At 39.0% G+C, this 54898-nt stretch overlaps 1 protein-coding gene and 1 pseudogene across 3 annotated transcripts; one reads left to right on the top strand and one right to left on the bottom strand.

Moving 5' to 3' along the window:
- BIRC3 (baculoviral IAP repeat containing 3) lies at positions 10751-28925 on the bottom strand. 3 transcript variants are annotated; one of them, XM_018059891.1, is made up of 9 exons: positions 28820-28925; positions 22577-25772; positions 22369-22468; positions 20669-20747; positions 18736-18784; positions 16947-17189; positions 11855-12109; positions 11546-11587; positions 10751-11432 (listed from the first exon to the last, which is right to left on the bottom strand). In XM_018059891.1, exons 2-9 carry the CDS (start codon positions 23427-23429, stop codon positions 11239-11241), a joined length of 1815 nt encoding a protein of 604 aa, XP_017915380.1. In that variant the 5' UTR covers positions 23430-25772; positions 28820-28925; the 3' UTR covers positions 10751-11238. The 3 variants fall into 3 exon arrangements, with proteins under 3 accessions (XP_017915380.1, XP_017915382.1, XP_017915381.1); XM_018059893.1 differs by lacking the exon at positions 28820-28925 and adding an exon at positions 28526-28761; XM_018059892.1 differs by lacking the exon at positions 28820-28925 and adding an exon at positions 28553-28761.
- LOC102176708 lies at positions 41134-41623 on the top strand (annotated as a pseudogene).

Genomic DNA, 54898 nt, shown 5'->3' with positions numbered 1-54898 from the left:
AAGGAAATCAGTCCTGAATATTCATTGGAAGGACTGATGTTGAAGCTGAAATTCCAGTACTTTGGCTACCTGATGCAAAGAACTGACTCATTGGAAAAGACCCTGATGCTGGGAAAGACTGAAGGCAGGAGGAGAAGGGTATGACAGAGGATGAGATGGTTGGATGGCATCACTGACTTGATGGACATGAGTCTGAGTAAACTCCGGGAGTTGGTGATGGACAGGGAGGTCTGGAATGCTGCATTCCATGGGGTTGCAAAGAGTCAGACACAACTGAGTGACTAGGGATGTAACATGCAACATGATAAATATAATTAACACTATTGTATGTTATATATGAAAGTTAGATTTAGTCTCTAGAGTTCTCATCATGAGAAGAACATTTTTTTTTTTCTGATTCTTTCACTGTGTATCTATATGAGGCAATGGGCTTCCTAGCTGGTAAAGAACCTGACATAAGAGATGTGGGTTCATTCTCTGGATGCGGAAGATTCCCTGGAGGAGGGCATGGCAACCCAGTCCAGTATTCTTGCCTGGAGAATCCAACAGAGTCTAGTAGGCCAGAATCCATAGGATCACAACTATCAGACATGACTGAAGCAACTTACCATGCATGCATGCATGCATGAGATGGTGGATATTTATTAAACCTGCGATAGTCACTTCATGGACTATGTAAGTCACATCATGGAGTATGTAAATCAAGTCATTATATTTATCTTAAACGTATATAGTACTGTGGACTTCCCTTGTGGCTCAGATGGTAAAGCGTCTGCATAAAATGCAGAAGACCCGGGTTCGATCCCTGGGTCAGGAAAGTCCTCTGGAGAAGGAAATGGCAATCCACTCCAGTACTCTTGCCTGGAAAATCCCATGGATCAAGGAGTGTGGTAGGCTACAGTCCATGGGGTCGCAAAGAGTCAGACATGACTGAGCGACTTCACTCACTTACATAGTACTCTATGGCAAATATATTTCAGTAAAATTGGGGGGAAAAGAATCACATTATGTATGATTTGTGCACAAATTCTAAGGACAGTGAGAATAAAAAACAGTCCCTTCTCACGAGCTCACAAACTAGCAAAAGAAACCAATAAACAAACCCCATAGTGAAAGTGGCTTGGTCGTGTCCAACTCTTTGTGACCCCATGGACTATAGAGAATACTGGAGATCAGAATACTGGAGTGGGTAGCCTTTCCCTTCTCTGGGGGATCTTCCCAATCCAGGGATCAAACCCAGGTCTCCCACATTGCGGGAGGATTCTTTACCAACTAAGCTATCAGGGAAGCCTGTCAAAACAAATCTCATACAATGTGATAAACACTAGCATAGTCAGTCATAGGGACAATAAAGGATCATCAAGGAAAATCAACTATACTTTAATACAATTCTTTTAAAAATAGAGCATTAAGGAAACTTTCAATCCAGACCAGAGGAAAAGGAGGTGATGGTGCATGGACAGAGTAGTATTCTAGAGAAGACCATATTTTGTAGTACAAACTACCTTTTAATAAACTTTGATGAGTCCCTAATATCTTGAAATTATAAAATTAAGAATAATTATATTATCTAGATCAGTACTATACAATGAAATGTAATGTGATCTATATGAGTAATTTAAAATCGTCTCATAACCATATTAAGAAAAAAACAAGTGAAATTAATTTTAACAATATATGTAACACAATATACCTAAAATATTATTTCAACATGTAATCAATATAAATTACCGAGTATTTTATAGCTTTCTGTACTAGGACTTCAAAATTTACTGTGTCTTAGTACTTACCACTTATCTCAATTCAAACTAAGCCACATTTTAAGGGCTCAATGGCCTGACTAGCCAACACAGAACTAATTTGAATTACTAGTTCCAAATATTTTCAAGTATGAAGACCTCTCAAAATATTTCGAGGATATCCACTTTATAGCTTGACACTTTTATTATCCCTTCCCTTGTGGCTCAGTTGGTAAAGAATCCTCCTGCAATGCAGGAGACCCCGGTTTGATTCCTGGGTCAGGAAGATCCACTGGAGAAGGGATAGGCTACCCACTCCAGTGTTCTTGGGCTTCCTTTGTGGCTCAGCTGGTGAAGAATCCGCCTGCAACATGGGAGACTTGGATTTGATCCCTGGATTGGGAAGATCTCCTGAAGAAGGGAAAGGCTGCCAACTCCAGTATTCTGGCCTGGAGAACTCCATGGACTGCATGGGGTTGCACAGAGTCAGACACGACTGAGTGACTTTCACTTTTTTTTTCTTTCTTTGGCCTGACAAAACATAGAGATCACTATTTTTAAGCATCACCTAAGTTCTATCATATCCACCTCTATTACCATAAGGTCAATAAAGCTGACACATGAGCATTTTTTGAGAGGTTCCTTATAGAGATGATTCAAATATTCTGGTGCTACGATGAACTCCTAGAGAGAACAAGATGGTGGAGGAGTAGGTGGACGTGGAGTACCTCTCTCTCCACAGATACATCAGGAACACACCTTCAGACACAGAAGTGCATACAGAACACCAGCTGAGAGTGGACAGGAGTACCTGACCAGCAGAAAAGAATACATAGAACCATGCAAAACCCAGTAGGATGAAGGAACTAGGGGGAAAAACAGGACTGGACCTGCCCTCCACAGTGAGAGAATTGAAGCAGGGGTCTGATCCCCACATTGGGGTAACTGTCTGGGTTAGAGGAGAAACATTTAAGGCTGAGAGTGAAGCAGCTGATCTGTGGCAGCCTAAATGGAATGAGAACAGACAGTCCTTGCCACAGCCATACATCCCTGGACAGGGACACAGGTCCCCTAGAAGGTGCAGCAGCTGGGAGCTGGAGCTTAGGGATTGTGGAGCAATCCCAGGGTGAGGGCTGCTGTTGACTGCAGAGATGGATCAAGGAGATGTGAGGGAGGAGACTGTGGTGGGAAATGCCTGTGGAGGAAAGGCAGGCAGTTATGGAAGCAAGGAGATATGCTGAGTCACACATATGAGGTGGAGCCATCACCATAGCCTCTCTCCCCTCACATGCCAGCATCACCAGCTGAACAGTAGAGAGGCTGGCCCATCAAGCACGTGATGCCCTAAACTACAGAGTAGGACCCCAGCCAGGATGCCCCTTCAAGTGTCTGACATGCCAATCTATAGCAGAGGACCCCAGCCAGGGGGGTCCCTCTATGTTCCTGATGCACTGAACAACAGAGAAAGACCCCAGGCAAGGGAGCCCTCTAAGTGCATGAACAGGCAGAGCTACAGAGAAAGACTGGCCAAAGAGGCCTTCTGATTGCCAGCTACAAGAGGCTCGAACAAAGACTGAGAAGGCCATAACTCCTGCAGCAGAGATAGGCCATTTCCCTGCACACTTGGTGCTGCCAGGATCCCCGCAACCCAGGCAGCCACCTTCAATGCTCAACCCTCACTGGGGCAGAGCTGCCACAGACAAAAAAAAGAGTCTTGTGTCTAAGCACAGAAGGTCACTTCAGTTGTGTCCAACTCTTTGCAACCCTGTGGACTGTGGCCTGCCAGGCTTTTCTGTCAGGGGGTCCTCCGGGCAAGAATACTGAAGCATATTGGCCAACACTTGTTGCCATACCCTTCTAAAGCACTATATTTCCTGCTGCCCTAGCTGCCAATTCCCAAGTACCTGGTGCTGCCAGAATCCCTGTGACCCAAGCAGCTGCACCACCTCTTATGAACAACTATATGGCGATAAAATGGATAACCTAGAAGAAATGGCCAGATTCTTAGCACTGAAATTGAGGCTGTGATCAAAGATCTCCCAAAAAACAAAAGCCCAGGACCAGACAGCTTTACAGGAGAATTCTATGAAACATTTGGAGACGAGCTAATGCCTATCCTTCCAAAACTCTTTCAAAAAATTGCAGAGGAAGGAACACTTCCAAACTCATTCTGAGACGACCATCACCCTGACACCAAAGGCAGACAAAGACAACACAAAAAAAGAAAACTACAGACCAGTATCACTGATGAACATAGATGCAAAAATCCTCAACAAAATTTTACCAAACAGAATTCAACAACACATTAAAAAGCTCATACACCATGATCAAGTTGAGATGCATTCCAGGGATGCAAAGATTCTTCAATATACACAAATCAATCAATGTGATACACCATATTAACAAATTGAAAGATAGAAATCATATGATAATCTCAATAGATGCAGAAAAAACCTTTGACAAAATTCAGCACCCATTTATAACTGAAACTCTTCAAAAAATGGGCATAGAAGGAACCTACCTCAACATAGTAAAGGCCATATATGATAAGCCTACAGCAAACATTATTCTAAATGGTGAAAAACTGAAAGCGTTCCCCTTAAGATCAGGAACAAGACAAGGGTGTTCACTTTTACCACTATTATTCAACATAGTTCTGGAAGTCCTAGATACAGCAATAAGAGAAGAAAAATAAATAAGAGGAATCCTGATCAGAAAAGAAGTAAAGCTCTCACTGTTTGCAGATGACATGATACTGTACATAGAAAACCCTAAAGATACTATCAGAAAATTACTAGAGCTAGTCAGTGAATCTAGCAAAGTCTCAGGATACAAAATCAATACATAGAAATCACTTGCATTTCTATATACTAACAGTGAAAAATCAGAAAGAGAAATTAAGGAATCAATCTCATTCACCACTGCAACAAAAACAATTAAATATCTAGGATTAAACTTACCTAAGGAGACAAAAGAACTATACAAAGAAAATGATAAGACACTGATGAAAGAAATCAGAGATGACATGAACAGATAAAGAGATATTTCACGTTCCTGGATAGGAAGAATCAATATTGAGAAAATAACTATACTACCAAACACAATCTACAGATTCAATGCAATCCTTATCAAATTAACAATGGCATTTTTCACAGAACTAGAACAAAAAATTTCACATTTCATATGGAAACACAAAAGACCCCCAAATAGTCAAAGCAGTCTTGAGAAAGAATGGAGCTGGAGGAATCAAACTTCCTGACTTCAGATTATACTACGAAACTACAGTCATCAAGACAGTATAGTACTGGCACAAAAACAGAAATATAGACCAATGAAACAAGATAGAAAGCCCAGAAATAAACCCATTCACCTATGGGTACCTTATTTTTGACTAAGGAGGCAAGAATATACAATGGGGAAAAGACAGCCTCTTCAATAAATGGTGCTGGGAAAACTGGACAGGAACATGCGAAAGAATGAAATTAGAGCACTTCCTAACACCATACACAAAGATAAACTCAAAATGGATTAAAGACCTAAATATAAGAGAAACTATAAAACTCTTAGAGGAAAACATAGGCAGAACACTTGATGACATAAATCAAAGCAAGATCCTCTATGACCCACCTCCTAGAGTAATGGAAATAAAAACAAAAGTAAACAAGTGGGACCTCATTAAAATTAAACTTTTGCACAGCAAAGGAAACTATAAACTGTAAGGTGAAAAGACAACCCTCAGAATGGAAGAAAATAAAAGCAAAGGAAACAACTGACACAGGATTAATTTCCAAAATATATAAGCAGCTCATACAACTCAATACCAGAAAACAAACAACCCAATCAAAAAGTGGGAAAAAGACCTAAACAGACATTTCTCCAAAGACATACAGATGGCTAACAAACACATGAAAAGATGCTCAACATCATGTATTATTAGAGAAATGTAAATCAAAACTTCAATGAGATATCCCTCATACCAGTCAGAATGGCCATCATCAAAAAGTCTACAAACTATTAATGCTGGAGAGGGTGTGGAAAAAAGGGAACCCTCTTGCATTGCTGGTGGGAATGTAAATTGATACAGCCACTATGGAAGACGGTATGGAGATTTCTTAAAAAACTAGGAATAAAGCCACCATAAGACCCAGCAATCCCACTCCTAGGCATATACCCTGAGGAAACCCAAATTGGAAAAGACACATGTATCCCATTTTTCCTTGCAGTGCTATTTACAATAGCTAGAACATGGAAGCAATCTAGATGTCCATCAACAGATGAATGGATAAAGAAGCTGTGGTACATGTACATAATGGACTATTACTCAGCGATTAAAAGAAACATTTGAGTCAGTTCTAATGAGGTGGATGAACCTACAGCCTATTATACAGAGTGAAATAAGTCAGAAAAAGAAAGATATTGTATACTAATGCACATATATGGAATCTAGAAAAATGGTACTGAAGAATTTATTTACAGGGCAGCAATGGACTTCCCTGGTGGCTCAGATGGTAAAGCGTTTGTCCACAATGCAGGAGACTTGGGTTCGATCCCTGGGTTGGGAAGATCCCCTGGAGAAGGAAATGGCAACCCACTCCAGTACTCTTGCCTGGAAAATTCCATGTACAGAGGAGCCTTGTAGGCTACAGTCCATGTGGTCGCAAAGAGTCAGACACGACTGAGCAACTTCACTCACTCACAATGGAGAAGCATACACAAAGAACAGACTTATGGACATAGGGAGAGGTGAGGAGAGGGTGAGATGTATGGAAAGAGTAACATGGAAACTTACATTCATATGTAAGATAGATAGCCAATGGGAATTTGCTCAGGAAACTCAAACAGGGGCTCTATATTAACCTAGAGGGGTGGATGGGGAGGGAGATGGAGGGAAGGCTCATAAGGGAGGGGATATATGTATAACTATGGCTGATTCATGTTGAGGTTTGAGAAAACAACAAAATTCTGTAAAGCAATGATCCTTCAATTAAAAAATGTTTTAAAAAAAAGAAAAAAGAACTCCTAAGGTCTCTTCCAATTGACGATAGTATGAGTTCTCCTTCCAACTCTTTCACTTACCAGCTATGAGATCTTGGGCAATATACTAAACCTCTCTAAATCACTGTTCTTTCATCTTTAAAAAACAAGAACAGTATCTACTTAATATTTGTTGAGCACTCCAGGCATCTTACAGCATCAGCTCTTTAAATCCTCACTGCAATCCCATGAGAAACATCTCATGGGAGATGAGATGTTAATCTCATCACAGGACATGAGATAATATAGCAACAGGTATATTATCCCCATTCCACACAGATGCACTCAGAGGCACAGAGGTGTTAACTAACTTGTCCAAGATTATTCAGCTATAATTTGAACCCCAAACTTGCACTGTAAGTCCCTGTGTTATATACTGTTTTTAAGTTAGTGATTCTCTAATGAGATAATGTCCACAGACACTTAGTACATGCAAGTTCAATACATGTCAATTATTAAGATTCTAATGTCCATATTTGTACCTTTTTAAAATGCTCTTTCCAAACTTGAAATCTAGAAAATAATTGCCTTGCTTCATCACTCAGAAAATAATTGCAAGTCCCATCTCCTACATAAGTCTTTTTTTAACTGAGTTGATCACGCTCTAAAACTTCCCTTTGATATCTAAAGGAGTGCAGATTTTGGTCCATGATTCTACACCAATGATTATGCCTTAGTACTTTATCAACAGTGGTAATTATGGAGGAAGAAATTCCCTCATATCCCAACCCTGCTCATAGAAAGTTATTCATGCACTCATTCAGTAAGGGCCTATTCTATGTCAGGCTCTGAGTTAGGTGCTACACATGTATGGCAAACAAAACACATGGTTCCTTTTCTCATGGAGATTTTTACAATAAACATGACATTACACAAATAAATGTATAAATACAAATTGTGATTTCATTAAAAAAAAAAAGAGGACTTTGGAAAGACAGTTTCAGTTCAGTTCAGTTCCTCAGTCATGAGACAGTTTAAGGGATATAATTTAGCTCTAAGAAGTAAGAGAAGGCCTCTCTGAAGAAGTAACATCTAAGCTAAAGACTTGAAGAATGAGTAGAAATTTTTCAGGGAAAGAGTGAATGAAAGAAAGAACAGTCCAGTCAAAGACCCTGAAGCAAAAGTGCCTGCCATGTTTAGAAACTGAAGAAAACCAAAGTAGCTGAGCTATAGTGAGCAAGAAAGTGGCAGAAAACTGTACAGGGCCAGATGAGAATCTGATGAAGAGCAGGTATATTGTGCAACTTGGAAAAAAAAAATACCTATTACTGTATTTGCACAGTACATACTCAGGAAATTGGACCTTGCCCATCTCTTCCTGACTAGAAGGGTGGGGAATGGCTGCGATCCAAAAATCTGCAAGCAATAAATGCTGGAGAGGGTGTGGAGAAAAGGGAACCCTCCTACACTGTTGGTGGGAATGCAAACTAGTACAGCCACTATGGAGAACAGTGTGGAGATTCCTTAAAAAATTGCAAATAGAACTACCTTATGACCCAGCAATCCCACTTCTGGGCATACACACTGAGGAAACCAGAATTGAAAGAGACACATGTACCCCAATGTTCATCGCAGCACTGTTTATAATAGCCAGGACATGGAAACAACCTAGATGTCCATCAGCAGATGAATGGATAAGAAAGCTGTGGTACATATACACAATGGAGTATTACTCAGCCGTTAAAAAGAATTCATTTGAATCAGTTCTGATGAGATGGATGAAACTGGAGCCAATTATAGAGTGAAGTAAGCCAGAAAGAAAAACACCAATACATACTAACACATATATATGGAATTTAGGAAGATGGCAATGACGACCCTGTATGCAAGACAGGAAAAAAGACACAGATGTGTATAACGGACTTTTGGACTCAGAGGGAGAGGGAGAGGGTGGGATGATTTGGGAGAATGGGAATTCTAACATGTATACGGTCATGTAAGAATTGAATCGCCAGTCCATGTCTGACGTAGGGTGCAGCATGCTTGGGGCTGGTGCATGGGGATGACCCAGAGAGATGTTGTGGGGAGGGAGGTGGGAGGGGGGTTCATGTTTGGGAACGCATGTAAGAATTAAAGATTTTAAAATTTTAAAAATAAAAAAATAAAAATAAAAAGAATGAGCAATCCTGACCTACTAATACTATTTCAAGGGTACCAGTGTTGCTTCTAAAACAGTGAATCCCTTAAACAACCCATAGTTTTGCCTAGAACTTATACAGCAAACATCCACACTGTCTACTATCACATGCAAGCCATCAAAACAAGGTAAAGATGATTGAATAACATTGCCTATGATCACAAAGGCATTTTACAGGCTAATAGTATCAAGTAATACAAGGAAATGAATAAAAAGAATGGATGGAAGTTTAATGAGCATAATCTAAATAAGAAATTAAGCCCACTGCAAATTCTGAATTATAACACTTAGTATATATTGTATATTGAGGTTTAAATTATCTACTCAGTTATGGGAATTGTAAGGCCAGGTTGGGTGAGGGGTGAAGATGGAGGGAATCAAGTGAATGAATGAATGTCAAGCACCTAAAAACATGCTTGATGCCTGACATGGCGTCTGCAAGTGAAACTACCATTATTATTATCTACAGTGACTAACAGGGTAATAACAAAATAATTTGGGTATGTTAGCTATACATATACTACCAAAACGAGAAATGAACAAGACTTTCACAGTGGATATGGGAAAGTTCAAATACTAAGTGTAGCATGCAATAAGAACTAGATGTAAACATAGCTGCTGTCAGAAAGGGTATATACTACCTAAATGTTTATAAGACTGAGTTGGACCATAAAGAAGGCTGAGGGCTGAAGACTTTATGCTTTCAAACTGTAGTGCTGGAGAAGACTCTTGAGAGTCCCTTGGACTGCAAGATCAAACCAGTCCATCCTAAAGGAAATCAACTCTGAATGTTCACTGGAAGGACTGATGCTGAAGCTGAAGCTCCAATACTTTGGCGACCTGATGCAAAGACCCGATTCATTGGAAAAGACCCTGATGCTGGGAAAGAGTGAGGGCAAGAGGAGAAGGGGGCAATGGAGCATGAGATGGTTGGATGGCATCACCAACTCAGTGGACATGAGTTTGAGCAAGCTGCAGGAGACAGTGAAGGACAGGTCAGCCTGCGGTGCTGCAGTCCACAGGATCGCAAAGAGCTGCACACGACTGAGCAACTGAACACAAATCATCTAAGCAGTAATCCAACTGAATCAGCCTCGCACCCCTGCAGGACACTGTGGTTACCATGTGGCTAGCCAACTAAGTATTTGAACAAAGAGGCAAAATCAGTGGCATCACATGCAGCCGCCCAGCAACAGCCTGAAGAGATGGAATCTCCTCTCTTACTTGGTTCCTAAGCTTTCTCTCTATGGAACTCTAGCAGCCATTTAGAACTAGTTTAGAGGACTGGCTTTTTTTGTCTCTCCAGACTATTCCCAATTACAGCTTCACTTCTGGTTTTAAAGCCCTAAAAACTCTATAGGAAACAAAGGCTAGAGAATTATGAATTGGACACGCTGAGTACCAAAAAGTAATGCAAAGGAGGAAATCTTTCTGCACTGGCAGAGCAGAACAAATTGACTTACAAGCTGTTCATTCCAAACACTGCTAACCAGGGTACTTTTCAAATCCCAGAATTAATACCAAAGTGGTGAGAATAAAACTAGGGGCCTTTCCCGATAGCAGGACAGGCATGAGACTTCCTGAATAAATCAACAGACAAATGAATAAACAAATCTAATGGGAGGATATTTGATTTTAACTCAGACATCCTATAAAATCCTATAGATTAAAGCCAGCTGTGGTTGACTGTTGTGCTCTACAAGTATAAATGAAGAAGCATCTTACAGAAAGGGATCTAAAGCAGAGTTCAACATTCAAAAGGTCTTAGAGAGGTACGGAAGGAGCATGGGAGTCAGTACACTATCTGATATCATAGAAATGAAGGTATCAAGAACAACAGTAATTTTGATTGCTTTATTAAAATGTTCCTCATAGAATTCTTTACAAAAACATTCCTAAAAAAGTCATTCAACAAATATCAAGACCTTCTATGTATAGGACATTGACGGAAAAAGCAAAGGAATCTGTGTTCCTGATCCTTAATACAACTCAAAAATATGTAAAATTCGGAAAGGTCAGTTCAAAAGCTTAAATTTTACATCACTTACAATTTCAATAATGCTGAAATTTTAATTTAGTATTGTGCTTATAGTGCTATCCTTATATTTTGTTCATAAAAACAAAAGTCCATCATTCCCTGCTATATAAAATATTCGTGTTCATATTTTAGAGATATATTTATATAAATATATTTATATAAAACAAAATCTTCTGAGTTGCAGATAAATAAAAAAATCTTAAAGAAACCAAAACACTATCAAAGTTAAAATTATAATACATTTCATCCATTAATTCTAGTCTAAGTTTAGACAGAATTTTAGATCTTCTTCATGAAAGAAATGTACGAACTGTACCCTTGATTGTACCTCTACAAATAGGGCATTTTCTTAGAGAAGGGGCACAGTCTTTGCAAACTACCAGATGACCACAAGGAATAAACACTATGGACACTTCTTTGTCCATACACACTTTACATGTTCTTTCTTCTTGTAGTCTCCTCAATTGTTCTTCTATTGGTAAATCTAAGAAGAGAGAAAAAGTATTAATAAAAGGCAATTTGCTGCTTCTCCTCCAATGAAAAGCCAAGAAAATAAAAAACAATGTTTTCTTCTGGTTTAAATTATTAATATTTTACCTGAAACATTTTCTGTAGGAATGTATTTTATGTCTTGTTGCACTAAGGGAGCAAAAGCAAAAGCATTACTATTACAAATAAGGTTAACAATATTTAGTCACAGAATATGTATTTTTAAACTAACAGTTTGGACTCTGCCCAAACACTATAAATAATTTTCAAAATGTCAAGGCAATGAAAGCCTTCTATCTTTTTGTACAATTACTAGCTTACAAATTAGGTTAAATTATTTTCGTAATCACAAATTATTAATACGAGCATATTTTCAATTGACCTAGAAAGTTTCAAAAGTAATTTTTCAGCACTCACCAAATAAACGCTTGTATAACATGGGATCAATTTCTTGTAGAGAGTTTTTGAATACGGTGGCTGCAAAATTTCCTTTCACTAAAATAGTATCAATCAGGTCTCTTGCTTGTAAAGATGTTTGTGTTTTCTGTTTAATAACATCATGGTCTTGTTCACTAATCACCCTGGCAGTTAGGAGACTATCCAGAATTGGAAGCACACAAGTCAAATGTTGAAAAAGTGCCATTCTATTCTTCCGGATTAATGACAGGTCATCTTTATAGAAAAGAACACAAACATAATCACATTCAAACTCTGCCCGCAAACTTCCTTCCACATATACACATATAACTGAATGAAAACAACCATAATTCAGTATCAGTTAGCACAGAAGCTGATTGCTAGCTTGGCAGTACCAAAGTAGAAAATAACTCTATTTATAATAAGAACTAATGCTGAGCACTGTGGTAGGCACTTCATATGTATTAACTCATTTCATCTTTACAACAGCCCAGCTCAGTCAGTAAAGAATCTGCCTGCAATGCAGGAGACCCTGGTTTGATTCCTGGGTCGGGAAGATCTGCTGGAGAAGGGATAATACCCACTCCAGTATTCTTGGGCTTCTCTTGTGGCTCAGCTAGTAAAGAATCCGTTTGCAATGCAGGAGACCTGTATTCGATCCCTGGCTTGGGAAGATCCCCTGGAGAAGGGAATGGACACCCACTCCAGTATTCTGGTCTGAAGAATTCCACGGACTGTATGGAATTTCCATGGAGCTGCAAAGAGTCGGACATGACTGAGCGACTTTCACTTTCACTAGTGTCCTTATTGGAGAAGGCAGTGGCACCCCACTCCAGTACTCTTGCCTGGAAAATCCCATGGACAGAGGAGCCTGGTAGGCTGCAGTCCATGGGGTCGCTAAGAGTTGGACACGACTGAGCGACTTCACTTTCACTTTTCACTTTCATGCATTGGAGAAGAAATGGCAACCCACTCCAGTGTTCTTGCCTGGAGAATCCCAGGGACGGGGGAGCCTGGTGGGCTGCCGACTATGGGGTCGCACAGAGTCAGACACGACTGAAGCGACTTAGCAGCAACAGCAGCAATGTCCTTATTTAGTGGATAAGAAAACAGAGGCACAATGAGGTAAATAAATTGCTAGAGTATATAAAACTAGGCAACTTGGTGTCATAATCTCTGCTTTCAACAATTCTGCAATACTGCTAATCTTTAACCTAAATAAACCTTAGAGCCAAATGAAATTGAAATTTCAATCCAATCTAGTCCAAGTGGGAAAGGCAAAATCAAGAGAATTAAAATGACAGATTTGTTTCTTAAATTATCAGTCACCCATAAAACTTAAAATTCCATTTAATTATTATTTCCCCAAATTATACATGGTATCAATCATTAGCTCAATATTTTATAACAATGGGGAAAAGGCACTAACAACATTTTGAAAAAGAAATCCTACTTGTCAAACCTTCCTGTGCTATAGGATCACTATATTCTCCTTAAAAATCTAGATTTTGTATCTACTAGTAAAATATTTTATACTTGAAACTCTGCAATTGCATTATCTTTATGGAATATGACTTATGAATCCAGGTTCGTTAATTAACTATCATATAGTTTTACCATGATCCATTAAGCTTTACTATAAAATAAAAAGAGAAATTGAGTTGTCTAAAGAAGGATTATTTGACTGGAGATGATTGATAGATTTTAGAAATTCTGACTCTATCAAATAGGACACGTAAATAAAACCATTTAACAAGGAACATCGTTTAACTAGTGCCTAGTCAGATGGTCCAGGCTCAAGATACACATTTTGAAGAGGACTGAAGCTCTGAAAATAAATGAGAAAACGAACAGAACCGTGTCTGGGTAAAAAGTCAATGTTCCACACATACCTGCTGAACAAATGAACAATCAAGGCTCAGCAATTTAAAGAGCAGTTGGAACAAAGAAATTTGAAGTAGATTACAGCAGAGGGATGGAAGAATCAGAATTTACTATATTGTTAAGTAATTTATTATTAAGAAGTAGTGATATATTAGAAAATTAAAATATAATTTTATATTGAATTATATTCATTTTAAAGTTTTTTATTTATCTAATTATATTTTACTTAAACTAATAAGTTCTCTGAAATTCTTAAGATTTCCAGAATAAGACTGCTACTGACTGAGGAAAATGGTCTCACTTCAAAGTCATAGGCTATATTATAGCTTATAAGAAAGTAAAAACTTGAATATACCTTTTATTCTTTTATTCTGGAAAAAAATATCCTAAGTTGCCTCTTTAAGTGCACATTTGTAAAGAAATCACCCACGTACCATTCTCGGAAACTAGAAATTAATTAGTAACACAAATGTAAGAATTTTCACTGTCATTTAAAAAATATTTCTTGGGCACAGGCTGTGCAGACACATGAAAGTTATACCGTTTGTTGACTTGGAGTTATCTCTGGAAATTGTTGATTTTTTTTTAAGAAAAATAAGCATTTTATAGCTGGATGGCTTTAGACTTCATAGAGTTTTTAAACAGTTGTGGAGATGAGTGTTCTCTTCTTTGAGCAGTTGTTCACTGACAACCAGTGGTAAGAATGTGACAACTACAGGAAGAATTTGGCAAGGCTGGGCAAACCTGGACTATACTACTGCTGTACTGGTGACATGTACAACTGAATAAGTAAGTCACACTTTGGTAAACAGAGGATGCTATATCACCATGATACAGCATGGTATGTCTGTCTGGGTTGGCCAGGGGTAGATTTACCCAGGAATGGAGTGGACAATCTCACAGTCAACTATCCTGGGAGGAAAGAGGTCTCAGAGGGCCATGAACCAGGGCAGGGGTGCAAACCTTTCTCATTCTGGGCTTTGTGGGTATTTGTGGGACTCCTGACAAATCTGTACACAGGTCAAGAAGCAACAGTTAGAACTGGACATGAACAACAGACTGGATCCAAACTGGGAAAGGAGTACATCAAGGCTGTATATTGTCACCCTGCTTATTTAACTTATATGCAGAGTACGTCATGAGAAATGCTGGGCTGGAGGAAGCACAAGCTGGAATCAAGATTGCCAGGAGAAATATCAATAACCTCAGATATGCAGATGACACCACCCTTATGGCAGAAAGTGAAGAGGAACTCAAAAGCCTCTTGATGAAAGTGAAAGAGGAGAGTGAAAAAGTTAGCTTAAAGCTCAACATTCAGAAAACTAAGATCATGACATCTGGTCCCATCACTTCATGGCAAATAGATGGGGAAACAATAGAAACAGTGACAGACTTGATTTTGGGGGGCTCTAAAATCACTGCAGATGGTGATTGCAGCCATGAAATTAAAAGACACTTGCTCCTTGGAAGAAAAGCTATGACCAACCTAGCCAGCATATTAAAAAGCTGACATTACTTTGCCAACAAAGGTCCGTCTAGTCAAACCTAGGGTTTTTCCAGTCGTCATGTATGGATGTGAGAGTTGGATTATAAAGAAAGCTGAGCACCGAAGAATTGATGCTTTTGAACTGTGGTGTTGGAGAAGACTCTTGAGAATCCCTTGGACAGCAGGGAGATCCAACGAGTCCATCCTAAAGGAAATCAGTCCTGAATATTCATTGGAAGGACTGATGCTGAAGCTGAAACTCCAATCCTTTGGCCACCTGATGCGAAGGACTCATTTGAAAGGACCCTGATGCTGGGAAAGATTGAAGGTGGGAGAAGGGGACGACAGAGGAAGAGATGGGTGGATGGCATCACTGACTCAATGGAATTGAGTTTGAGTAAGCTCTGGAAGTTGGTGATGGACAGGGAAGCCTGGCATGCTGCAGTCCATGGGGTCACAAAGAATCAGACATGACTGAGTGACTGAATGAACTGAACTGAGCCTTGCTTGGGACTTTCCTAGTCATTTGTGTAAACTGGTCAGAGCTACACAGAGATCAATCAGGAGCTAGGCAGAGAGATTCATGAGGATGGGTTTAGGGGCACCAAAAGAGCACACATACAGTTATAGCTATCAACTGCCATGTGTGATATAATGTCCTTCCATGATCCCTAAATCTTCGGTAAGAGCTTAAGAGTTGTATTCTGTTTTCAGCTGTGTTGAAAAGACTCTTGGATCTGGTCCATGCTTGAGAAAGAGTGGCCAAGGAGGGATCAACATTTCTCTGTCCAGGCCAAAGTGATGATGGAAGCAGAGCAACCAGATGAGAATGAACATGCTGAGAGGAGAGAGTTTTTTGAAGAGCAACAGAGCAGAGCTAACAAGAAGACATGGCTAGCATGGAAGGTCACAGGCAACTTGTCTTGAGAGAATGTGAAACAGTATTCCAGCACTCTTTTAAATAACAGAAAGACACTTCAAAGGGGAACTCAGATCTTGTGTGGGCAAATAGGAAACTTAATGATAACTTGCATATTACTTTACAGTCACAGGTTGAGAAACACTGTTATGCTACTATTAATAGTTGTCCCTGATCCCACCCCAATTTACAGTGAAGAGGACAGAGTAACTAGTCCGAGATAAAAAATGTGCCGTGGGCTTCCCTGGTGGTCCAGTGGTTAAGAATCCATCTTGCAATGCAGAGGACACTGGTTCAATCCCTGGTCTGGGAAGACTGAACATACCAAGAAGCAATTAACCCTGTACACCGCAACAACTAAGCATGCGCTCTAAAGCTTGAGAGCTGCAACTGCTGAAGCTCGAGTGCCAGAGTCCGTGCTCCACAATTGGAGAAGGCATTGCAACGAGAAGCCGGGCACCACAACTAGAGAAAGCCCACGTGCAGCAAGGAAGACCCAGTGCAGCCAAAAATTTTTTAAAAAACAAAACATTCTTTTTAATGTGCCATGAATAATTATATACACAATCAATTATTCAGAGTAAAAATAGAAATTAAGCAAAGGCAGGAAAATTTGCTTTCACTCAATATATACAATTTCAATTTACTAATAAGCAACCAAATATAGTTTACTGTGAAGAAAGTTTTCAGAATTCAAACATAGAAGACTGAACACAAAATCCAATTGGATTAATGAGTATATTTTCAATAACATATACAGTGGCATCCTTATGGAAATAAAAACTGTAAATAAATATGTGTACCTGATTCTCTTTCCTCAGTTGCTCTTTCTTTCTCCTCTTCCCTTATTTCATCTTCCGCATTAAGTAAATCTAATACAAGATCACTGATGGTTTTATAATTCTCCCCAGTCATTAGGATTTTACTCTGAACTGTCTGCTTTACCAGCCTTCTACTAAAGCCCATTTCCAAAGCAGCGTTAACCACAGGTGTATTCATCATGACTGAATCTTCTGAATGGTTTTCTCCAGGTCCAAAATGAATAACTATATGAAATAATGAATTTAACACATTATGAGAGAGTCTGTATATTTTCTAAATTGTGATTTATTACAATATCAAAAATATAAGGCCCAGGAAATATGCAGGTACTATTTTTGTACTACCTTTCGTAAATTTAAAATAATGATATACATGTTCAGTCACTAAAATAGGAACACGGAAAGTTGTATTCAGATGCAAAATATGCCTTATCTAGCACAACTATAAGTGGGAGAACGAAATAGAATGTTGGTGCTGGTGGATCATCCCAACCAGCATTGAGATTCCTTTTTCCCCAAGTTGAATGAATAAATGAGCTTTCTAAATTAAATATGTTTTATATAATTTTGAAATAGGCCAATTGTCATCACTCATCTCTATTACTGCAGTGGCGTTCTACAACACTGTTCTTATCTATTTTATTCTCAATATTGTAATCAGAATGACTTTTTAAAAACACAAATCTGAATTTCCATAAATTCCATCAATTCCTTTGCCTTTAAGGTAACATTCAATTGTGCCTTATAAGATCTTACGCAATCTGGACCCTAACCCCTTCAGTCTCACTACTTGCCACTTACTCAATTGTCTTCCACCCCAGAAGTCACAAACTGACAGCTGCTGGTTCAAATTCTGCCTATTGTGCTGACTACTGTTAAGCCAGCCTGCTTCATTGATTCACCTGTTCACAAATCCTACTTCTATCCATACAAAAGTTTGTTCAGTTCTTCTAATATGCCTGTTCTCCTTTGTCACTTATGTCTTTCACGTGCTGTTCTCTCTGCCGAGAATATTCTTTTCTTCCATTTGTTATTTGGTTAACTTTTACTCTTCTGTTTGCTTCTGTGCTAAGACAATACTTCTTCTGGAAAGGCTTTTCTGATTCTCCAAGTCTGGGCTAATGTCCCATATGTGCTCTCCGAGCCCACTTTATTTTCTGCACCATTATCCTATCTGCGCATTTTCCTGTATCTTTTAGACTAGCAGCTCATGAGAACAGGTGTTACATTTATTCTGTTCTTTGTTTCTCAGAATAGCAGAAGCACAACAAATATTTATTGAATTTAACACTAGATAATGGAGAAGGGCTTATTCAAATATTGGCTCTATCACCTTTTAGGTTAAGGTGATAGGTTACTTAACCTCTCTGAGCCTCCAAGTCCTTACTGAAAAAAATGGGAATATTATTTTCTACTCTCTCCATTTCATAGAAATAATATGTATGCAATCTAATGTCATAGCGCATCTGTTCCCACACTGGTCTGAAAACTGGATGTATGCAGTTTGTTAAAACTAGAGACAGTCAAGCCCCACTTTTAGATACTATGATTCAGTTCAGTAGGGTTAAAGTGAGACTAGAAATCTATATTTTTTGGAGTTCCTCAGGCAATTATGATATGCACTAAGGTTTGAAAAATATCAAGTGTATCTAAAAATTCATTGTAAATTATAAATAATAACATAAATGTATATTATGTAATTATCAGCTTTCAATCGTAACAGTAGCAAATGATTCTAATATTTAAATGTAGCAATTATTAGTATACATACTTGGTGACTCTGCATTTTCATCTTCTGGATTGTTTGAAGTAGATAACAGCTACAAAAAAATGTACATAAATTAAAATGTAAATTTTATCTTATTCACTGCAATAAAAATTAATCAAGAGACCTGTTCAATTTATTGCAAACTGACTTGTTTATTGGCAACATGGTCTTTTATGTCAAAAGTAGAATTTTATTTACATTCAACAGCAATTCTGTAGGCCATAAACTAGTAAGACTTTCTTCACATGTGTGTATGTATTAACAAATAAAACTCATTTTCATTAAGGCACAAAAAGGGTTATACCTTTTCAGTGATCTATAAGACAATCATTGTTTACCTATTATCCCAAGGATCTTCCATTTTCCGGGTGTTTCTTTGGGATAAGCTGGATCTAACATTAATTCCATTGACCATGGCTAGGAAGTGTTTGACCCTCAAGCTGTTCTATAAGTTCTTATTTGCTTTTCTGGGAAGATTGGAAAGAGCAATACAATTATCTTCCTCAAATCCTTTTAAGAAAAATTTATACAGTATAGCTCATCATCATGGTGACATAGAGTATAACTTAACTGCTACTACCTAGTCAATTGTTTTCCTCAAGTAGTTCAATTTATTACAACTTTATTATAGAGTAATATTCAGAAACATAACTTAAATATTATTTTTCAGAAGGTTTCTAATTTTGCATCTGCTATTATCCAAAGAATAGCACTCTCTACTATTTATTGACTATGCCAAAGCCTTTGACTGTGTGGATCACAATAAACTGTGGAAAATTCTGAAGGAGATGGGAATATCAGACCACCTGGCCTGCCTCTTGAGAAATGTGTATGCAGGTCAGGAAGCAACAGTTAGAACTGGACACAGAACAACAGACTGGTTCCAAATTGGGAAAGGAGTACGTCAAGTCTGCATATTGTCACCCTGCTTATTTAACTTATATGCAGAGTACAACATGAGAAGCGCTGAGCTGGAGGAAGCACAAGCTGGAATCAAGATTGCCAGGAGAAATATCAATAACCTCAGATATGCAGATGACACCACCCTTATGGCAGAAAGTGAATAAGAACTGAAGATGAAAGTGAAAGAGGAGAGTGAAAAAGTTGAGTTAAAGCTCAACATTCAGAAAACTAAGATTATGGCATCTGGTCCCATCACTTCATGGCAAATAGATGGTGAAACAGTGGAAATAGTGACAGACTTTATTTTTCTGGGCTCCAAAATCACTGCAGATGGTGATTGCAGTCATGAAATTAAAAGACGCTTACTCCTTGGAAGGAAAGTTATGACCAACCTAGACAGCATATTAAAAAGCAAAGACATCACTTTGTCAACAAAGGTCAGTCTAGTCAAGGCTATGGTTTTTCCAGTAGTCATGTATGGATGTGAGAGTTGGACTATAAAGAAAGCTGAGCATCGCAGAATTGATGCTTTTGAACTGTGGTGCTGGAGAAGACTCTTGAGAGTTCCCTGGACTGCAAGGATATCCAACCAGTCCATCCTAAAGGAGATCAGTCCTGGGTGTTCATTGGAAGGACTGATGTTGAAGCTGAAACTCCAATGCTTTGGCCACCTGATGCAAAGAGCTGACTCATTTGAAAAGACCCTGATCTGGGAAAGATTGAGGGCAGGAGGAGAAGGGGACAACAGAGGATGAGATGGTTGGATGGCATCACCGACTCAGTGGACATGGGTTTGGGTAAACTCCGGGAGTTGGTGATGGACTGGGAGGCCTGGTATGCTGTGGTTCATGAGGTCGCAAAGAGTTGGACACGACTGAGCAACTGAACTGAACTGAGCACTCTCTAAGATCATGCTGGGTGTTGAAAAAAGAAAGTATATTTTTAAAGTGATTCTTGTCTTTTCACTAAAAGTTACTCTCTGTAATTATCAGAAAGTCAATTGAACAAATGATTTTAAAAAACTGTCCCTTACCTGTTCAAGTAGATGAGGGTAACTGGCTTGAACTCGACTAATGAACTCTTGTCCTTTAATCTGTATTAAGTATTCACATCTAAAATGTAAACAAAATTAAATCTGGTTATTTATATTTAAACAAATTTAAATCTGGTTATTTTAATCTGGCCATTTGTAGCCTGGTAAATATTTCAAATGAACATAAGCATAATTATAACTACTTGACTATTCATTTAGCATATAGGAAGTGGTAAGAGATGCTGCAGTCCAAAGCAAGATATCATCAAGAGGAAGGCTGTAATTGGTAATCAGCCAAGGCTGAGGCAGGCAGAGGTCATAAGGCTCTCAAGTCTACTGAGAAAAGCAAGGCTGTCTCCACTCCAAGTTCCCAGCTGCTCTCTTTAACTGTTCTAAGATTCCTAAAAACACTCGGAACACTAACAACAAGGAGACAAGGTAGAAAGTTCCCTAATAAATGATACTGTTCATACATAAGGTATGTATGTATGGATGGATGGATGTTTAAAAGCTGAAAATACACAAAGAGAAAGAATTAGGAAGATGAGCACATTTTCTAGTACGTCAGACATTTACAAGTTTGGCAGTTCCTAGATAATATATATCCACTGTCAAATTTAAGAACAAAATTCAAAGCAAAATTATCAGTTCTTTATATACTCACAAAATTACCACAATAGAAAGCTAGCAGCACTTTTTAAAAATGTCTATGTTTTTTAAAGGTATTCTTTTTAATCTTCATAATTTTTGAAATCTGAAATATTTGGGGAGTGCAAAGATGCTATAAGGGAAGACCAGTATTACAAACACATAATATAAACATTTAGTAATCAACATTAACAAATATTAGGAGTGTTGACCATGAAAAATATAATTAAAGGCTACCTGATTTTAATTTAAAAAGGAATGAAAAGAAGCATGGAATAATCGAAAGACATGACAGCAAAATGCTATGCAGTGACCAAAACAGATGAAATGGATCTATAATTACCCTGATGACTCTGTTTCATATTGCAATCAGCCTGGTACTTCTGATCTCCTTCATCCACCTTTTTTTCTCTTTTTATCCAAAGCACTTATTATATTCCAACATGCTATATAACTTATTTATTAAGCTTGTATTAACTGTGTGATCGGTCCTGCTATAAGTTTAGCATATGAGACCAGGAGTTTTGATTTTGTTCAACCAAGTATATTAAATATATACAACAATGCCTGGTAATAGGTAATTAATATTATTGAGTGTTGAATAAATGGAAATATGTTCAAGACATAATGTTGACTGAAAAGTTTCAAAATAGTACATATTTCTAATTTATATAAAATTTTATACATTTGAGATGTCTCTGGAGGGATGTTCATGAAAATGGTTAACTGTGGTCATCTTTAGGTGGTGAGATTTCTTGACATTTAAATTTTTTCTCTCTGTACTTTCCTATAATGTGTGACTTGGGTTTATAATGAGCATGTTACTTTAATATATACATATTTATATTAATTACACACACAAAGAAATCCTGAACTATTTATCTTAAATTTCCACCAAAACTTTTTAAGCAGTTATTTTTCTAAGTAAGCCTCCCTAAATTTATTCACAAATGTATTTTTGAAACAAAGGCAGACTAAAGTAACAGCTGATTAAGTTACACACATAAAACTCATCTTACACACATGTGCATAGAAAATCTCAAAACAATTACCGTGGAAACCACTTGGCATGTTCCACCCATGGATCATCTTCAGATTCCCAACACCTCAGTCCACCATCACAGCAAAAGCATTTCACATCATCACTGTGACCTAAAATTAATTTTGGACCAAAACTTATGAATCCATATAATTTTACCACTAAAATGTATAAGATAAACACGTTGAATATTTTTTTAATTATCAGATTAAGCTTCTTACCCACATAATAAAAACCTGCGCTTGCAAGCTGCTCAGGATGAACTGGAACACTAGAGGGCCAGCTGCAGAACGTTTTAATGCGAGCTGCATATGTCTGCATGCTCAGATTAGAAGCAGTGTACCTTGAAGTGCCTTGGAGCTGATTTCCTAAAAACGGACAGCGGGGGAAATGTCTCAGGTGTTCTGACATAGCATCATCCTTCGGTTCCCAATTGCTCAATGTTCCACCACAGGCAAAGCAAGCCACTCTGTCTCCAGGTCCTATGTAGTAAAAGCCTGCTTTTGCCAGGTCTGTTGGTGACAGAAAAGTCAACGGCCACATCTGGAAGGTAAGTAATCTGGCTTTTTCAGTATTCATTGCACAAGGGTAGGAACTTATCCTCAAGGCAGAAAAATCTTGATTTGGTCCAGAGTTTAAAAGATTTGATGGAAAGCTTGAATAAGAGCCACTGAAGTAGCCACTGTTTTCCAAACTGGGAAGTAGTGAATGCGTGGAATTTGTTAATGAAGAAGGAAAAGTAGGCTGAGAAGCAGCTCCTGAAACGTTAATTGAATTTAGATTCTGAACAAAGCTACAGCTAGGATACAACTTTTTATGCTTCTCAATAGGATTGTCTCCTTGTTTCCAGTTATCCAGCATCAGTCCACAACAGAAGCATTTGACCTTGTCATTCACACCAGTGTAATAAAAACCAGCACGAGCAAGACTCCTTTCTGAGACAGGAACACCGGCAGGGAAAGCTGAATATGTTGACATTCGGTAGAGCTCACATGAAAAGTCATACTTCAGTTCAAACATGTTGGCACTCTTCATCAAATTTGATAAGAATACACTATTTTCTACTATGTTCATAATGAAATGGATGGGGAGGAAAAGGGACTAGTCTTTCTCTGGGGAGGTAGTTTTGTGCATGACTTTTGATTTTTAGTCATTTTAGTACTAGGCTGAACACTTAGAACGGGAAATCTTTTTTTTTCTTCTATGAATTTAGGATTACAGCATGGCAAGATTCTATATCCTATACTGATACATTTTAAGGGACAATTATGTACAACTTGCACCTCTGCATACTCTTGATATATACAATGTAAACATGATGCTACACAGTACCTTGTGATGAAAATTAAAACCTTCATAAAAATGTACAATGCATTAGGTCATCAAGATGCCATTTTGTGTCAGGTGTCTCCACAGGAAGGTCACCCTCTCCACTAGTATGCTTCAGTGACATTCAAGTCAGCCTGAAGATAAAATGTCTCACATAGTTTGTTCTGGCAGAAAGCTATGCTGCGTTAAGTGTCCCATATACACAAAAATATTCAAACTATACTTATTCTGCTTTTTTTAAATTGTGAAATTTTGGAGCCAAGGGAAAGAAAGTGTAAAACCTACCTAAGAATGGATTATTATATTTCACTGATTCTAAGGCGCATGTTTCAATATCTCTATTATGGAGAGGTATCTTACAATCAATGGCATATCACATTTTAATTAACAGGATTTTTATTTCTAGGAGGTACATAAAACAATGGCATGCTTTACAAATGATGACATCTTATATTCAGTGAAATATAGTATATCCTAAATCTTGCTCAAATTAATTAATTTTTCTTCCTACAACCATTTTAATAGGGAGAAGAAAACAATCCAAAATTTTCTTCCAGATGAAGAACTTAAGTAGTAACAGAACTGGCTCACAGATCTTAAGACGTGGTTTCAAGATTTAATTACTTCCATAGATAGGTACCTGACTGCTAAGTCATAGTGATGCCTCTAGATCTTAGCAAATTAAACATTCCATTTCAAATAAACTATCAGAGATGAGTATATTTGCTCATTTGATCTCTTAGGCTCAGCTGCATGCTGTTGAAAGCCAACATCAAATCTCCTGATTATGAATTTATTTTTAAAAACAGTCAAAAGTCAGAGTGCTGAGTCTCCAAGCTAAGATGGATAATAAATTTTAAACAAACAAACAAAAAACAGATGGATTAAAAAAATTTGGTTTTGGTCAGAAACTATTTCACAGATAGCATACCTTGAGCCAGAATTTATCTTGACAAAACATAATAAATTTACTTTGTCACAATCCACTTCTTTTGAACAACAGAGACCTCAAAATTCAGAATTTCTCAATTAAAACTAGCTACCAGTAGGCAGGACTACATCAGTAGTATCAGTAATAACCAGTAAACAAGTCATCATGGTTCTTCTAGAAGTGATTTGCAAGCATGTTTCCTGGGTCTCATATATATTGAGGCTTTTTACTGCAGACTTCAATGCTTTCTTTCCAGGTGGCATCAGAAATAGCAGTGATTATTTCCCTCAAAGGTGAATTATTCTGTTTAACTTCAGTATTCCTTTCATTAGTCAATAATTTTACACATTGTTATAAAATGTGTAATATTGTGTTATTTTAAAATATAAAACTCTTGGTGTTATTACTGTCTCTGTGTGGTGTTACCACTATCTCTGTGTTTCTTTCTGAAGTTTGTTCATTTACCAAAAGTAACCATCCACCCATCACTCTCATTCTAATTATTCTCAGAGATAACAACCCATTTGAACAAACTAAATTTTTGACTTTCAAAATATCAATAGGCTTAGAAATGGTTAATTTATTTACCAATCATCACGTTTATCTTTCATACTTACTCTTATTTTGTTGTACCTATCAAAAAGTTTTGGTTTTGACATTTCTTTGTCACTGAAGAAATCTTTTAACATGCCAAAGGTTTTATATGCATATTTCTCTAACTTAGCAGAAGGCTGAATATTAATTCTTTGTTCTAGATAACCGTCATTCATTTTTAAATCTTTACCAAACACAGGTACAAGTTTTTCTATTCTACACAGCAGCCAGTACGAAACTGCCTGGCCAACTCTGAAAAAAAGTACTTCAACAATTTGTCTCGACTACAATCATTTCTTTATATTCACAAGTCAAATTCAGAATCAAACCTATTATTACTGTGTAATTATACCTCTTATAACTAGATTATATTTTTTAAATTAACATTCTTTGTATATAAAAAGTCCAGTTATCTACTTTGTTTATTCATGCACAAAACTACCTCCCTCAGATCAGACTAAGTCCCTTTTAAGAGTTTTAGGCCTCCATTTTCAGATGTTTTGATTTATAGAAAAAACTGAAAAAAAAAAATCTAGAAGAACAGTTCCTCTCTTTTGTAAAACCTGTTTAAAAAAAAAAAAAGACAGTTTTAAAAGTCAAATAATTCATAGATGTTACACCATGATCACTTTGTAAACATTTTTTCCAAAGCAGAGTAATAGTATTTACTGAATGTCTACCATATACAAGTTGGTGTGCTAGCCACTGTAGAGGCCAAAAAATCCCAGACGAAAACCAGAGGCCTCAGATTGGTGGCCAGCAGAGGTATTATGGCTGGCTTGCACAGAATTAGACTCCAGCATTTCATTAACTTTTTACTTTGAAATTAACTTATAAAGAGAGAAAATTCGTAAACATAAAGAGTTTTCACATATCCTGCACTCAACTTCCTCCAAATTAGCATCTTATAAAACCATAGTACAACTACAGAAACCAGGAAATTAACACTGAAACAGTGCTATTAATTAATCTGTATGCCTCATTTGAATTCCACCAGCCTTCCAAGTAAGATTTTTCCTGGAAAAATATCACTGTATTTTTTCAATGTTTTAGTTAATTACCAACACTTTTTGTAAGTAAGAGATTTCCAGACTTCCCCAGTGGTCAAGACTCCACACTTCCACTAAATGGGGCAAGGGTTCAGTCCCTGGACAGGGAATTAAGATCCTCCATGTTACGTGGAGGGGCCAAAAAAAAAAGTAAAAGATTTCCCATGACATTCTAGATCCCAATGCTCTCATAAAAATATCCAAAGATCTCACTGTGCCAGGCATATATTTCTGGATGGCAACAATAAGCTAGTGCTAAGCCATGGCTGCACCCTTTTGGGAGGGTTCATGCTCTCCCATTTGGCACTCTGATACAGAGATTCTTTTCCTTTATAGTTTATTACAAATGAGTAGTTTCCTGTGCTATACAGGAGGCCCTTGTTGATTTTATATATACAGAGAGAGTAGTGTGTATATGTCAATCCTATCTTGCTAATTTATCCCTCCCCCTTCTTCCTTTTTTGGTAGTGGTTTCTATGCCTGGGGAAAACCACTCTCAATATGAGTAACACCAATGGCTTCTTTCCCAAAACCAGTGGAATTTTTCACACCTGCCACTGGGGCCCACTTCCTCTAACAAATGTTCTAGTTCCTTGGCTTCTCTCTCGGAATTCCTCTTTCCTTTCTAGTGGTTACTTCTCAGATTGGCTCATCCCCAATCATGCCTCTTCTCACTCTTCACTTCTAGTGGGCAACCTCCCTGATGCCAGGGATATTGGATATGTCTTCCTCTTGGACACTTAGCACATCCAAGTCTCTGATACTGGACGTTAAGTGTGCCTTTTGTCTCTAGCTCAGTCTGTAAAGAATCAGCTTGCAATGCAGGAGACCCGGGTTCCATTCCTGGGTCAGGAAGATCCCCTGGAGAAAGAAATGGCAACCCATTCCAGTATTCTTGCCTGGAGAATCCCATGGATAGAAGACCCTGCCAGGTTACAGTCCATGGGGTCGCAAGAGTTGGACAGGACTTAGCAACTAAATCATCACCCCCTAGTCTGCAGTCTCCTTCACGGAACTGTGCAGCAGCTCTGTATCAATCCTCCTAGCCCCACATCCATCCCATCTGGCAAACAATGAAGACACTAAGAGTTTCTGTTGAGAAGTCAATGTCAGCAAACTTGACTGAGCCCCTCAAGGACCGCAGCACCCTCATTCGCATGGTATTAAGGACATCAATTTTACATTAATAACTACAAAGTCTGCTAAGTGATGGTTTAGTACAGGCTTTGGAGTCAGACATCTTGGGTTTCCAATACTCATCAGTGTCCCCGTACCAGAGGTGTGACCTTGGGCAAGTAAACCTCCCTGAGCCCAGAGTTTTCTCATTGTCAGTGGAGATAAATATGGCAACTGCTCCCTAGGACTGTGAAAAACCTGAAAGACACATACGAAGTCTTTTGAGAGAGCCTTTGAGTAGACTAGGTCTTAGAAACACCTAATGTTGGCAAAAAATAATGACAAAGTTAATATTACTCTTAGTTTGCTAAGCCGCTTCAGTCGTGTCCGACTCTGTGTGACCCCATGGACAGCAGCCCACCAGGCTCCTCTGTCCACAGGATTCTCCAGGCAAGAATACTGGAGTGGGGTGCCATTTCCTTTAGCATCAGGTAAATATCTCCAGCACTTTAATAACTAGATTAAGAGCACTACAGGATTTCCAGGCCTATTATCAGGAAAACACCAAAAATTTCTTTCCGCCACCACTTGGGAACACTCTTCCATCTGTTCATTAACGAAAGACTCTGCTGCTGCTAAGTCACTTCAGTCGTGTCCGACTCTGTGCGACCCCACAGACGGCAGCCCACCAGGCTCCCCCGTCCCTGGGACTCTCCAGGCAAGAACACTGGAGTGGGTTGCCATTTCCTTCTCCAATGCATGAAAGTGAAAAGTGAAAGGGAGTCGCTCGGTCGCGTCCGACTCTTCGCGATCCCATGGACTGCAGCCCACCAGGCTCCTCCATCCATGGGATTTTCCAGACAAGAGTACTGGAGTGGGGTGCCATTGCCTTCTCCATGAACGACTCTAAGTCCTTACTAAGGCCAAGCCATCTGGCACCGGCTGAGGCCAGTGATACCTCTTGGGCTTAGTCGCTCAGTCCAGTCGGCTCTGTGCGACCCCATGGGCTGCGGCCCGCCAGGCTCCTCTGTCCAAGGGATTCTCCAGCTGAGAACTCGGGAGTGGGTCGCCATGTCCTCCTGCAGTGATACCTTTCGGCCATCCATTAAACCAACTGTCAAACACCCCCCCCGCCCCGTCCACTGACTCACGGCAAAAGGAAAACAGGAACTGCACACCTGGCAGGAAGGCGGAAGGAAAGCGAGTGTCGGCGAAGCAGGGCCGGAGCCGGCGGCCCCTAGAGCTGAAGGGCAAGTCTGGGCGGCGGAGGCGGAGGCGGGGACCTGCCTGAGGAGACCGGCCTAAGGAGCGCGGCCGCGCCAGTCAGGGCCGCCCCGCTCGCACTCTGTTCCCGCGCCGGCTCGCGAGACCCGGGAAGAGCCACAGAGGCGGCCCCCGCCCGCGCAGCGTCCCCGGGGGTCGCGCGCACGCGCACGCTCACTCACCGCAGTCCTGGTCGCCGGCCTGCGGCCCGGCGCCGTGCGCGCCAGAAATGTGCCTGCCGAGACCTGGCAGGCGCCACCCGTCGCCCCCGCCGTTCGGGGCGGGCCGGAGGCTGCCGCGGCCTTTTAACCGTCTTCCCCACCCCCACCCCGCCCCGCCCCTTCCCCACCCACTCCTCGCTCCCCGCGTCCCGCACTCCTCCCAGCGGTTTGCTTGTGAGCTGGTGCTTTCCTCTGAAGTCTTAGGGGAACTCCAGCGGTAATAACCACACACACTTCCCCTTAATCAGTGGCCTGGCAGACCCACTCGGGGATTTCCATGACCCAGAAAGCGTGACTGTTTCTTAACCGGGGCGGATCTACGTGGCATTTACTGAAATACCTTTACTTCATTGTTCGTGGGTCAGAGGAAATCTTCATAATCTGTGAGGGGACAAGATGATCATTGGTCAGCCTGACTGGAAAAGGTGCATCTCCCCACGTAATAAAATATTAAACTTTGTGCAAGCTTTCTGATTTATTTTTACTTTTTGTTCTAATTGTAAAGCATAAGTGGAAATGTAGGGGTTTTGTTAAAAAAAAAATCACAAGATTCTCCTTTTCAATTTATTTTTAGTCTGAGAAAAAGGTTACCATATTAGTTTAGTGGGGAAAAAAATTGTTTTTTCTGGTTGATTGGTTATATTTATAACTAGGGTGGAGTTGGCTGTAAAACAAATTCCTCTTTGTAGGCTTCAGTTTCACAGGGGAGATGTCTGCCATGATAGCCTCATAGAAATCTGAAGTCAGTCTCACTACACAGGCATATTTTCCTCAACATTTCCTGCCTAAGGAGTCAATTTAAGCACATTTATCTAAAGACAGTGCATGCCAGGATAACAGATTGGGAAAGCTCACCTGATTTTCCTGCCTTCCAGTAAATCAAGAAAAAGATACCAAGCACTAAAGGCAGAACTGTAATGTTACTTAATACTTCACTGTCCTGTGGAAACAAGGATGCAGTACAGTCAGGATGAGCTGGGGTATCTTCTGTGTTAGCTGATTTGGCTGTCCATAGCAGATTTCCAGCTGGAACTATATAAAAACGATTAAGTTTACTTATGTGGAGATTTCGATTCATTTTGAGCCTGCTTAGTTGAAAATTTTATAAGCCATTTTCAACTCTCCTGTGAGATGGTGGAAAAAAATTTTGTGATCTTTATATATATTTATAATCATGTACCCACCAAAATAATTTTGGAAAACTATATTTCCCTGCACATTTTAAACTTAACATTAAAACACAAAAGTTGTAGTTGCTAAGTAACTACTCAGTTCAGTTCAGTTCAGTCACTCAGTCGTGTCTGACTCTGCGACCCCATGAATCGCAGCACGCCAGGCCTCCCTGTCCATCACCATCTCCCGGAGTTCATTCAGACTCATGTCCATCGAGTCCGTGATGCCGTCCAGCCATCTCATCCTCTGTCATCCCCTCTCCTCCTGCCCCCAATCCCTCCCAACATTAGAGTCTTTTCCAATGAGTCAACTCTTCGCATGAGGTGACCATACTGGAGTTTCAGCTTTAGCATCATTCCTTCCAAAGAAATCCCAGGGTTGATCTCCTTCAGAATGGACTGGTTGGATCTCCTTGCAGTCCAAGGGACTCTCAAGAGTCTTCTCCAACACCACAGTTCAAAAGCATCAATTCTTCGGCGCTCAGCCTTCTTCACAGTCCAACTCTCACATCCACACATGACCACAGGAAAAACCATAGCCTTGACTAGACAGACCTTAGTCGGCAAAGTAATGTGTCTGCTTTTGAATATGCTCTCTAGGGTGCTCATAACTTTTCTTCCAAGGAGTAAGCATCTTTTAATTTCATGGCTGCAGTCACCATCTGCAGTGATTTTGGAGCCCAAAAAAATAAAGTCTGACACTGTTTCTACTGTTACCCTGTCTATATCGCATGAAGTGATGGGACCAACTAAATGGATTTAAATCTAGACATTGATGTCTTAGAATAAGATTGATCAACAGTCTTTCAAATATATTCAGTGGACTACAAATACCATTTGATAACCTTCATTATTAATATATCTGTTCATCTTTAATAATTGGAAATACTCTATCATTGCTTTTTGTGCTTGAACATTCTACTTCCCCACAGAATTTTTGTGTTTAAAATGGACATCTTTATGATCCCTCTGGCACAAATTTCTGAAACAAACATGTATAAATTGAAATTTAACTTTTTTCCTGTGATCATAGGCTGTAACTCAAAATTTTCTCCGTGATTACATTATCATTTATATTACTTTCAGTACTTATATTCAAAGTCAATTGGTCAAAGCAATGTAAACATATGCTGATATAACAATATACTCATAAAAAATGATTCTTTTACAAATGCAATCTTAATGGAGGCTGCAGCTTATATTTGAACAATTTATTCAAGTGTGTGTTCATGAATATTACTTATTAGTAGAATATTATAGAGTTCAGCATAGATTCTCTTCGTTTTTTAAATTTCCATAGAACATTATAGAGTTCAGCATAGATTCTCTTCCTTTTTTTAATTCCCAAAGTTTATGTGTTGAAAAATCTTTTTTACATAAGTAGACTGGCCTCCAAAAAATGTTACATCAATTTTTTCCAAAATTTTTAACACCAGTTTTATAGCTCCAAAATTATTTAGTAATATTTAATCCTAAAATGCAATTAGGTTTCAATAGACAACTCATTTTGTTGAACTCTGTGACTTGGAAACCACAGGTATTTTACCCAAATAGGACTGCCAGAGTTAGCAATACAGGAAGCCTAGTTACATTTAAATTTGAGACAAACAACAAATAGTTTTTTAGTATAATTATGTACCATGCAATATATTAATCATTGATTAGCTAGAATTAAAATTTATTTGGGTGATCTGTATTTTATCTGATAACTATACCCAGATATGTGGTATCACCAACTTGATCGACATGAGTTTGAGCAAGCTCTGGGAGTTGGTGATGGACAGGGAAGCCTAGTGTGCTGCAGTCCATGGGGTTGCAAAGAGTCGGACATGACTGAGCGACTGAACAGAACTGATACCCAAATATTAAAGTCATTCATTTTTCTCAACATTAACACCAATTACTTCTGACCGTTCAGGAATATTTTACACCCTTGGCCAAAATTATACCATTTTAAAATCCAAGATGGGTGAGAGGTGGGCCTGTCTTTTTTTAAGAAGAACCTTTGCGAAAAGGTTGGTTGGAAGACAAAACAATCCTCGCACCTCTAACAGCTCTTGTTTTCACTCAGATCTGTTTTAGGAAAAACTACAGGTGGAAACTGAGGATCAGGTTGTTAATTTCCTTAAAAGTATTTGAGTTCCCACTTCCCCAAGACTAAATTTTCGTAAATACTTGGTAACTTTGTCCAAGGGAACAGTATCCCAATTTAAAGATCATGGCCTAATAAACACTGAACTATTATTAGTTAATAGGATTCCCACATTCTTCACATTAGTAATGAAAGTTGGGATGAGATCTGTCAGGGCCTAAAGTAGATGAATATGTCTCCTTTGCAAAATTTTGCACAACTTTATTGATTTTTTAAAAGTAATTTAAAGTACTTTTTAAAAAGTAATTTAAAATAATAATTATGATCAAGGACTGTATTTATTTCACTTACTGCATTATTCTAATACTAGAGGGGAACATGCAGACAGGAAGAAAGAAAGTGAAAGTTGCTCAGTCGTTGCCGACTCTTTGCGACTATAGTCCATGGAATTCTCCAGGCCAGAATACTGGAGTGGGTAGCCTTTCCCTTCTCCAGGAGATCTTCCCAACCCAGGGATTGAACCCAGGTCTCCCGCATTCCAGACGGATTCTTTACCAGCTGAGCCACCAGGTGCTCAATAAAGCTTTGTTGATAGACTGACAAAAAGGAAGTCTATCGGCTTGGGCCTTCTCTAGTCTAAGACAGTGAAGTGAAAGTGTTAGTCGCTCAGTCATGTCTGACTCTTTTCAACCCCATGGACTGTAGTTCACCAGGCTCCTCTCTCCATGGAATTCTCTAGGCAAGAATACTGGAGTGGGTAGCCTTTCCCTTCTCCAGGAGATCTTCCCAACCCAGGGATTGAACCCTGGTCTCCTGCATTGCAGGCAGATTCTTTACCATCTGAGCCACCAGAGAAGCCCTTCTCTATTCTAAACCCCCATCCAAATGTTTAATAATGTAACATACCTTATATTTTCCTCTAGCCCACTTTGACTATACCAAATATTTTGTGTAAAAAACCCTTCTCCTCCCAATACCCAACTTTGCTAAATATACTTTTTTCTCCAAATATTCTTTAGGGACAGAAATAAGCAAGGAAATATTTGAGGAAAGTGACAAGGTGGCTATTACTATGTCTAGTTTGCCAGTTTTTCTTCTATTTGCAATGTGCAAACAAGGTATAAGAAGTGTGGTGCAAGAGTTTTCCACCCCATTCCTGGTTTGGACTTTTTATAATTTTTAATAGTGGTGTGTTCTCAACATCCTCTTGTTAACTAATCAACTTAATTTTTTTCTTGAGGGTAACCATGATAACAAACATTCTTTCTCTGGAAGGAACTTCATATATTATTGCTGTAACATCTTCAGATCCCATATAATGCTATATCACTGTAAGTTTTTACATTTTCAATTTTAGAAATTAAAATCAGTTGAACATACATCTGGAGGTTTCTTTCTGAACTCTATTCTGGTCTATTAATCTGTCTATACTTTGCCAATAACATACTGTATTGATCACTGTATCCTTATAGTAAGTGTCGACATCAGATAGAATAGGTCCTCTAACTTTGTTCTCAAAATTGTCTTGGCTATTCTAAGCTCTTTAAATTTCCTATAATTTTTAGAATTATTTTGTGAATATCTTTCTTAAAGTTCTTGAGAATTTGATTAGCATTACATTCAATCTATAGATCAGTTTGAGAATGAGTGGCATTTTATTGTTATTGAGTCTTTTAATCCATAAGCATTGCATATCCCTTTAGCTAGCCTTCTTTAATATTTTTGTTTGTTTTCAGTATGAAGATATTTCTCACCTTTTGTTGTTATTCTTAAGTATTTCATATCTTGATGTTATTTTAAATACTATTTAAGTTTAGATTTTAATTGTTAATAGTATTTTTAAATTCCATGTTTAGTTATTTCTTGTCAGTATGTAGAAATAAAATTGAATTAAGAATCAGGATCTACCTTGCTAAATTCACTTACTATAGTCATTTCTTAGATTCTTCTTTATTTTCTTCAGTAAACTATAATGTCATTTGTAGAAATAATCATCTCTTTTCCTTTCTGATTTTTGTGTCTATTTTTTTCTTGCTTTATTGTACAAGTTGGGCCCTCCAGTACAATGGTGAATAGGCTTGATTAGTCAACCTCCTTGCCTTATTCCTGATCTTAGAGAAAAAGTGATTTATCATAGATATTCTTTATTAGATTGAGGAAATATCTTTCTATTCTTAGTTTACTGAATCTTTTAAAATCATAAATAGAAGCTATATCTACAGATATGACCATATAGTTTTGTCCTTTATTCTAGTAATATGGAGATTTACATTAATTTATGTGTTACTTCAGTCTTGTACTTCTGAGATAAATGCCACTTGATCATGATGTAATATCCTTATACCTGGATTTAATTTCCTAGTATCTTGTTTAGGATTTTTGAGTTGAGGCTGGAAAAGAAGAGCAATAAGGGGGAAAAAATGGAAATAAGGTAATTGAGATACCAAGATAATGTAGGATATAAGTAGAACAAAATACTTCTATTTAGTAGAGAAGAATTAATTAAAAGTCAACAATTTACTTACTGTGTAGTTGAATGAAGAGAAACACGTGCAATGTAGACTTAAACTACATTTGATCACATAAAGCAACTATTACTTACTGACAGAATTTTTCAAACAATAGCAGCTGTGGAAGTGGCCCCATACTCACAGCAGCCAAGCTCTGGAGTAGGTCACAGGTAAAGCATTTAGTGGCTCCCACAGCTTTGGGGTTTGGTGCATGGAGAGATAAAGCAGGTCAATTCGTGTTAGAAGGCTGAAAACCACTAGGTGTCTTCCCTAGGACCTGATCAATTATTACAGGAGCCAAACTGGCACAATGAAAATATTGGGACTGACAGTCCCCCTATGGTAGCTAGGAAATAACACTCTCAGAACTGGGGAAGCTTGAACTAGGCTAAGAAGACTGGCTGAGGTTTCAGGAGAGAGATATTATGCAAAGAGCTCTAAGTATATAGGACGACTGTAGTGTTGCCTTGTTTCCCCATTCTCAAAACTTTCCAGCTTTCCATGGCTGACTCCATGCCTGTGTAGGTTTGAGTACATTCCTAAGTCCCAGAAGCTTTAAGAGCTGAAGTGAGCAGTTCCAGATGTTTCCCTCCCTCATTCTACCATATTCTTCACTGATAAGGTATAGGAAAAGGAACATAAGAAAATGCCAGGCTTGTTAGGGCCAAGCAGATTCTCTGCTATCTGAAGAAAGGGTATAGGATCATACCCTTCTATCCATGGCACTGGGACAAGCCAACAGAGGTTCTTCTCTTAGGTTTGTGTACACTAGTCCTGGCCCCAGGCAAGTGCATTTAAAAGGCCTTTTGAATTGGGGGCAATGGAAACAAGATAGCTGAATTGGTCTTGCAACCTCTGAATTAAATGGGCATACATTTTTCTCCAAATGAAAAGCTCTAATTCCTCTAGGAAACTGGAGGCAGTGCTTGGTTTGGCAAGTCAAACAAAGCTTGATGGGCAGTGTTGAGGTGTCTGAAGGCAGCAGACACAGAGTTTGCAGGAGGCTCTGCAGCGGTACTGGTAGAACTCTGGAGCCAGATGACCTGGCTTTGAACCCACTTTCCCCTCCCAGCTATATGGCTACAGCAGACACTACTGGTACTCATCCCAGATCTCCCTTACTTCCCTGTACCCCTAAACCCCAGGTGGTGAAGCGCTGCTAACAGCTTGCACTTGTGACCTAGAGTATCGCCCTTGGTTGATGAGACTCTGAGACCACCACCACAGCTGCTATCATTGCCATTCTCTGCCCTCCCCACAGTGGGTCAGGCCAAGGCTCAGCTTATCCCCCTGCCCAGTTCATGACAGGCTTTCTTGAAGAGTGGTAGGTACACTCTCAGGAGATTACGTGTTCCTGAATCTCGGTGCTAGCTTCTGCTTCTAGAAAGCCTAAGACAGTGGTGGCTAGAGCAAGTTACCCATTACACTCCAGCTGTAATATTGGCATAGTAGTAGTACACACCTTTTAAGAGTATTACAAAGATGAGATGATTTGAAGTTTATGAGATACTTCAAAAAGGTTCTGACATGTAGAGTCAGTTTGGTTCTTACTATAAGAGGTTGATGCCATCTGACATAACGATATGACAGTTCTTCACATTTTCAGAATAGGTAATTAGTACAGTTGTTTTGGGAATGATGTTTCTCAGCCAAATTAGTGTCTTACTTATACCATTAGTCACTGGAATGTGTTAGGTTGTATCAGTGTTTCACAGTAATTTATCACTTCAACTGAGGTGGGGGGCAGGGGAGAAACCTCAAAATGTAATCCAAACTAAACAGAAGTACACAGTGCCCCATCCCATGATCTCTGCCATTAGCTTGTGCTCAGTCGGTATTTCTGACTCTTTGCAACCCCATGGACTGTAGCCCACCAGACCCCTCTGTCCATGGGATTTCCCAGGCAAAACTACTGGAGTCAGTTACCATTTCCTCCTCCAGGGGATCTTTCCTACCCAAGGATTGAACCCACATCTTCTATGCCTCCTGCATTGGCAGATGGATTCTTACCACTCTACCACTGGGACCCCTCTGCCAGTGGAGAAGTGACTAAATAAATTATATGTCTAGACCATGAAACATTATATACCTATTTAAAATATAACAGACTGCATAACAGAGGCAAACTCAACTTCTTTCTGAAGGACTGTATCTTCAAACTGCGTCTCAAAAAAATGTTGATAGAGCCCCAACAAATGAGTTTACACATGTCACAAGACATTAGAGTCACCAAATATCTAAGATATTTAATTAGATATCTAAGATATCTAATTTTACTTAATTCTTAAACACCTAAGATGTTTAAAGAAATAAAAAGAGTTGCACACCTAAGAGTGAGAAATGGAATATTTCCTGCCATATCAGTAAACCATGATGTCACAATCAGCAATTGCAGCCCTCCAATGTGAGCCAGTGAGACCCGAGGGAACTCAAGAAGGAGAAGAATACCTGTGATCTAGCAGGCATCAAACTGCAGCCACTCCCTATGGTGAACCCTAAGGGAGCTCAGGATGTGAAAAATGCAGGAGACTGGCCCCAACAGCTGAGAAGCATATGAAAGGAATGATTTCATTGAGCCCAGACTCTTGCATCTTCCCATACATAGAAAATAGCTAAATTCCTTAGCTTGGCTTACCTGGTTTTCTTTAATTAACAAAAATCTTTTGATGTTCAGACTATCAGCTCTCTGTTGCTGGTTCTTCCCTGCCCCACCCCACCTCACCACCTCGATACAGTTCTCTCAGGGTTACTTGAGATGTTGCCTCTGGGCCTAAGTCCAAAAAATTTCTACCAAATAAAACATAACTCTTAACTTTTAGATTGTGACTATATTTTAAATTGACAGGAGTAAGAGCTTATTTTAAAAATGAACAGGAAGATTTGTAAAAGAACAAAGTAGAACTTCTAGAAGTTGAAAAATAATCATGGCATTAAAAACTTCATGAAATATTCAAACTTCTGATGAAGAAATATTTAGTGACCTGGATAAGCAACTTGTGGAAACGACTAAGTTGGAGCATAAAGAGATGAAGTAAAAAAATGAAAATGTTGTTAGACATAGAGAGCAGGCCCTATATTTGTCTAATTCAAGAACCAGTAAGAGATAATAAAGAGATGTGCCTGAATGACAAGTCTGATTCTTTCTGACCCTATGGTCTGTGGTCTGCACACATCTTCTGTCCATGGGATTCTCTAGGCAAGAAAACTGGAGTGGGTTGCCATGCCCTCCTCCAGGGGATCTTCCGGTCCCAGGGATCAAACCTGTCTTTCTTATGTCTCCTGAACTGGCAGGTGGGTTCTTTACCACTAGCACTACCTGGGAAGCCCAATAAAGAGATAGGAAAATCCAACAGAGAGGTTATTGAGAAGTCTGAGACTTTTCCAGAAAGATTGAAAGACACCCAGTCTCAGGTTCAGTAGTTTAAGATGACTATAAGCAAGTAGAAACCACCACGGACTAATCAATAACAGAATATCTCTTATTAGATGTTGTAGTCTGGGCACAGGTTGGAAAAGAATTTCCAGATATGAGACAGAATGAGAGGGAAATAGTTTATTAGAGTGGGAGACGCTGTTAGAATAGCCGGCCAGCCAACTCAAGGGAGAACTGACCTTGAACAGGGGTCCTTAGTCCACTTTTATAGCCAGGGTACAAGGAATGGGATAAGGGTTTTGTGGGTCATTTGTTGATTGGATGAGGCATGTATACTGGGTGGGGGGAAGAGTAAGGCAAATACCTTCTCTCTATGGGGTACGAGGGGAGACAGGTTATACTGCTCAGGAGGACCTAAAATCCATTAACAGTTACAACACAGGGGAGGGAAGGACAATAAGGGTCTGGTTTTTCCTTTCCTGCCTTCCAAGACCCTCCTTGGTTTTATGTGCTCTTTCCTCCTTGGATCACAACATCAGACATATATGAAAAGTTATTTACATCTCAGCCAGTAAAGAATCCACCTGCAATATAGGAGACCCTGGTTCGGTTCCTGGGTTGGAAAGATCTCCTGGAGAAGGAAATGGCAACCCAATCCAGTATTCTGGCCTGGTGAATTCCATGGACTATATGGTCCATGGCAGTAGCAAAGAGTCTGGACATAACTGAGCGACTTTCACTTTCATTTTACTTTTAAAACAACCAATAAAAACTTTGATTTCTCTGTAAGTATATTATGACAATGAGAGTAAATGTTAGATTTGGAGTTGTGCTGATAAAGGGAGTTTATGAAGAACATTTTGACTGTATTTTACTCATATTTTACTGGCTGTATTCTTATATCTGGTACTATAGAAAAAAAGTATAATAAATAAGAGACTATTCCTCTGGATATTTGGCAAATATGTTGACAAAATGATTTTTAAGTGTTTAGAAGGTAATATTCATTTATGATTAATAAAGAGCAGAAGTTAGAAAATAAAGCAAGTTCTTATTATTTCATTTCATGTAGCTTCCTTTTGTTTTAGTCTGCAGATCAAATTAAGAAAATGTAATTTAACCTGTGCCAAAGGCAATGCTAAGGAAAAAAAATATGAGTCATGCAATGGACTTCTTCAAAATGGTCTATAGAATTTTATGCAATAATTGAATAGAACTATCTGACTTTATGTTATCATATTTTTTTTACTTGAAATAACAGAAATTTGGAAAGGAAAAAATAAATAAATTTGCTTTGGGGATAGGCTGAAAAACATTTTCTCATCAAATAAAAAGCACTAAAGTATTCTCAAAAAATGAGAATACTTGAGGTATCATTTTATAGTAAAAGTACTTTGAAAATAGCCCTCCTCTGATATGATTATGAGTACCTCAACTTTGGGCAGTTATTCCTATTTTTCTGATGGGTGCAAAAATGCTAAATGGAGCTGAGGTCAACCATTGCAATATGTCGATATTTTCTACAACAATATAGTCAAAATCACAACATTCCAAGTAGTTAATAAGACATATTAGTTATAAGGATTCCAACTATTCAGACAGCAAGCTCATGCTTTTGAATGTGACCACAATGAAAATTCTTGGAAATCTTCTCCAATAGAACTTCTTGACTTACCTCGCTTATAAATTTCATCTCTATAAGCTGGAGGAAGTGGCAAGATCTGACCTTGATAACCAACATAGAAGAACTGGTTGATGAAGTTAAAAATAGCATGGACCTTGAGTCAGAGGAGCGGACTTGTCAGATTTTTCCGTTGTGCCTTTTGCATTCTCTGCGTCGTGTAGGTTGCACTCTCTGGCAAGCAGACCTTGCCGTGGAGACACTGTGCAGGCAGAACATGGGGCAGTGATTTCAGGCACATGCCCATGAAGGAATGAATGAAGCAGTGCTGAGCAGAGGCATAAATTGAATCATAATGCAGCTGCAGCAGGGGTTATGGCAGGTCTCACGGGAAATTCTGAAACTCGGATGGTTCTTCCAAAATGTCTCTAACTGAAGGGGCCAAACCTGGACTCCCTCATTAACCAATCATTAGACGCAGAGAGCTGCTTGGGATACCACTGGAGGGGCAACTTCTTTCGGACCTTTAGAATTCTTATAGAGAGTTTCAGCTGAGCACCATCGGGGAATACTCCCAACCATCAGGGTAATGAATGGCTCAGAGCTAAGGGAGATCCAGACAGCACAACACATTCATTACAAGGGCCAAGAAAGAGAATGCCTGTTGTCATACATTTACCCCCAACTTTAGGAATGTACATTTCAGAAAGATTAAAGGATCTGGGGAAAACTGAAACAACAGGAGATTTGTGGCTAGCAGAAATACTTGTTCATTCAACAAGTACTATACTTAAAATGGGCTTACTCTTTGTTGATTATGCAAGCTACTGCAATCATACAGTCCCAGCTAGTGGTGGACTGAAGCTGGCTGCAACCTGCTAGCCACAGCCAATTTATCAGGACTTCTTCCAGACTCCCAGTGATGTCCAGTTGGTAGCTTGAAATGGGCCTTGATGGAAACATTTGTACTATGGAAACTAGATAATGGTAGAAAACAGGGATATTTTTTACCCCAAGAACCAATTGTTAATACTGTATCAGCACAATACTGCACCCCACTTTTGAGATGACAATCCAACAGAACTGGAAATGAATAAAATTGTCTACTCTGCCTCTGGTCCTTTGAAGTAGCTGCACACTCCCCCGTATATATGAAAAGGTGAGTTCTTGACACTCCAGCATTGATCATGACAAGATCCTTAGACTCATGCTGTCCAATGAAAGTATAATCTGAACCGTATATATAATTTAAAATTTCTTAGTAGCCATATTTTTTACAGTGAAAAGCAAACTTAAACATTTTCAAGTAACTAAATTGAATATGGAAAGTTCTTTTCTTTCAGTATTTGCATGTACATTGACAAAACTTGTTCCTCTTTTCCAAGAAGAACTATTTGACTTTTAAGCAAAGCTCATCAAGTAGCCATCACTTTGCAGTCCAGTCTTAAGAGGGTTCAGGGCCAGTACCAAGCAAGGAATGGCATTCTCTTCAGTCTGATGCTAAAATATGGACAGATCCTTCATCTTTGATTAGATATACAGTGATTTCAACAGAGTGCTATAGTTTTTGGGATTATTAAAAAAACTGGCAAATTGGTATTTTTTGGATTGGACAACATGAGAAAAACAACATTACTGTTTATGTTAAAAGATGACAGACATGGACACATGTCCCCTATATTAGTTACACCCCCCTTCAAAAGAACTAACCACTGCTGGCACAACCTTTGCAAATTTTAATGTGGGTGACTGTTCAAGCTCAAAGAGTATGGAAAAACTATCTTCCTGCTATCAACGGCGTTACACTTCTGGTGGATTGTACAGATCATGAATCAAAAGAATCAAAAGAAGAACTCGATTTGCTAATGACAGTTGAAACCACTTCTAATGCATTTATACTGATTCTTGGGAACAAGATCAACAGACCTGAAGCCATCGATGAAGAGAGGTTATGAGAGATGCTTGGTTTATATGGTCAGAGAACAGGAAAGAGCTGAATGCTGACCTGTAAGTTTTCAAGTACAGTGTGCTCAAAAGACAAGGTTCCTAAGAGAGTGTCCGCTGCAAGCACAGGTTCTTAACACCAGCCTGAATGTTTCCAGGTCTCACTATTTAGTTCTACTTGGAGATCTGATCATGCAACATGTATAACTTGAATTCAGTAGAATTTTGTTGGTTATAAGAAGGTTATTTAGATTATTACTATTACATCAACTTAATTCGCATGTGAATTGAAAACTGATTATCACAATGTTAGCTTTATCATTCCATAAAAGTAATTAGTTTTTACAGCTTATAATCTGATATTACCCTAGCAATATTCACAGTATGAAAAGCAACTTTCCAGCAGTACATTTGAAACACTTATTAACAACATGAAACTACAAATATAGCCATATTGAAAAGTGCATCATGTTAAATTTTTGTCTACTTTTTTTTGAAACTAGCTTTTAAATTTAAGATTATATGTCTGCCTAGCTTTAGTGTAGAATTAATAATTAGCTGATTGATGGTTGTAGGATATCTTAGAATTTTCAATACTTTTTCTTATGCAAATATTATGCAATAAAACAAACTGTAAGGTTCAGCATCCTTAAAAGCATATCAGTTTCAAATTTATGTCAAGTTTAGTAAATTCACTAACAAGACAATTTAAGTTAACTTCAAATTCAAAGGAGAATTGCATAAATTGAAAGCAACTTTGTTGGCCAAACTGTACAAACCTCCAGTTATAAAATGAACAAGTTCTGAGGATCTGATGTGTGGTGACTATAATCAATAATACTGTATTGTATAGTTGAAAGTTGCTAAGAGATGGGATCTTCAATGTTCTCAACAACAAACCCTCAAAAATAAGTTATTTATGTCAAGTGATAGATGTGTTAACTAACCTTATTGTGGTAATCACAGTGTACACATTAAACTCATACAATGTTATATGTTAATTATATCTCAACAAAGTTGGAGGGAAAGGAAGGAAAGAAATTAAATTAAACATTAGCAACAAAGTGTTTTCAATTTTTGTATTTCTATCAGCCAATTTACATAACACTTTCAGTTATAATTAAAATATTCTGCATATGAATTTATATTATAAAAATGTATAAAATCATTATTGACTAGTATTATGAAAAATTTCAGTATCAACATTAATTCTCATATCTATAGATCTAGGTTACAAATAAGCTGCTCTGTTCTCTGGAGCTTCAGGTTCTGCTTGTTCATATGCAGTGTGATATGACTGAGAAAACATAACTCATAACTGCCAAGTTTTGTCTTCCATTACTGAAAATTTGGCAAATATTCTTTTGTTTCAAGAAAATCTTGAATTGGAGTTAACAGCATAGTTGTTGTTCAGTCACTAAGTCATGTCTGACTCTTTGCAACCGCATGAACTGCAGCACACCAGGCTTCTATGTCCTTCACTATCTCCCTGAGTTTGCTCAAACTCATGTCCATCGAGTCAGTGATGCCATCCAACCATCTCATCCTCTTTTGCCTCCTTCTCCTTTTGCCCTCAATCTTTCCCAGCATCAGGGTCTTTTCCAATGAGTCTGCTTTTCACATTAGGTGGCCAAAGTACTGGAGCATCAGCATCAGTCCTTCCAATGAATATTCAGGTTTGATTTCCTTGAGGATTGACTGGTTTGATCTCCTTGTAGTCCAAAGGGACTCTCATCAGTCTATTCTTTCAAAATTCTTATAAATCCAGATTTTTTATGTAACAGCTGAAGCACCTGTATCATATAGAAACCAATTTTTTTCATATTTAGTTGAAATTCTTTGACAGTCATAAGAAGTTCAAATATATCTATGCCATGAGTTTGACTTTTTAGACTATGAGTTGACAGCACTTCTTCATGAGTTTGGAAGTCCTCTGAGACTAAACATAACCAAAGTATTAATTAGGCATGACTCATCCTAAGCACTTGAAATGTGTTAAAGAAAGTTCTTGCAGTCTTTCCAATTCTGAATCAATTGATCTTTGATATTCTTGAAAAGGGCTTGTGACTTACAGATGATTGTTCAGTGGCTTTATTAAAGATATTTTGTTTTTTGTAAAATGTGATTTTTTTTACTCCTTTCCTAGTAATTTTATAATATTTCCATAACTGAAATGGATTTCTTTTACCATGTTGCCATCTAAAAAATTAGTTTCTTTTTTTGTGCAAGAGTCTAAGTCATTTAACATCTAGCTAAAGTTATAAGCTCACATTAAATATAATTTTTTAAAATTTTGTTGGATATTCATTTCTGATTTCTGATAACTAATTTAGTCTATTCTTTTCAAATTTTTTTGACTGTTAGAGGAAACTTATCAAATGCACCATGTTTTTCCTGTTAATGTCTGTAATATTGTCCGCTTCATCATCTTAAAGAAAACTTACACATCAAGCAAATAGCTTTTTCATTTTGTTTAACCCCCAAATCTGCAATTACTGTGCTTTGTGAAATTTGGGACACATCTTCTCTCAATTTTTTTTTTTCCTTTATTGCTTTGTTTGTGCGACTGGCTTCTCCATCTCCATTTGATTCTACATCAGTGCTAACTGCTGCTAAGTCACTTCAGTCGTGTCCAACTCTGTGCGATCCCATAGACGGCAGCCCACCTGGCTCCACCGTCCCTGGGATTCTCCAGGCAAGAACACTGGAGTGGGTTGCCATTTCCTTCTCCAATGCATGAAAGTGAAACGTGAAAGTCAAGTCGCTCAGTTGTGTCCAACTCTTAGCAATCCCATGAACTGCAGCCTCCCAGGCTCCTCTGTCCATGGGATTTTCCAGGCAAGAGTACTGGAGTGGGGTGCCATTGCCTTCTCCATCTACATCACTAGTATGCCCTAATTTTAAACTTAAAATTTTGTTTACACTTAACTTTAGAATAAGAACAAAAGCATAATTGTTTTAATTAAAATTATAAGTATTTCCATTTGATTACTATTTTCATAACTATCACTGTAACTTGTTTTCTGCATAAACATCCAATAATCTTGTTGCAATGTTACATCGTTGTATAGGAAAAATCACTTAAATAATTTTGTTTACACCAAGTAGATTGCTGATGTGTAAACATAGGCCCACTCGAGGCACACTCGAGTATCTCAAAAACATCTTACATGATTTGTTAAAGTGAAACATAGTCCTCTCAGAACAATGGGGTTGTACTTAATGAGAACATTTTTACTTTGGTTCGGTTTTTTACATCTAAAATAAATGAGTTTAAATTAAACTGAAATTAACAATCTAGTTCGTCAGTGGACATTTCAAATGCTCAGGAGCCCACGTGGTTAGTGCCCACTAAATTTGACCCTACAAATTTACACCATACTTGCTTGGTCCTGGCCTGCTTTTATTTATTTTTATTTTTTTGGCAGAGCCCCACGGCTTGCAGAATCTTACTTCCCATACCAGGAATTGAAGTCAGGCCCACAGCAGTGAAAATGCCAGATCCTGACCACTGGACTGCCAGGGAATTCCAGGCCTGACTTGCTTCTGAACCCCAGCTGTGACCCTCTATTTGCTCTGCCTTAGACTCTGTCTCTCCTGATGGACGTTAATTAGCTTGCCTGCATCTCACAGCCCCTCACTGCACTCATCAAAATTGGACAATCAAGTTTACGCTTCGGCTTTTGGTCCCATTCTCTGGCAGCAGCTACTTGGTGAATATTTCTCCCAGTCTGAATCCCATGGAGGGAGGAGGGAATAAGATGGTCTAAACGTTAGTAAGAAGAAAACAGAGGTCAACATAATGAGGAAGCTATAGAAAGCAAGTAGCCACTCTGAATAATTCTTGTTTCTTGTTTCAGACACATGACCTTAAAAACTTGCAGAACATATTACTTAACTATTGATATAATTATTTTTGAAAATCACAAAATAGTGGACAACCTGGAAATGAGCTAAGATTTCTAATTTTCAGAAAAGGGAAGGAAGGGACTTCTGCAGACAGTTGACAGAGTAAATAAATGTAATAGCCATCTGAAGCAAAATTCTATGATGAATTAGTCAAAGTGGTGTGTAAGCTTTAAGAAAATGAAGAAGTGCTCACCATGAGAGAGTCTGCAATCACAAGGAAAGATCTGGGCCTGGCACGCCCACTTCCTGTTTTGATAAGCTCTGACTTGTAGCAGTTGTCTGAATCTATATCTTTGTGGCAAATGAACAGCATCTGGCTGGATGAGGGTATACGTGGTGTTGATTTGTATCTGACGTTCAGTCCAACTTGATGTTTGTCAAACAGACTTTTTTCCCTCCCTGCAGATTTTAATGATATCTTGGAGCCTGATCTCAAATTTTTTCTTTGCAATATTACAGTGAATATAGTGAAAATAGATTGGATGAAAATACTGCCCATCATTTTTATAAGCAGCAGAAATCTAGGATTGATACCTGTAAAATCAAAATAGTCTTAGATCTTCAGCTCTCAGCAGGTGAGATTTGTAGTGTAAATGACCCACTTTGGGCATAAAATAGCTCAAGAATAAAATTGCAGAGCTGTGGTTTGTAGTGTAGCCTGTGTTAACCTGATCATCCCAATGTAGGATGGAATATGAGGGCTGTATAGTTTCTGGGAAGTGGGATGCGATAAGGGCAGCCTCCAGTTAGTGTAGTTGCTGGAATTCTAGACCCATGCAAATCACTTCCCCTGGGCAGCTTCTGGGTGGCTTCCCTCCTCCCAGGAGCCAACAAAGATCCCGTCAGTAGCTGGCATGGCTCTGGTATTGCTGCCTTGTGGCTTCTGACCCTGCCAGGGGTCCTGGCTGCTGTTATTGCTGCCACTTCTGCTGGGCACTGTCCCACAGCTTGTCTGCCCCGCCCCCCCCTCCCCAGTACACAGACCAATGCCTGGCACACAGAACACACTTCATACGTATTTGTTAGATGAATGAATGAATGAAAATGTCAGCTTAATACAAAGAACTTAGTAACCACAAGTGTTTTTCTAAATGGAAAGGACTTCCCCCAAAAGCACTGAGTTTCCCATGACTTGAGTGATATCTGCTGGTCTGGAATATTGGGCAACACATTCAGCTGCTAATCGGAAGCAGGGAGGAAACCGGAAGAAAGGCTGTATTTGTGTGTAATGTGACCATTACAGGGTTTCAGATATAACTGTAGTTGAATTTTTCATAAGTGCAACTGGTTTCTCTCTCCATTCCCCAACTCTCTTCCCATTTGTGAATTTCTCTCCCTCTCTAGCTCGCACTTGCAGGGACCCATGCTGTGTCTCTCTCTCTCAAACACACACACACACACACACACACACACACACACTTTTATGTAATCTGGATGCTGCTACCTGCTCCCTTGTCCCTTGAGACCTAGATTGCCTTGAGCCCAAGTTTCATGGCCCAGGGTTATTCAAGATTTCTATGAGTTTCTGGAAATTCATGTGCTCTCATACCCCCAGCGCCCTCCCCGCAAATCCTGCATGTACACATGCCCTCTCTGTCCAACCAGCATCACACAGAGGTGGAACCTATCCTTGTCATCATTCTCCACAAAGTACACAGTCTTTACAGAATCACTGGGGTCCACCCTGTCACCGACTGCCCAGAACAGCTTTCGTGAGGTCTCGTGAGACGCGCTTCCACCAGCCCTCCATCCAGCCTTTTCCTCCTACCTCCCTCGTTTCTCCTCACCTTCCTCACTCTTCCCTTCACTCTCTTTCTCTCTTCTCTTCTCCTGCCCTCAACTTCTCCCCTCTCCCATCTTTCCTCTACATTGAAAAGCACCAAATTCCTTTGTTCTATAAAGTATTGATCCAATGGATACCCACCATTTACCCGAGCTTCCAATGGACACTCACCATTTACCCAAACATTTACCTAAGTGTCTTTGTTCCAAACAAAAACAATTCCTTATGTACCAGGAGCTGTGGGACAAACGGTCAATATGATTTTGTTAATTGCCTTCTGTCACACCTGCAGCAAATTTTGAGCTCTTATTATTTGCCAGACTTAATAATGTTTAATTTTTACAGCATGGATTGACACCAAGAAAAGTAGTGTTAGGCTTAATCCATAAATGCTAAGTGAATTCTTGTTTAGAATATTCTGAAAATTAGGCATTAAAAAGATCTGGCCACTAAACTTTCTGGGTAAAGGGGAGCTGACTTACTATGTGTAGCATGAAAGTGTTAGTCATTCAGTCAGGTCCAACTCTTTGCAAACCTATAGACTGTAGCCCACCAGGCTCCTCTATCCATGGCATTCTCCAGGCAAGAATACTAAAGACGGTTGCCTTTTCCTTCTCCAGGGGATCTTCCCAACCCAGGGACTGAATCTGGATCTATTGCCTTGCAAGCAGATTCTTTACCATCTGAGACTAAATCCAGTTCCCTCCTCCCCCATGTGAATCATCTTTTTAAAAGTTTATTATCTTTTCTGATTATAACGCTAATACATTTGTACTCATAAAATTATAAACTATGAATAGGTAGGATAACGATGATGACAGCTGACGTATTTTGCGTATGTACTGTGTGCTCAACACTCTTCTAAGCGCTTCATATGGATCACCATGGAGTAGCATCGCCTCTGTTTGTTACTGATGAGACTGAGAGGCACAGGGTACTCACACTGGTTTCCCAAGATCACACCACCAAAATATAATAGCGAATAATCATGTCATCCGGATGCAATCATCATTTTGGAGAGTTTTTTTCGATGCTTTTCTATCATTAAATCCTTTAAATGATATTTTGAATCACTATTTTGTAACATGCCTGTTATATGTAACTTTATTACAGACATGTAACTTTATTGCATGATAGATTTCCATGACAATAAACAAACATTTATACCATTTTTATGATTGCACAGTGAAGTACAGTATTTTAAACATTATACAGTATTTTAAACAATGTTGAGGTGAACATCTATTTATTCACTTTCTATTCACTTGGTCTGATATTTTACCTTGACACAAAATTCAAGAAGCACTGTCAGTGAGTCATTTCAACAGATCAAGAGTACATCTCGGCTGACTTTATTCAAAGGACTAAGAGATAAGTTTTTTTAACTTTTTTAATGTATTTCTTCTTTGTATTCCTTTTCTAAATTGAACACTAATAACATTTATAACTGTTTTCCCAGTTGAGCAAAAAACCAAACCTTTATATTCTGTCTTTTCCAGTCAAACTATTAGTTAATTCTTCAAAAGTAAGCACAATACATTTTACCTTGGGCTGGCCCGGCTTCTTCACGTTTGTGACACTTGAAACACTCAACAATGAACTTTGGTTTAGAGCTGATTCTAGCACCTTCTAGTGGTAACAAGGAGAAACCTAGGGAAGATAGTTTGGGTTGCTTCTTTTTTAAAGCAAAAAAAAACCCCATAAACATCAATCTGTAGCTTCGTGGTATTTTTACTTTTCTTTTCTTCAGATAGCTGCAGAGACTGTGAAACTCAAAAAAAAATAAATAAATAAAACACACACACACCCCACTAAAATAGTGTGAAGTCAATCTGGGACATAAACTTCATCATAAAGGTCAAGATGTTTCAGGAAATTTTAGGTGCTTTTTTTTTCTAGGTGGCAACTTTTCACAATGTCTCAGATTTTTGAACAGCTGCTTTACACTGTAATTGTCTTTGTGGTTAATTACTTTTTATATAGCCTCCAGCTCGGCATTGTACTGACTTATGTTTGAACAGAAATGCTGATGGGACAGTATTGTGCTAAATCACATCCATCTGGCAACAAGAATAGAAGATGTGGCATTGCACATTTAGGAACAAAAGAAAGGCAATCTGGCCTTACTAAGACTGGAAAGCACTGGAGAAGAATTCGCCCACTGCTTCTCCCAACATCATTTCCTGTACCGGACAGCACCCAGATCTTTCCCCGCATTAGGGTGGACAGTTTAAATACCATGATGAAGATTTTCTTTTTGATGTGGTTCAGAACTTTGGGCATAATTAATCTGACATTTCCCTTGTATGGAAAATCTTCCTAATTTTTTCTTAGTTGCTTGTGACTTTGAAAATGTCACGAGAGAGGGTTTTATTGTTCTGAGAACTGGATCTGAGACTACAGCAGGACCATGATCACGGGTGGATTTGAGGATGAGGGAAATTTTAACTACCTCTGGCTGTGTCCTTTCTGTTTCTATCACATTCCTCCCCGCCAGAAGCTCGGGCAACCTCTCTCCCTCTTCTTGATACCACAGGAAGTCAGGGACATGAGCGGTTCACCTATGGTTGGCTCAGAATCTCCTCTTCACAGCAGAGAACACGGCCACTGCGTGGTACAATCCACCCCTTCCTCCCTGGCAGGAGGTTGTGATGAAAGGACAGTTGTTGCTGTGCAGAAGTCACCCACTGCTATTACTGGTGTTGTGTACATTTCTCTGTGTCATTGGTGTTTACGAAGGGCTCTCTTTTATTTTAGGGATTGGTGACGCTACCATGAAAAGACAGATACAATCCTGACCTTAGTGTACTTACATTGTAGTTGCTGCTGAGTTGCTTCAGTCGTGTCCAGCTCTGTGTGACCCCATAGACGCCAGCCCACCAAGCTCCTCCATCCCTGGGATGCTCCAGGCAAGAATACTGGACTGGGTTGCCATTTCCTTCTCCACATTGTAGTTGCGGAGGTGCAGAAATAAACAAGTGTGCTCAGAAAGAAAAGAAACAGGAGGGCAGGTAGATAGCAGTGATTCTAGAGAACTAGTCAGAGAAGTCCCTCTGAGGATATTTGAGCTGAGACCTGAAATGACAGGGTGAGCCGTGTTGGGAGGGAAGGGGGCTAGAGAGGCCCCGGGCAGCACTCCTGCGTTGCCTCAGCCACTGCCTCCTCTCTGCTTGCTCTGTCCTCTGCCTGGAACTTTCTCTTCTTTCTGCACTTCCAAAGTCACGTCCGTCCTTCCAATCCCCAGCGTCACATTCTTAAAAATGTTCTCAGGAAACTCTTACAGCTACTGCTCCTCACTCTGGGTCCAAACAAAATTTTCTTTATACCTCTGTCACAGAGAAGGGGAAAGGAAGAAGTATTTTTTGACCACCTACTGTGGGCCAGGAACTGTACTAAATTATACACACACACACACACACACATATATATATATAACTGTCCTAAAGCATACAAACACACATATATAACTATACTAAAGTATATATATATATATATATATATATATATACTTTGTATATACTGGGATTCCCTTGTAGTTCAGTCCGTAAAGAATCTGCCTGCAATGCAAGAGACCCAGATTTGATCCCTGGGTTGGGAAGATCCCCTGGAGAAGTAAATGGCATCCCACTCCAGTATCCTTGGCTGGAAAATCTCATGGACAGAGGAGCCTGGTGGGCTGTAGTCCATGGAGTTGCAAAGAGTCAGGCACAACTGAGCGACTAACACTCACTTACTTACACACACACACACACACACACACACACACACACACACACACACACATATATATAGTGGTTCAGTGAAGGCTGTGCTTCCACTATGAGGCTTAGGGCTTTACTGTGCCCCATTTTATTGGCTTGAAAAATTAGGGAGTTGGAACAGAACAGATAATATCTAAGATTAATTACAAAGAAAAATTCCTGTGTACTTTTCCAACCGCTAGCATTCTGAGGGCTGGCTGGGGGACAAAGTTTCAGCCAGGAGGGGGCAGGATCATGGAGGTCTGGACACGTGTGATTGATGTGGTCGGGGCACACCCGTCAGTAGGGACTGTTTCAGCGCTGTGGAGATGCGCCGCACAGACCCAAGAAAAGACTGCCACCCAGTGGCAGCTCCCTGGAACTTACCAACCACCCATCCAGTATCTTTCATGATGTCTGCTAGTGTCAGGTACTGGGTAACAGCAGACGGTGAACAGGAGAGACTCGAAAGCCTCAGTCCTAGTGAGACTTTCATTCTAACAGGGCACAGACTAGTTCCAAGCCCTACAGAGTAGTGTAGCCCTCCACAGCTGATTCAGCACAGCTATCACAGACTTGGAAGCCTCAAATTAAGATAGCACACTACTTGTTCACTGTTTAAAGTGAAGTTTTCTGTTAATAGAGAAAAGATGCACACACTACTTGTTGGGGAAAATGGCTTCTGAATGAGCCAGCTTGGAAGTTCCTCTTGCATGATATTTTTTAAACTACTTTATACCACGTCAATGGCACCCCACTCCAGTACTCTTGCCTGGGAAATACCATGGACGGAGGAGCCTAGTAGGCTACAGTCCATGGGGTCTCAAAGAGTCGGACACGACTGAGCAACTTCACTTTCACTTTTCACTTTCATGCATTGGAGAAGGAAATGGCAACCCACTCCAGTGTTCTTGCCTGGAGACTCCCAGGGATGGGGAGCCTGGTGGGCTGCCGTCCATGGGGTTGCACATGACTGAAGCGACTTAGCACGTCAAGTACTTTCTCTTTCTTCAATTCTTAAAATTTCTAAGACCATATACTATTTTTAAAGTGTGTTTAAATGGGTTTCTTATACTATGGAACATCGCGTGGAAAAATAATAAACTACAAATTAAATATTTTACTATTAATGAACATGAGACTTTAGGCGTTTTATTCTCATAATAGAGAATCTGACTCCATTTTTCATGTTTGCCGACAAATGTTGAGCCTCACTACTTCCTTCTCTTTGCCCCACATCTGGGAAAGTTATAAGAAGTCCTGGTGCTTCCTCTTCTGGTACTGAAGGCAAGTTCAGTGCAAGCCTTGGCCCTCATCAGGATCCCTCCTCTTGATCCCAGTAAAAACAGTCAGTTTCCTATCCCTGCTCTCTCAGGTAGCCATTCATGGACTGGCTCAGAAGCCACTCTGTTCTCCCCAGAACGGCTCATTCTGAGCTTAATAAACCTTCACAAGCAATCTTGAGAAAGAAGAACAAGCTTGAGGCATCACATTCCATGATTTCAAACTATGTTACAAAGTTATAGTAACTGAAACTGTATGATGCTGGCATAAAAACAGACACACAGATCAATGGAACAGAATAGAGAGCCCCAAAATAAACCCATACCTATGTGGGCAATTAATCTATGGCAAAGGAGTCAAGAATATACAATGGGTATGGACATTCTTTTCAACAAATAATTTTGGGAAACTGGCCTGTCATATGCAGAAGAATAAAAGTGGACCATATCAATACCATACACAGAAATAAACTCAAAATGAATTAAAGACTCAAATGAAAGACCTAAAACCATAAAATTCCTAGAAGAAAACTTAAGCAGTAAACTCCTTGAGAGAAATCTTGGTGACGATATTTTTAATCTGACACCAAAAGCAAAACTAAACAAGCAGGGTTAGGTCAAACCAAAAAACTTCTGCACAGGAAAAGAAACCATCAACAAAATGAAAAGGCAACCTATTGAATGCAGAAAATACTTGCAAATCATATATCTGAGAAGGGGTTAGTATCCAAAATATATAAAGAACTCATACAACTCAATAGTAAAATAACAAAAGCAAGCAAACAAACAGGAAAACCAAACAATCTGATGAAAAAATGGGCAGAAGATCTGAGTAGACATTTTTTCCAAAGAAAATAAACAGATGGCCAACAAGCACATGAAAAAGTGGTCAATACCACTAATGATCAGGAAAGTGAAACCAAAACCACAATGAGATATCACCTTGCTTCTGTCAAGATGGCTAAAATCGAAAAGACAGAAAATAACAAGTGTTGACAAGAATTTGGAGAAAAGGAAACCATAGTACACTGTTGGTGGAAATGCAAAGTGGTACAGCCAGCATGGGAAACAGTATGGAGCTTCTTTTAAAAAATTAAAAATAGAACTACTGTTTGATCTAGCAGCTCCACTTCTGGTTATTTAGCTGAAGAAAAGAACACACTAACTCGAAAGTGATATATATGCACTCCTCAGGTTTGTTGCATCATTATTTGCAACAGCCAAGATATAGAAGCAACCTGTGTCCATCAACAGATGAACAGATAAAGACGGTGTATACAATAGAATATTATTCGGCCAAGTAAAAGAAGGGAATATTGCCATTTGTGACAATATGGATGAACTGTGGGGGCAGCCCACAAAGTGAAATAAGTCAGACAGAGAAAGACAAATATCATATGATCTCATTTATATGCATAAATTAGAAAAAAACTGAACCCTCAGACACAGAGAACAGATTGGTGATTGCCAGAGGAAGGGGGTGGGCCAGAGAGAAAGTAGATAAAGGAGGTCAAAGTGTGTAAACTTCCAATTTTACAATAAAATATGTCATGGGGATACAGTTAACAATACTGTAAATTACATATCTGAAGGTTTATGAAAGAGTAATAATAAGAAAAAGAAATGTGTAACTATGTACGGCAACAGTCGGTAAAGAATTCCCCTGCAATCCACCTGCAATGTGGAAGACCTTGGTTCAATGTCTGAGGGTTGGGAAGATCCCCTGGAGGAGGGCATGGCAACCCACTCCAGTATTCTTGCCTAGAGAATCCCATGGACAGAGGAGCCTGGCAGGCTATGGTCCACGGGGTTGTGAAGAGTCAGACACGATTGAGTGACTGAGTCCAACAAGCGCAGCATATGGCAATTAGATTAATTGTGGTGATCATTTCACAAAATATGCAGTCGTTGTGTTATACATGTGAGGTGTAACATCAATTACACCTCACTGAAAGTAATAATAATAACAAATAAAAAGCAAAGCTACCCAGTGATAAGAAGCAAACAAACAAAAAAAACCTTTTCATACCCTCTTGGTGCAGGTATGAAATAGTCTCCACATCCAAATTAAATTTGGGGGGAAGGGAAGAATTCATCCTACCTCTATATGATGGCCGCAACAATTCTATTTTTTGAAATATGAGAGCATGTTAAGTGTGTTAGTTGCTTAGTCGTATCTCTTTGAGACCCTATGGACTGCAGCCTGCCAGGCTCCTCTGTCCATGGGATTCTCCAGGCAAGAATACTAGAGTAAGGTGCCATTTCCTTCTCCAGGGGATCTTCTCAACCCAGGGATTGAATCCAGATCTCCCACATTGCAGGCAGATTCTTTACCAGCTGAGCCACCAGGGAAGCCCCAAAGAGAACCCCATTCTTCATCTCTCCCCACACCAAAATTTTCTTAGATCCTTTATATCTTTCCTTCCCCTTATTCTAGAATATTTGGGAACAAGGGAATATGGGGAATATGCTGCCAATGCAAAAATTATCTTTGTTTCTATTTTACTAAAAATACTACCAACAAACATCATTATGTTAAATGATTTGAGTAAGTTAAAAATGCAGTGGCAACTATTTTGAAATACACAGATATGACTTTGAGTAAAGCAGATT

Source organism: Capra hircus, chromosome 15 (genome assembly GCF_001704415.2).
Source record: "Capra hircus breed San Clemente chromosome 15, ASM170441v1, whole genome shotgun sequence".
In the NCBI taxonomy this organism is placed as follows: domain Eukaryota; kingdom Metazoa; phylum Chordata; class Mammalia; order Artiodactyla; family Bovidae; genus Capra; species Capra hircus.
Note: the sequence above shows the minus strand (reverse complement) of the source record. Positions and strands in the feature narration are given on the sequence as shown.

Coding starts and splice junctions, on each gene's coding strand:
- BIRC3 (XM_018059891.1), bottom strand. CDS start 23,429: ATGAACATAGTAGAAAATAGTGTATTCTTATCAAATTTGATGAAGAGT. Junction 20,748..22,368: donor CATGCCAAGTGGTTTCCACG/GTAATTGTTTTG, acceptor TTTACATTTTAG/ATGTGAATACTTAATACAGA. Junction 11,588..11,854: donor GTTATACAAGCGTTTATTTG/GTGAGTGCTGAA, acceptor TTGCTCCCTTAG/TGCAACAAGACATAAAATAC.